Consider the following 72089-nt stretch of genomic DNA (forward strand, 5'->3'; position numbering starts at 1 on the left):
AAATCACCTGTTTCCCCAAAACTATTGAAATTTAATTTAATTTAATTTTAAAATACAAAACAAAATATTGATCTTAAGGAAACTCAAGATGCAAAAGATGCAACAGAAATCAAAATCGATGCAAAGCACTCAGAAAATTAATTCAGGATATGAATGAGAAATTTACCAAAGCATAAATATCTATCTTAAAAAAAAACAGAAAGTCTAAAACTAAAAAATTCGTTGAAGGGAATACAAAATACACTCAAAATCTTCAATAATAGACTATGCCAGGCAGAAGAAATAATTTCTGAACTTGAAGACAGGTATTTTGAAATAATCCAGTCAGACATGAATAAAGAAACAAAATGAATAAAGCCTTTGAACATTTGGGATTACGTAAGGTGACCGAACTTACAAATTATCAGTATTCCCAGGTATGAAGAGAGATCCAAAAGCTTAATAAAACTATCTAATGAAATAATAGATGAAAACTTTTCAAGTCTAGCAAAAGATTTAGACATCTATTTAGAGGAGGCTCAACAATCCCCAGGCAAATACAATGTAAAAAGTTTGCCACAGCATATTGAAATCAAACTGTCTAAAGTCAAAGTGAAAGAAAAAATTCTAAAATCAGTAAGAGAAAGATGTCTAATCACTTATGGAAGAACCCCCATCAGTCTAACAGTGGATTTCTCAGCAGAAACCTTCCTGGCCAAAAGAAAATGGGATGACATATTCAAAGTGCTGATGAAATTTTTAAAAACTGGTAACCAAGAATTCTACATCCAGCTAGATTAAGCTTTGTAAATGAAGGAGAAATAAAGTCTTTCCCAGACAAACAAATGCTGAGGAACTTCATCACCACTAGAAGAGTCCTACATGAAATTCTCAAAGGAGTCCTAAACTTGGAAGTAAAAAGCTGATATTAACCATCACGAAAACACATGAAAGTATAAAACTCACTAGTAAAGCAATTACACAAAGAAGGTAGAGAAAGGAATCAAATGACACTACTACAATATTTCACTAAACCACAATCAATGAGAGAAAAAGGAAAAAACAAAGACTTGATAGAACAACTAGGAAATAATTAGCAATATGACAGAAACAAAACCCCACATATCAACATTAACTTTAAATGTAAATGCACTAAATGCTCCACTTAAATGATATAGATTGGCTGAATTAATTTTTTTAAATGTGATTCGACTATATGCTGGTTACAAGAAACTCACGTTACCGATAAAGACACATATAGACTGAAAGCAAAGGGTGGAAAAAGATATTCCAGCAAATGGAAACCAAAAGTGATCGGGAGTAGCTATACTTATGTAATATAAAACAGACTTTAAATGAAAAACAACATAAAAAGACAAATAAGGTTATTATATAGTGATAAAAGGATTGATTCAGCAAGAGGATATAACAATTCTGAATATATATGCACCCAACACTGGAGCACCTAGATTCATAAAACAAATATTATTATACCTAAAGAGATAGACAGCAATACAATAATAATGAAGGCCTTCAACACCCCACTCACAGTATTAGATAGATTATCTACAAAATGATCTAAAATCAACAAAGAAACATTGGACATAATTGGATGTTAGAACAAATCAACTTAACAGACATCTAGAGAACATTCTACCCAATAACTGCAGAATATACATTCTTTTCATCAGCCCTTGGAATCTTCTCCAAGATAGACCATATAGTAGGCTACAAAATAAATCTCAACAAATTTTTAAAAACAGAAATCATATCAAGTATCTTCTATGATCATCAAAATTTATTCCATATCACAGTGGAATAAGTTTTTTAAAATAGAAATTATATAAAGTATCTTCTAGGATCACAGTGGAATAAAACTAGAAATCAATACCAAGAGGAACTTTGGAAACTATACAAATACATGGAAATTAAACAACATACTCCTGAAAAAAAATCACTGGACCAATGAAGAAATTAAATTAGAAATTTAAAAATTTTTAGGAACAAGTGAAACCTGTTAGGTTTCTACCTAACAGAGATTGTGCCATTGCACTCCAGCCTGGGCAACAAGAGCAAAATTCCGTCTCAAAGACAAAAGAATAAAAGAAAAAAAAAGAAAAGCTCAGGACCAGATAGATTCATAGCTGAATTCTACTAATCCTCCTCAAAAAAAAAATCTTCCAAAAAAATCAATGAGGAGAGAATTCTTCATAACTCATTCTATGAGACCAGTATAACTCTGATACCAAAACCAGATGAGGACACGACAAAGAAAAGAAGACTACATACCAATATTCCTGATAAACATAGACACAAAATTTCTCAACAAAACACTAGCAAACAAAAACCAACAGTACATCAAAAAAATACACAATGATTAAATGTGTTTTATACTAGGAATGCAAGGATGGTTCCACAATGCAAAGCAATATATGTGATATAGCATATAAACAGAATTAAGGACAAAAAATGTATTATCATCTCAATAGACACAGAAAAAGCATTCAAAAAAATTCAGCATCCCTTCATAATTAAAAGCCCTCAACAAACTAGGCATCAAAGGAACATACTTCAAAATAACAAGAGCCATGTATGACAAACTCACAGCCAACAGACTGAATGGGGAAAAGTTGAAAGCATTTCCTCTGAGACCTGGACCAAGACAAGGATGCCTACTTTCACCAATCCTATTCAACATAGTACTGGAAGTCCTGACCAGAGCAATTGGGTAAGATAAAGAAATAAAAGACATCCAAATTTGAAAGGAGGGAGTCAAATTACTCCTTTTGGCTGATCACATGATCTTATATCTGGAAAAACCTAAAGACTTCACCACAAAACTCTCAGATTTGATCAATGAATTTAGTAAAGTTGCAGGATGCAAAATAAATGTACAAAAACCAGTAGTGTTTCTATACACCAATAATGATCTAGTTGAGAATAAAATAAAGAAGGCAATCTCATATACAATAGTTTCAAACAAATTTAAATATGTAGGAATATATTTAACCAAGGAGGTGAAAGATCTACAAAACACTGATGAAAGAAATTGTAGATGACAAAAACAAATGGAAAAACATTTCATGCTCATGGATCAAAAAAAGTAATATCATTACAATGACCATACTTCAGTTAATAGGATTACTATTAAAAATAAAAATAAATAGGCTGGGCATGGTGGCTCATGCCTTTAATCCCAATACTTTTGGAGGCTGAGGTGGGTGGATCACCTGAAGTCATGAGTTTGAGACCAGCCTGACCAATATGGTGAAACCCTGTCTCTACTAAAAATACCAAAATTATTCAGGCATGGTGGTGTGTGCCTGTAATCCCAGCTACTTGGGAGGCTGAGACAGGGGAATTGCTTGAATCCAGGAGGCAGAGGTTGCAGTGAGCTGAGATTGCGCCACTGCACTCCAATCTGGGTGACAGAGTGAGACTCCATCTCTAAATAAATAAATAAATAAAATGACCATACTGCCCAAAGCAATTTACAGATTCAATGCAATCTTTATCAAAAATATCAATATCATTTTTCACAGAATTAGAAAAACATAATCCTAAAATTCACACGGAAACCAAAAAGAACCCAAATAGCCAAAACAATTCTAAGCAAAAAGAACAAAGCTGGAGGCATGGTGTTACCTGACTTCCATTTATATTACAACACTAATATAATGATAGTAACCAAAACAATTTGGCACTGGCATAAAAATAGGCATGTAGATCAGTGGAACAGAATAGAGAACTTGGAAATAAAGCCACATATTTGTGGCCGATTCATTTTTTACAAAGTTGACATGAACGTACATTTGGGAAAGGACACTCTTATAAATAAATGGTACTGGGAAAATTAAATGTCCCTATGCAAAAGAATGAAATTGGCCCCCTGTCTCTCACCATGTACAAAAATAACTCGAGATGGATTAAAAACTTAAACATAAGACCTGACATTATAAAAATAACAGAAGAAAACCTAGGGAAAACTCTTCTGGACTTTAGGCAAAGAATTTATGACTAAGACGTCAAAAACAGTGACAACGAAAACAAAACAAAGGAGACTTAAAAGCTTCTGCACAGCAAAATAAATAAATAAACAAACAAAGGTGAGCAATACTTTAGAATGGGAGAAAATATTTGCAAACTATACTTCTAGCAAGGGACTAACATCCAGAATATACAAGGAACTCAAGCAATTCAACAGCAACAACAACAAAAACAAACCCAAATAATCTCATGAAAACATGGGCAAAGGGCATGAACAGACATTTTACAACAATCAGAATGGCTATTACTAAAATCAAAAAGCAACAGATGTTGGCAAGGATGCAGAGAAAATGGAACTCTTATACACTGTTGGTGGGAATGTAAGTTAGTACAGCCACCGCAAAAAATGAATTTCTCAAAGAATTAAAAATAGAACTATCATTCGATCCAGCAATCTCAACTGTATACCTAACAAAAGAAAAATAAATCAATATATCAAAAGGACACCTGCACTTGTGTGTTTATCTGCACTATTCACAATAGCAAAGATATGGAATCAACCAAAGTGTCCATCAATGGATGGCTGGATAAAGAAAATATGATATATATACACAATGGAATACTATTCAGCCATAAAAATAATGAAATCATGTATTTTGCAGCAACATGGATGGAACTGGAAGCCATTAGCTTAAGTGGAACAAGTCAGAAAGACAAATACTGCATATTTTCACTCATAAGCTGGAGCTAAAATATGTGTACACATGAACATAGAGAGTGGAATAATAGACAATAGAGACTCAGAAGAGTAAAGGGGTGGGAGTGGGGTGGGTGATGATAAACTGCTTAATGGTATAATGTACATCATTCAGGTGATGGATACCCTAAAAACCCTTACTTGGACACTGTGCAATTCAGGCATGTAATGAAATTGCATTTGTGTCCCATGAATTTATACAAATAATTTCAACATCTAAACTAACCAAGGGCTTATTAAAAATCAACAAGTGGAAGGAAGGAAGCCAATAGAAACTGGTTAGAAATAGGTTACACATTGCAGTAAAAAACCATATACCCAAGAAACTCATAAATAGATGTTTGATCCTGTTAGTTAGAGAAATACCAATTTAAAAACATGGAGCTGTCACTTTGAACTCATCTGAATGGTGAGCACATGGAAGGTGGATGACACTAGAGGGATCCTTGAGCCCTGCTGGGGGGAAGGCAACATGACCCAGCATTCTGGAGAACAATCTGGAGCCTGTATGTGGCATAAACATGTGGATATCCCATACCCAATGTTCCATCCCTGACTTACGCTCTATTGTGCTATTTTTTACGTCCTGTTTAGAAAAGATTTGCCTTCTCCAAGGTCATTTTTTTCTACATTTTCTTCCAGAAACTATATTGTTTTCACCTTTTATATTTAGGTCTATGATACATTTTCAATTAATTTCACGTGCAGTGTGAAAGAGTTAAAAACCTATTTTTTTTCTGGGTGGGTATCCAACTGATCGTTACCCTTTGATAGAAACAATGTCTTCTCCACACTAAATTGCAGAGGCCCTTTAGTGGCAGTCAAGTGACTGTCCATGTGTGGGTATGTTCCTAAACCCTCTATTTTGTTCTTATTTTCTGTTTGGCTTAATGCCAACTTCACATGTACTCTAAAACATTCTTATACGGCTCCTTCAAGAGCATTAATAGAAATGTTTATTTTGAGGGTTTTTTGTTTGTTTGTTTTTCTGTTTGTATGCTTGTGTTGTTTTGTGGTAGTAAAGAGTTGAAGCAACTTAGGTTCCCATCACTAGGAGGAATGGAAAAATGAAATCCAATACTGCCCCTACATTATATGAAATCCTACCTAGCAGCCAAAAAATTGAAGATTTAGGTTTACATATAGCAATGAGGGATAGTCGCAGAAGCACAATGCTGTCTGAAAACATATAACTGGAGTTATAATTTTGAAAAAAAATAAAGCTTAAACCATGAGAGACAAAAATAAACACATGTTAAAAATTTTATTTAACTCATACTCAATACATAATTTATTTGAGAAGATGTTATGCCAGTTTAAAAATGGAAGTCAAAAAGCACAAATGTATATGAAGTAAAGGAATGTTGAAATGAATTGTATGTGGAAGCATATCAGTTTGGGGTTTGCTTTTCCCTCTCAGCAGGGGAAGGAAGACAGGGCAGAGTTTGCTTGTCTATCAATAACCTGCATTTGTGAAAGTTAGACTCCTCTCACAAAATGATTACCAGATAACATGAAGAAGAGAGTGCAATAGATAATGTGGAAGTTTCAGTTTAATTGCAGATTTTTTTCTACAACAGAGTGAAATGTGTAAAAAACAAATGTGTAAAAAACAAAAGCACACAAAATCGATTCTATATATTTTCAAGAATCTACATGCATGCAAATAAACATGGAAAATACAAAATATAATTATTAAGAAGATGCCTATGAGGGAAGGGTAGAGTGGAGCTCAGGATGAAGGTAGTAAAGATTAAAATATATATATATATTAAACTAACAGTGGTAGTTCATGGCTATAATCTCAGCACTTTGAGAGGCCAAAGAGGGAAGATCACTTGAGCCCAGGAGTTCAAGACCAGCCTGGGTAACATAGCAAGACTCCATCTCTATACATAAAAATACACATTAAAAAACACATGAAACCAAATGAGTGGTAAAGTGTTTCCTTTGATGACTGTGGGCTGTGAAATAAGGAGTCTGTCAATTCAGTTTGGTTACACGAAGATCTTTTGTGGAAAAAAACAGCATGTTTGCATTTTTGTTTGTTTACAGTTGACCTTGCCATCTTTCAGGACGTAGGTTTTCCTTTATAACACGAATGCAAGGATTGATTTCCAGCCTGGGAGAGGAACTGACTTATCCGAAAGTACCCAGTGTGCAGTGGTGGGGGAGGATGGTATTCCACATCCGGCCTTCTGATGCCAAATGTCATGCTTTTTCCCTGCAAATTTAAGCGGGGGAAATGATTGGGTCAGGCAGCCCACACAGGAAACAGACAGGAACAATCTGTACGGGATGCTGCTTTTCTGGCTAGATTAGCCTCAAGTTTTCTCCAGTTCCTGGAGAGAAGAAATATGAAGCTGCTATCAGAACAGCACTGCTTGTTTTATGGTTCAATGAAGATAATTATGTTTAAGTGTATCCTTATTAAACTTGATACAGTTCTCATTTAATAGTATGAGCTCAGTCTTTCTCAACCATTTCTCTTGTCTTTTTTAAGACTTAAGTTAAAGAACTGGGCAGAACTCCAATGATGGATTCAGACCACAAGGACTAAGCCATCCACTGGTGCCTGGACTGGGCCAACTTTGCTACATGTGAAATATAGGCCTTTATTTCCCTGAACTCAATAAAGATCCACAAACCCAAAAGGTTGGAGCCACTGAATGTCACAGAGGGGAAGCCCCACTGCCAGGGGTTTACTGAGGCCTAAAAAAGGGTGAGGTGCTTCCCCAAGGTCAGTAAGTGTGATCAAGGCAGAGAGGGACCAAGAATCCAGAATCTTCTATTGCCCTGTGATGGCTGCCCTTACCTTTGCAAAGGACTGAAGTTTTAGTATTTATGTAACAAAGAGACACTAAGACCAAATTACTAAAATGTTCCTGAGTCAGGAGCAGTGGGTGATGGAACCGCTTGACCAATTGCGTCATTAATTTGTAATCAGCCTGCCAGTGACTGGGTATGTTTCTCAAGAACTGGGAAATTATTGTATTCTATTATATGGGTTCAGTAGATTCCAACCATCCTGCCCATGGCTCTGTCCCTTTGCTTGGTCAACTGTTTATTTGCAGATGCTATGAAGTTCAACTTCAGCCCCAGCCTGTCCTGATATTCACGTATTCAGATTAGCATATATTCAAATAGCAGAAGAGTAATGTCCTGTGCTAATGGAGGCCTCTCAAATTCACTAGCCTGAAAAGAGTTTTATAGAAAAACTTGAGGCAAAACCACTGAGCTCCACCATCCCAGTTCTACCTCCCCATGTAGGCAGGCAGGCTTGCTAACAAAGGAGGGGGAACTGGCAGTGTTTCCACCAATGAGAAGCAACTGAAGGTCACCAAAATGTCCTTCATTTTCCTCTCTAATAACTGTGCCTCATCTACTGCTATTGAAATCCCTGAGAAGAGGAACAGCTTTTCATTGGCCAAGTGGGGCCCATTTCATTGAGTCACCAGGCAATCAGATGGATCCCTGTAAGTCACAGCTGCACCACTTATCTGCAGAATGATATAGTGAATAACTTAACCTCTTTGCGTCTTCTCTTCTGCAGTGAAGGCAGCAGCACTTATTTCAGAGTAAAGAGATTAAAAAGGTACGTGCTTGGCTCATAGCACATGTTCAATTAACCAGTTTCTCTAGCAGCCCTCTGCCACAGAGTAAGATAATTTTTTATGTCACCTAGTCCAACATCCTTGTCTTACAGGTGAGAAAACGGAGGCCCAGAGAGAAGCTATTGACCTTCTCAAAAAAGTCACAAAGCAAGAGAATGGAAGACCCAGGTCCCCTGATCTGAGGCCTGGAACTTTTCCCATTGCTCTGTGCTGTCTCTCCAAACAGCCCCTCATGAATGGGCAAATGGGGTCCAGCTCATTGGCTGTGCCTAAGGAGACCCTTCGCTGACCTGGGCCCTGCAGCTGCTCACCTTTGCACCAATACCAGCCAAATCCGATAGTGCAGAACAAAGGGGTCCTGAGGAGACAGGTGGGTCATGCACTGATACAGCCTCAAGTCCTGCCTCCAGAGCTCTATCACCATGACCCTGATTATGGCTTCCGTGGGATAATCCTCCAGCAGGTGCCTCCTGGCCCAGGCCCAGTTTAGGTCTTTGTTTCTTATCTCCATGAGCACCAGAGTCTCCAGGGGAACCTGGCTCCACCCCCACTGCCAGGCCTTCAGGCTGGAGGCATATTTCATGATGTAAGAACAGACCACGGTCAGAGTCTGTCCTTCTAGCAGGCACATTTGCTCCTCCATGTCACCTACAGTTTGGAATCCGGGAATGAAGAGTCAAGCACTTCGCTGAGCAAACATGATTTCTTCCCTCACCTCTGCATCCCCAGTCTCAGACCACAACACAGACACAGGACCACAGACGAAGAGTATTCCTAGCTCCTCCGTCAAGCATGTAGGAGTGATTAAGTATTTCTGTGATTATTTTTAAAAGGTTCTGCAATCATATATGTGTCTGTTTGCATATATACATTATATATTATATATATGATATATTTTATATATATGATATGATATTTTATATATATAATATTATATGTATGTGTAATATGTCAGCAAGATTCCTACCTGTATGGAGCAAATGAGGCAAATATGTATCATGGTTGAAGTTTGAATCTAGATGATGAATTGACAGTAACTACTCTTGCTACATTTCGTAGACTGGAAAATGTTCATCATAAAAAGGTACAAAAGAACTTCACCAGATTTACCATCCATTTTCTATTCCACTTGTGGTGGCCCAGGCATGCCTTTTGCTTTCTGGTATACAGTTCTTTTGTCTTTGTCTTTGTTTTTTGAGACGGAGTCTTGCTCTGTCACACAGGCTGGAGTGCAGTGGTGCAGTCACTGCAGTCTTGACCTCCTGGGTTCAAGTGATCCTCCCATCTCAGCCCCCACCAAGTAGCTGGGACTACAGGCATGTGCCACCATGCCCAGCTAACTTTTTGTTCTTTATAGAAACATAGATCTCACTATGTTTCCCAGATTGGTCTCGAACTCCTGGGCTCAAGCCATCCTCTGACCTCAGTCTCCCAAAGTGTTGGGATTATAGGTGTGAGCCGTAGCACTTGGCCTCACACAGCTCTTTGTATTAGCTCCGGGTGTCCCCAAGACACATGCTCTTCCCACTCTTCTCTCTTCTCCCAAATGGAAGGGATATTCCCATTTGGTCCCAGAGGGGAGTCAACCTGAACAGTTGTAGCTGGCGCTAGTCTCTTTCTTCTTCACCCTCAATGTCACGGATCACCCTACACCTGGTTCCATCATCATCATCTCCCACCATAAAATTTTTAAGCACGGCTGGGGCGGTGGCTCATGCCTGTAATCCCAGCACTTTGGAAGGCCGAGGCGAGACTATCCTGGCCAACATGGTGAAACCCTGTCTCTACTAAAAATACAAAAATTAGCTAGGTATGGTGGCACATGCCTGTAATCCCAGCTACTCAGGAGGCTGAGGCAGGAGAATCGCTTGAACCAGGGAGTCAGAGGTTGTGGTGAGCCGTGATCATGCCAGTGCACTCCAGCCTGGTGACAGAGTGAGATTCCATCTAAAAAAAAAAAAAAAGAAAAAAAAAATTTAAGCACTTATTAGGCCCTAAATACTGAGCCAAGGGCTTTCCATCCATCCACTGTTTAATTATTAAGACAACTCTCTGAAGTAGGTGCCACCTACAAATACATACCTGTGAGTCAGTTCCATTTACAAATGAGGAAACTGAGCCTAATAGAGGTTACAAACCTTACTCAAGGTCACATACGTAGAGTGTGGCTGAGATGGGATTTGTTGCCCCAGCCCTCTCTGATTCCAGAACTCTTATCCTCTTCTCCACACTCCCTTCGTTGTCTTGCTAGTGACTTCCACAGAAGTTTTGTTTTCATGTTACTACCTGTCTTTTTGCTGTTATTTACCTTATGCTCTACTAATGCCTCCTCTGCACAGTGAGTGCATGCTTTTTTAAGGGGAGACTTTGCCTTGCTTTTCTTTACATCTCCCAGGATATCAGCACAGTGCTGGGGAATTGCTTGGCTGGATCCACCTAATTCTCTCAACTTCAAGATGCAGTAGAGGAACCTCCAGCATCTATTTCATCTCCCAGTCCCTCCTGAGTCAGGGTGGACTAGCACAGTCTGCATGCATTGCCTTCCTTTCCCTTTCCCATCTGTACCACATTACCTGACCCCATTCCAGTCCATCCCAAAGATATGAGAGGAAACTCCCACTAGTGGGCACTTCTGCTGGGCTGTCTACATCCCTCTCCCTGGTGCCCTCTTGCCCAGCCTGCTTACCCACTCTCCTTACCTGCACCAGCAGCGGCAGGAGCAGCAGCAGCAGCCACCAGGGCCACCCCCCGAGCCCTGCCCCCTCCACTCTATCTGCCACCTAGATGTGTTGTCTGCCGGCTGGCCCAGGGCCTCTTCTACTTGCTACAGGATGTTGCCCCACATACATGGTCACCATCTCCCCACGAGGCTGGGCAGTTACTTCACAGTTGAGAAACCTTGGAGGAAATGTGACTGGGGGAACAGTTCAGGAAAATGCAGAAGAGAGGCAGGCTAGCCACCCTTGTGACAGCTTCCTTCCTGCCATCATGATGTCACAGTCCTGATAGGAACACTCAGTTGCTTCCCTTTTTGCACCATGGTGAGTCTAGACCCACCCACCCGAGGTCCCCACTGCGTCACTCACCCCCTCAGGCCACCAACCTCCTCATCACTGACCACTGACCCCTACAACCCATAAGCCTGCACCCCAGTCTCCCTGTGAAATGGTACTGTGCAAACAAATACTGTTCACCCCACAAGGCTGGGTTCAAGCCTTTCTGCTGAACCTGCCCTCTTTAATATCAGCCTGCCCCATGGTTCCCAAGCACAGGCACGTGGCTTCACTCAGGAAGTGTAGCACACGTACACACCCCGGCTCCACCCCCAGACATTCTGACTTGGCAGATCTGCAAAGGAGCCCAGGCATCTGTATTTTAACAACAGCTTAGGTGGTTCTGAGGCAAAGAGTCCAAGCTGACCAGGTCTGCAAGAGCTGCGTATAGGTAAGATGGGCCCTGCAGCATGTCTCGGGGGCTCAGGGCCTTTGCCTGAGTACCAGGTATGGGCTTCCCTGAGCTACCCTGTCCAGGCACAGGCATGGAGACCACAGTTATAACAGTGATAGCAGTAACCACCATGGATTGAAGTCCTACTGTGTGCCAGGTACTTTACTCAGGCATCTCCTTGGATCCTGTCAACATTGGGAGCTGGTATAATGGAGGCGTGTCATCTTGTGACTCTCCAGCGCCAAACACCTTTTTCTTTTGGGGGTACAGGCTCCAATGTGTGAGTTTCACACAGATGCAGAGCCCTGCTTCCCCTTCTATTGAGGACGGAAGCAGCTATTCCTCCCACCCTTCTCCCGGCAGCTATGCTGCAGGCACGTGACTTGACCCAAGCCTGGCCACATGAATGATTCTGCCCAGGACCCCAGATCTGCAGATGAGACACAAATGCAGAGCCAGTTGGAGATGACTTACTCAGAGGCAATTTTAGGATTCAGAGTCTAGGAATAGCATAGTGGCCTCCAGTGTCTGGGGCAGTGGCATCGATGGCAACATGGCCAGACTGTCTCGTGTGGCCTCTGCTGTCCATTCTCTCTTGGCTTCTGCCCATTTTCCAAACCCAATCCCCCAGCCTCTCATCAACTCTGAGTTACTGATATCCCTCTAGAATTCCCTTGCTGTTTTAGATAGCCAGAGTTGGATTCTGTTGTTAGCGTCCAGAATCATCACTGGCATGGTTAGGCACCATCATGTCCATTAAGGCAAGGAGGAATATTGAGGCCCAGAAGGTTAACTGAGTCACCCAGGATCAGACACCCTGCAAGGATGCAGAGCAGGGATTCAAACCCAGATATTGTTTTCCTCCAAGGTCTGTGTCATTAACCACACAACACTATTGTATCAGTCAAGGTAACAGCAAGACACCGGTGGCTCATTGAAACTGGGTAATTGAAGAGTATTTAATAAACATGTGCATAGAATTTAGGGAATGCAGTAAGGGGTGCTTCAGTATGCTGAGGCTGGCAACAGTGGTGGGCCGTTCCCACCACTGGGCCTACAGAGGAGAAGATGGAGCAGGGGGCTACAGAGGAGAAGATGGAGATGGGAACTGTTTGGTGAGGGGCTTGAAGGAGGCTTCAGAGAGGAATGCAGCCACTCCTGCCACCACCTCCCAGGGAGGGAGCCCTGAGGACAGAAACCCTGATCTGACTCTCTCCCCACCCTTGGCTCTCCTTTCATGTTTCCCATTGGTTCAACCAGCCAGAAACTGGCAGCCAAGGAGCCTGCTGGTTTAGCCACATTGGTCAGGTGCCCAGGCAGGATGGGGAGGATGGAGCGTGGCGTGGCCTGTAAGTGCAAATGGGAGAGTATCCAGTGTGGCCATTTGTCTTCCAATTTAATGCATATAGTATTTCAGGCACGTTTGATATGTTGGACTTAACACTTGATCTATAATAAGTTAAGCACACAGGCATGCACTGGACCATGCACTGGGTTACATCTGGATGAATCTCTAGGAATGTGTCATGGGCTTTTGTAAGGACTGTAATGACTTCTTGGAAACAAGCTTGAGATTCACTAAGAGGGAGCTGTATACTAGGATACAGAAGGTCTGCAGGGGCCCTGGACTCTAAGCATTTGCTTTATGCTCCAGGAGAATCTGATGCAGGTGGTCTAAAGACCTCTGAGAAACACCGCCCTCGTGTGTTCCGCCTCTCCTGGAGTGCATTTAATGACAATACTCCCTTGCCCTGGCACATTGTCAACCTCATAAACAGGAGCAACAATGGGATTGCTAAAGTGCAGGTTCCAGACCAGCAAGCTCAGCATACAAACACTGCATCCTGCACAGTCACTGCCTCTGAGCTGCTTGATTCTTTTAGGTAAGAAAATAAATGCAGAGATTAACAGCTTCCGGATCTAGTGCCTTTGCAAAGATTGTCACCAGAGCATCAGGATGAAATAAATGCCCCCCACACATCTTCTAATGGGCCCAAAATTGGGGTTCAGAAATCATCTCTCTAGGGTCATTACCGTTACCTGGGCAGGTTCTGACAGAGCAGCGTTCAGAGGAATGGGGAAGTCCCTATGTGATGGAGCAGGCTGGGAGCTGGACCTCCGCGTGCAGAGAATTGTTTCCACAGGAGTGGAGCTCATTGTGAAAATACATTTACCTGACATGAGACACACTGTATGTGTAGAAAAGTGTGATTGCTCTTGGGAATGGAGGATAATATCTGCCCTGGACATCACTAAATTGGGCTGGAAGGACCCACCATCCTTTCCCCATCCATGAGGCCCGTTTCCCTTAAAGGGAATCTCGAACGGTGGGAAATAACAAAATCCTGATTGAAATCTGTGGGAGATTGCAAGAAAATCTCCCACAGAGATTTTCTCCGTGATGGCCTGAACACCTACCTACTTCACAGAGGAGGGCACTGGAGAGAGCATGGAAACTGAAGCAGGTGCTCCAGGAGCAAACTGAGAGAGGAGGAGGAGGGCAGAGTGGGGAACTAGACGAGCACATGGGGACAGCCTCCAGAAGCCTCCGCGGTGGGGAGAGCTTTTACCCCACCATCCCTGCCCCTTGTGTGATACAGGAAAGAGGCGTTTAGACACAGGCAGAACTCCTGCTCATTCTATGCCATGTGGCTTTGGGGTCCTTCAGGTAAGGAGCTCTTCAGTTTTCACTCCTGCCAGTGGACGGTGACTTACTCACGTGGCCTCGTTCCAGTCACATACATTTCTGCCTTCATGGGGCTATTTTCAGGCTCCAGCGATAAATGCACACAAGATGTCTGACACTGTCCATTGATGCTCTCCTATGGATCCCATCTCAGCCTGCCAGTATTTCCTCAGGACAAGATACTCAGTTTAACTCTTTTCTCTGAGAAGGATGCACTTTCTCACCATGATGTCTTATTTCTCCATGCTCCACAATCTTCAACACCCTTTCCTGGGAGTGTTGGAAAGAACCACATATAAGCATGACACCCAAGTGTCTGATGCTAGAAAAAGGAAGTCCCAGCATAGGGCGAGCAGGATGCTTCTGTAGTGGGAGCTCTGTCCAGGTCAGGCCAAAATTGTATGGTCCAGGGCAAAACGGAGCAGAAGTATCAGGTGCGCCTTCTGCACGTCACAGCCCCCACAAGAGAATTACAGTGAAAAACATTGACCTGTCTGTACTTCATGCAAACCCCAAGTGGCTGGTGGAATGAAGGACCAGGCATGTTTGGGGCTATAACTTCTTTTCTGAGGCGGAAATGCCCACCCAAGGTTATTAGAGAAATGAGGGCAGTGAGCAGGAAGGTGAGACGCTGACTTTAGAAGTACCCTGTGATTACAGATTTAATTCATGTTATTAACTCCCCGCCTTTTACCTCCTCCCTCCTCCCTTGGCACAACTGCCAGATGGATATGGCTGGAAGTCAGAGGATGTTCTCGTGGGTTCGTGGGTCTAGGGTCCAAATGACCTCAGCGTGACAGCAAACAGGACAGAGAAGACCAGGCTCTTACTCAGGAATCCACCAGCCACGATAATGACAATATTGAACACAGGAACCCTGCGGGAGAGAGGAGACTGAACGCTACTGCTGGCAAAGGCTCCCCCACATGCACGTGTTCCCTCTAGAAAATGCCTTCATGTCCCACTCCCCTCTGCTTAGGTCCATGCTGCACCTTTCCCACACTGCCTGACCCTGTGCTTTTCGGTCTGTCTCACTGCCAAAAACTACTGATTAGAAATAATTCAGTGGAGAGTATAGGTCCCTGTCCAGGAGAGGCACTGTTGGGAGACTGTCAGGCTGATCAGCCCATCCTCCTCCTTGTGATGTGGTAGGGAGAGGGAACCCCAGCTAGGAAACCCGCTCTCTAGTCTCAGCACCATCCCCTGCCTACTGGGATAGTCATCTCACCTCTTTAGCTCAGTTTCCTCACCTATAAACCGAGAAGAATCCAACCCTAGTGAAAATCTCATCATGAATTTTATAGATTTTGGTGAAATGATTTTAAGGGTTCTGGGTAAACATCAATAGGTAGCATAATAAAAAGATGCAAAGGAGTGAGGGCACTTGACCAGTTCCATCAGCAGACATGCAAGCAGATGAGAGCACAAGGATGTGGCATGGTAAGAAACAGGGACAGACAGATGGCAATGGAACAAAAAGGCCAGATGCAGAGCCAGTGCCATGTGGGAACGTAACGTCTAAGGAAATCAGAGGTCCAGTGGATAAGCCGGATATGGTAGCATGCACCCATGGTCCCAGCTACTTGGAGAGACAGGAGGATCATTTAGTAAATAGTCTTGCAGTATCTGGACAGCAACATGATAATGGAGTAGCCTTTTCTACAGTTTACAGCATGTGGCAGAATAAATCTTCTCCCTGGATTAAACATTTAAATAAAATTAAAAAACAATCCAAGAAAAGTCACCAGGAAATAGAATAAGACACATTAAGGAATAAAGCAAAGCAACTGATTTAAAATCAACACATCCACGTATACAAAACTTAAAACCACATGCACAAACTAGCAAAGAGGAAAACAGCATAAAGGAGCTAGAAAGCAGAAAACTGCCTATTTGCCCAAAATCCACCCCCAGTCAAGGGCCCTGACTTGTAGCACAGGGGACTACATTCTCAAGGCTGCCTGGTCAAGTTCAGCAACTGGTAGGGGACAGGGGGCAGAGACGGGGGCAGGGATGGGGCAGAGAGACAGGCGGCAAGGCACAGGGAGCCAGCATCTCTCTCACCCCTCACATGATTGTGGCCCACTCAGCATCCTCAGCATCTGCCCTGACTCAGGTGCTGCAACCTGAATGTCCTGGCTTCTGGGCCCTGCTCACTGCACCTCCTCTCCAAGTCCCTCCTGCGAGTGCTCTGCCTTATCCACTCTGAGTGCTGTACCATTTTCCTAGGCTGAACTCGCGGGGCATGTCCACTCCCAACAGGCCACCACCTGCATTTCTTTCGAGGCTGCACACAAGCTACTAACCCCCTGAAGGCCCAGGAATTCATGTGTTTGGCCTTGGTTAGAGCTGCCCTTGCTCAGTTACTGCCCCATACAGGGACAACTCCAAATGTGACTCAGAAGTCCCCAGAGCTCCTTTACAAGACTGAGCCAGAGTTATCCTGTGAGATACTCCTTGGTTATGACAACCGTGCTTGCCTTCCTTCCCTTCCTGGTCCCACTTCCTCAATGGCTTTGCCAGAAATCACTTCCTAAAACATTTTTTTTTTGTCATTTTTTTTAGAGAGAGAGAGCAGGATCTTGCTCTGTTGCCCAGGCTGGAGTACAATGGCTTGATCACAGCTCACTGAAACCTCGATCTTCCAGGCTCAAGTGATCCTCCTGCCTCAGCCTCCCAAGTAGCTGGGACCACCATGCATGCCACCATGCCCTGCCAATTTTTTTATTTTTGTGTAAAGACAGGGTCTTGCTAAGTTGCCCAGGCTAATCTCAAATTCCTGGGCTCAAGTGATGCTCCCACCTCAGCCTCCCAAAGTCCTGGGATTATAAATGTGAGCCACGATGCCTAGTCCTAAAACATTTTAACAAGACTTTATGGCTTGCTTCTGGGGAACCTACCTAGAGATAAGGTGATAGTGGCTACATCTGCAGTGCCTCTCTATCCCCAAATTAGTGTCTCAGCTCTTCCATCACCTGGGCAAACAATTCCCTGCATTAAATTCCTTCTTTTCCTGGCTAGATGTGGTGGTTCACACTTGTAATCCCAGCACTTTGGGAGGCCGAGGTGGGAGGATCACTTGATCCCAAGAATTCGAGATCAGCCTGGGTAACACAGGGAGACCCCCATCTCTACAAAAACAATAAAAAGTATTAGCTGTCCTGATGGTATGCATCTGTGGTCCCAGCTACTTGGGAGGCAAAGGTGGGAGGAGGTTGAGGCTACAGTGAGCCATGATTGCGCCACTCCACTCCAGCCTGGTTGACAGAGTGAGACCCTGTCTCAAACAAAAAAAAAGAATGAAGGGAAGGGAAGGGGAGGGGAGGGGAGGGGAGGGAAGGGAAGGTAAAGGAAAGGAAGGGAAAGAAAAAAAGCTTCTTCTTTTCAAACAGCTAGAGTGGATTCCAGACTGGACTTTTGCTGAAAGGATAGTTCATATTAGACGATAAAGTTAACAGGTAAAAGAGAGATGCAGTCTCTAGTAGCGAGGCAGGAGAATAAGGGTCTGGAGAGAGAAACATAAGGCCAATTCATGCTGAATCAAGGAGCAACACCAAGGTCTGGGATCAAGGAATCTAGAACAGATTCGTGCTGATTTCCCAAAACTGGATCAAAAGGAAAACTCCTGGTGCTGGGGTCAGGGAACCTAAGGCCAATTAACACAAATTTTCTAAAGCTAAACCAAAAGGAAAAACCCCATCTCCCCATTCCCCAGCAGCAAAGGATCAAAGGCTACTCTCCCCACAGCCTTCCCCCTTCCACCACGTCTCAGATGGAAAGGGAGCGTGCCTTGGATTGGTCATGTGCCAATCACAAACGACCATCTCTTTATCCGCAGAGGGCGCCAATTCACCTCAGCCTTTAGGTAGCCACAAACCAAATGCTTTATACAGATAACAGGTAACTGAGAGGAACCTCACGTGGAGTACTTAAAACCCAGAAAACTTTGTAACCTGGCCCTTGAACCGCTTGCTCGGGGCCACTTCTACCCTGGGGAGCACTTTCTCGCTTAAATAAATTCCTGCTTTCACTGCTTCATTCCTTTGTTACTCTGTGCATCTTGTCCAATTCTTTGTTTAAAAGGCTCAGAACCTGGACAGCTTACACTTAAGGCCCTCCTTCCCGTAAAAGTAGGAATATGGGCAAAGGTCATGTACTCTTCACTTACGTATTGCAAAATGAAAGTAGAGAAGAAAGAATTGACTCCTAGTGGATCGTTCGTTTGATTTATTCCACAAAGGTTTAATGAACACTCTGTTCCCCAAACAATGTAATGGGAAAAAAGGCACTGCTACTACCCATATGGAGGTGGAGTCTACACTCATAGAGAAATTAGGGCAGGCACCAGTTCACATTCATTTTAGCAGGAATGTGATTTAACTCACACTATTTAATGATTTAAAAGACTAAATCCATGTCTGTAAGCCTGCAGTGACACTGCTTTATTTATGCATAATGAATCACAATGCAAATTGTTTCCAATCTTTTGGAAGACCATTGGTAGATGCTATTTGTATACAAAATGATATCAGTGTTTAAATTATCTCATGGAAATTTCATTTGAGTTAATTATTTAAAAGAAGAAAAATACATCTGCAAGAAAATGTTTATCTCAGAGTTATCAACACTATATCAATGTCTAAGAACAGGCCAATGATTATGTAAGTTATGGCTTTCACAATTGATAGAAAAATATGCACTTATTGAAATTATATTTGTGGAATTTAGGTAGCAGCATCAAAGAATAATTTCAGCATGGAAAAGAAAAAAAACAGGTATAATTAGACCTACTGCCATATTAAAATATGTATAAACATAAATAAAGACTAGAAGAGAATATGAGAAAAAAGCCATGTTAGACTAGTGGTAATGTGAAAGAATATTTCCTCCCTGATATTTCAATATTTAATGATAAACACATTCTAATATAAATCAACATGTAATAACTGTAAAGAAGAGTGAAATTGCTAAGTTAGTGGTTCTTAAGTTTGCCTACACATTAGAAGTCTCCTAAAGATCTTATTAAAAATACTGAGATGGACCTCATCTGCAAAAATTCTAATTCTATTGATCTATAATTGGACACCTGCAACAATGTTATTTAAAAAACAATAAGGCAAAAACCAATACTGCATTTAGCCCCAGCTCCAGCTCCTGCTGAGAGCTGTTAGGTGGACAATGTCTTCCAGCTGTGGGTTTCTAGCATGCCTACTGAACTGTCAAGGAAGCTAAAGCCAGAGAGGGTTGCTGACTCACCCAGAGTCACAGTTAGTCAGGCCAACACTAGATCCAGGGCCCCTCACTCAGAGTGCTTTCCCACTACCCATCAGACCCCTGGGGTTGGATGAGCTCCATTGGAATTTGGGGAAGATGCCATTTCCCTCTCCTTAATACTCAGGTTGCAAGGAAACAAGGAAGGTGAACTGGGGAGAAGGACAGCCTGGCTGAGAGCCTCCCCTATTCTCCATTACCACTTCCTTCTTCCCCTGGACATTTCTACCCAGACTAACCTGACTCAAGTCAGCTCCTGCCCCACCCTCCCCTTTCCCTCACTTTCACATCCTCTCAGCACACGGACTGGGGAAAAAGGGCTCAGTGTCCAAACCAGGGGCCCAGGGCCTGAAAACCATACCTGATGATATCTGTCACATTTGTAAGGTTGATTTCAGAGCCAGGAGTGGAGACAACGACAGTTGACTCGGGTGGAGCTTGGGTCACGGTTCTGGGGCTGGTATAGCGTGGGCCCAAGGCCTTAGCAGTGGTAGGAGGAATCCTATACACATTCTGGGTAGAATTCTCACTGGAACCAGGGGTACCTGAAGAACCTGCAAGAAGACACATTGGATGGATGGGTGGACAGATGAATGATGAAGGGGTGGATGGGTGGGTGAATGGATGTATGGATGAAAAGGTGGATGAGTTGATGGACGGGTAGGTGGTATGGTAAATGAAGCTGAGGAGGAAAATAAGCATGGCCCAAATGCAAAGTTTTCTTTTGCTAAAACCAAAGAAATACTGTGGAGTCAACCTGAGTCAGAGATTGAAAAAAGGAAAGAAGAGAAAAAGGGCAGGAAGTGAGGGAGAGCAGAAAGAGAGAAGAAGAAAGGAATTTTTTGCCATTTGTATTGTTGGAAATGCACTTGCCTTCTGTTCTTCACCAGTTCATGTGCACCCACCTTCTCCAAGAATAATTCCAGGCTTACTTGATTCACTCTGCCTTTCATTCACCTGGCTTATGGCATATTGCTTTAAAAGTTATCTTTTATTAATATATTATGTATGCACCTTGTCTTCCTCAGGCTTAGAATTCCCCAGGTGCTGGGAACTTGAACCTGCCTCCCTTTCCTCTGTCTTCCATAATTCATTCCTTAATGCAACATCTACTGAGAGCCTACTTTGAGTCAGAAACTACATTATTCGCTAAGGGTGCAGAACCCAGGAAGGCACAGGTGCTTCCCGCAAGCAGTTCTGAAATTAATAGGGGACAGGTAAGTAAACCGGCCTCTCCTATCCAGTGAGATAAGAGTTGTGTATGAGCTCTGGAGACTTGCTCCCCGAAAATGGGAGCCATGGACCATCAGCATTGGCATCATCTGGGAGATCAATAGAGAGGCAGACTCTTGGGTCCCACCCTGTACCTATTCAGTTGGAGTCTGCATTGGAAATAAGATCCCCAGGTGGTCTGTGCCCACAGAAAGATCTGAGAGGGGCTACTTCAGAGGCACACAGGCATGCCACCAAATGCATCCTTGGGAAAGGGAGTCACGACATGACTTCTAAGTGGAGAACAAAGAATGGGACTAAATTATCCCAAATCTACCACTCACCTTAATTATACCCCAATTCCTACCACAGCACCCCAAATTAGGCTCTGCTATCCTAGGAGAATCTCATACATGGAAGGTTCTCTTACTATTGGACCTCAGATGAGAGACAAGGAGCTTCTGGGAGGAAGACAGCCTGCTAGGAATCCTGAACCCCAGCTCTGCTGATGCTACCACCACCACCCCTTTCCTCACCTGGCCTTCCTGTCCCCACCAATCCTAGGCCACTCACCCTTGGTCACCACCAAGCGGATGGGATTAAACAGCATGTGAGATTCCTTGGGATGCTGGTAGATCACACACTGATACAGTCCAGAGTCTTCCACTTGAAGGTTGGTCATTTGGACCTGCAGTAAACCACGATCAGGGTAGTCTTCTAGTGTGATCCTCCCAACTTGGACTCGATGGAAATCCTCTGAAGGCCTCTCTGTTTTTGCCAGGATCTTGGGCATCTTTCCCTCCATTTTCTGCCAAGCTTTCCTGCTGTAGGCATACTTCTGTAGTGTGTAGTCACATTTTACCTCCAGGGTCTGCCCCTCTTTGTATTCATACTTTTCCTCAGTTAATTCAGTTGCAGCTCCAAGTTCTATAAGCAGGGAAAGAGAATTGGGTTCTGTGAGGAATTATTTTTCTCTCTCTGGGTGGGGAAAAAGGAGAGAAGCCCCCTGTTTTTCTTGTCCAAACACCCATATTTCAGACAAGGTTCTTGAGGCCTCCAGAGAAAATACAACTTGCCCTGCAAGCCAGCACTAGACCTCAGCTCTTTCCACTGTGAGTAGGTTTTTTACTATAAGAGTGAGACTTCATATGGTGCATGAGGATCAAATTTCATAAATGATCACAGGAAGACTGACTTTGAGAGGAAGAAACTGCCCAACTGGAGACAGAACATGGGACATTGTGCTAAGACCACAAGTGGCTGCAGCATGGTGGGAGGGAACAATTACAAGGGTGTACGACATAAAAAGTGAATGCAAAGACACAGTGCTAGAAGAGAGTGGCTCCAAGGACAGCTTGAGGAACTTCACCTAAGTCAGGGCAAGGACATCAGTTCAAAACACCTTTGGACAAACAGTGAGGAAGCCGTCTGGAGGGCATGATGGGCATGGATATCTGACTGCCTGGCACTCCTTTCTCCCTTTGGGTAGCAGAGCACCCCTTTCCAAGGGAACGATCCTGTGTGGCTCTACTGTTGGGGCTGCCCACATTCTCAAGGATGGGCACAGGACACAGGCTTTGCCAATCCAAGTACCCCATCTCGGGGTCAGGTGCGGTAGCTCACGCTTGTAATCCCACACTTTGGGAGGATGAGGAGGTCAGATCACCTGAGGTCAGGAGTTTGAGACCAGCCTGGCCAACATGGTGAAACCCCGCCTCTACTAAAAATACAAAAAATTAGCCAGGCATGCTGGTGCACACCTGTAGTCCCAGATACATGGGAGGCTGAGGTGGGAGAATCACTTGAACCCAGGAGGAGGAGGTTACAGTGAGCTGAGATCACAACACTGCACTCCAGCCTGGGCCTTGCCAGGCTGATTGGTTTAGGAAGGAGCACATGGCTGAGCTGGACCAATCAGAATCCTCCCTGAGACTGCTGTAGCCATTAAGAGAAATGCTTCTTGCTAGGATTCACAGGTCAGTGAGATGTGAAACTTTATTATGTGAAACTTTCTTCCATGTGGGAATAGGCTGCCTGAGAATGGCTAAACAGGCAGAAAGTGAGTGAGAGGAAGGGAGAGAGGGGAGAGTGGAGGGAAGACAGAGAAAGAGAGAAAAAAAAAAACCCCACGTTATCTGAGTCATGGACTCAGCTGTGCTCCAGAGGAGCACCCCTTGTACTTTCCAGTTACCGGAGCCAAGAAATGTCCCCTCCTATATTTGATGTCACGGAGTCACAGCAGTGGTTCTCCACTGGGGACCAATTTTTGCTCCCTGCCACAACTCTCCCTGAAACCCTGGACAATATCTAGACATTTTTGGTTGTTATAACCAGGGAGAGAGGTGGGTGCTACTAACATCTAGTGGATACCAGGCTAAGCACCCTACAGTGCACAGGACAGCCCCCACAACAAAGAATCATCCCACCCCAAATGTCAATAGTGCCAGGTTTGAGAACCCCTGGGTTACAGTGACAATGGTTTCCACCACATTCTTGGAGGCTGAACCGGGTTAACCGTCTAGAATTGGGAATGCTCATCTGGCCTTGTCCAAGGGAGCCTTGCTGATGGGAGGCCAAGCAGAGCAGAATTAGAAGACCAAGGTCCGTGTTTCAGCTGGACACCCGGGGCTCTCTAAGTTGCGAGAAACTGTAGCTTACACACTCAGGCCTAGGGTACCTTCCCCCATGGAGCACCAAATAACAGGCTGGACAGTGCTGCTGGGTTTACTGTGAGGGTCAAGGTAACACTAGTACTGCTGTTATTAATACCACACACTTAGGTCCTTGCAGGCCTGGTGAAAAATGACAAGCACTGCCCCTTTCACGGAGCCCCCTGGCACGCCCACCCCAGGATAGGCCAACAGATCTGCCTGACCTTAGGAAGACTCGACTCAGGGACTCACAAGGATTTTAAAGGTGAAACCAGGCTTGAAAGCCAGTTCTTCTGGGAGCAGACTCCAGTTTCTAAGGAAACCTTGCAAACGGGCCTCCTGGGCAACTCCCACAAACTCCGGTCAGGAGTGCCCCTCCAAGAGGCAGCTGAGCAGAGGCTGAGAGTTGTCTGAAACCAAGCCTGGTTCCCTCATTTGTTCATTCACACATCAGACTGTGGCTGAGAAACTTCTCTATCACAGGCACTGTGCTGGGCTCTTTGGAAGACACACAGACTCCATCCTCAAGTTGTCACCACTGAAGCCCTAACCTCTGAAGTTAATGTTACAGATAAATCTCCTTTATTTGCCAGCTCCCCAGGGAAGGTGGGAGCTACAGGTGACTGAGTTTGCAAACTTGCCTGTCTCTCGCAGAAGGAAGGAGACAGTAAGAAACGAAGGCTGCTGAGCTGTCTGTGCAGCACTGCAGGAAGGGAATTCCTTTGAATATGTTAATTAAAAGGATAGCAAATACTACCTATTAAGTATTATGTGCTAAGGGTTTTCAAAGACTATCTTATTTAATCTTTGTAATGTAAAAAGTTGACACCATTATTCTCCCCATTTTATAGATAAGGAAACTGAGGCACAGAGAGATTAAGTGATTTGCCCAAAGTCTCACCATAGTTAAGTGCTAGAGCCAGGATTCAAACCCAAAGACTCTGGTTCCATCTAAAGCACTGAGCCACATGGCCCAACACAGTCTGATAGGGATTAGAGCAGTCCTGGCCCAAGCGTGAATAAGCATCCAGTTGCAAAGAGCATTCAGGTTAACCCCTAACCTATCCCCACAGGGCACAATGAAATATATACTACTGGTTTTCTCTCACACAAGTACATAACCTTCAGCCCTCTGCTGTCTCCCAGTTCTCCTTCAGAAAAACATGAAGCAAACACGAGGAAATACACTTGTCCATGAGGACCTAACTCCCTTCTGCCCATCTAGATCATCACCCCAGCTCCAAGAAGCCCCAGAGCAACATCTGAGCATGGACTCTACAAGGCAGTTGTCCATGACTTTGCTCAAAGTAGAGGGCCCAAGAGAATACCTCTCCCTGATTTTTCATGCCTTCCTAAGGCAAGCCTCGTTTTTAACTCATATTGACACTTTCCTCCTGTTATTCATAAGGATTATGATAACATCATAATCCTTCCTCCTAAATATAAGGATTAGGAGGAGGAGTGAATAAAGCCTCACATGCTTCTGGTTTGGGTGCAGGTATGAGCTGTGCAGATCATAAGAGGAGACACATGCAAGAGCTGGGGCATGGGCCGGCTCTGCTGAGCCTCAGCAACTGTGCCCTCCAATCCCAGCGTGCCATGGAGAGCTGGGATGATCGCCCCCACCAAAATGAGCACCAGCCTCTTCTGGTCACATCTGTGTCCTCAGCAGCAGTATATTTGCTGGCCCATAGTAGACCCCTGGGAAATATTTGTTAAATCAATACTGCCTTTTGGGTTTAACGGACTGTCAACATCAAATGGAATATAACATCCAACATCATGATGGAATATAAGAAAAAGATTTCAACATCAAATAAACTCATTGTAGATCATGCCATGATGAGATCTACTCTATCATTATTCCCATGCCAGACTTTGCCTGTCTCTGACAACGTCAACATGCACAGACATCTTGTTTCCCTGACTCTCTCCTTCTTTTACTTTTGTGGGCAGACACTTCACGTTCTCCCGATTCTGGGTAGAGCAGCACAGTCTGGCATAACTATTGGGTGGCTCTATCTTGGATGGTCCTGTGTTCTGAAGCTTCAACAGAAAAGGGCTCCCCGAGATCCTGGACCAAACGCCTTCCCTGCCCACTCCTCTTCCTTGTCTTACCTGAGACAAAGAGCATCCACAGCAGCCCCCAGAGCTGGGTCTTCCTCATCCCTCCTGTGCACCAACTCCAACTGCTGCTGAGGGCTCCCGGGACAGCTACAAGGCACCACAGTCACCTAGAGGCTTCGGAAAGTTGCACAACAGGATGTGAGGACATTCCTGGGAGGCACTGAGCCTGGGCTGTGTTTCATCACCAGTTGCTGTGACTCCTGACATCAACAAAAGAATCCAGAGACCAGGACTCACTTCTCAGTTAAGTTTCTTTGAACTCCAGTTTTCCTCTCTGTGGTAATAATGACAATTACCTTTCAACCTCACAAAATCTAAGAAAGAATGATACTTGAAAAAATCAAAGTAAGGCATTAATATTAGGAAGGGGAACAGAGGGCCCTTTGCTCTCCAGAGGCCGCCTCTCCATTCACATCCAGTTTAGTGTAGTGAAGAGAGTCAGGCCCACATAGGGACAGGCGGCGACAATCGTATCTCATCTTCTCATCTTCAGGGTTTTTGTGAGAACATGTTTCTACATCCTGCCCTGCTTAGCCCCGCCGGTTCTCTTGGCTTCTGGTGACCTGGGGTGCACCTCCTCTTCATCACCAGGAGGGCCATACCCTGCATTTGTCCTCAGCATTGCCACAGACATGGCCTGGGAGCTCACAGGGGTGTAGGGACCCCAGAAACAATTTGAGAGGACACTGCCACCACCCAACAAGAACAGACTTAGATTTAAAAAGGAAACTTGGTTCAAGACACTGAAGAAAGAAGAAAAAATCCAGCAGGTTTTGTACTAGAAGCAAGAAAAGACAGATTTGACAGTGTGAAAATCAAATCAGTAACGGAGAGGATTCACTTCAGAAATATTCCCAAATGTAAAATGAATAAAGACATTTAGAAGAGCTCAGAAATTTAAGCGAGGACAAATCATAGAACTCCAATCTACAAATTAGAGATCCCCTTAAAGCATAAAATGGAATGGTGGATCACAAGAAAGATTAAAAATTTTATCTTAAAAATATGCTTTCCAGGTCTGAGAAGAAATCTAAAATTGGAGGTTGAGAGTTCAACATGGGCAAGGAAAAAATTCATAAAGTGAGACCTAGAATAGGAAGTGTCTAGGTGAAAATTTTTAAATTTAAATAGAAAGACTCCTACTGTTAAACAAAAAAAGTAACTTGGTTTCTTCAAAGGAATCGAAATAATCAGGACTCAGATTTCTTCTCTGAGTAACAAATACCATGAGAGAGTGGGATGAGGTATAGAGAACATTATGACCCTAATATTTTACACCCAAATTGATTGCTACTAAAGTATAGGAACAACTAAAATGTACTATCATATCTGCAAATTAAAACAACAACCAAAAAAATTTTCAAGGTTAACTTTAATTTTTTTAATTAAAACTGTTCAATGTAGCAATTTATAAAATATAGAAAATAAGAAATAAACTTAAATCATGTTATTACACTTTATAGAGATCATTTGTAGTGGAGATTTTACTATGTTTATTTTTTGTTTCACAGATAATGTCGGAAAACAGACTTCAAACATGCTTGAACTGAAATCTGCTGGCCCCTCCTTTTGCTGTAGTCAAGCAGTCCCTAAAAAGGAAAAATAGACAGAAAGGTCTTAACATTTTCTGACTCAGAGAAGAGCCTGTGTGACTTCTGTGGCGATGAGTCAGATTCATACAGTTCATTTCAGTGAATAAATCCCTCTTCTTACAACAAAATTAATATTCCACACTTAAATAATAGCTATACATACTTTCTACATAATGTAGAAATACATACTTTGTACATTTTTGTGTCTTCATATACTTTGTGTGGAGGATTAAGTTCCTGGAAGATTAAGAGGGAGCTTTGAACTAAACAGTCCAAGAAGAATTTCTAATTAGACTTGAATATCACCGGAGGCTGATTGCTCCTTCACATTTTCCTAACTACAGACAGCACCTGCATTTAAATTAGAATGAAGTAGAATGAAGTCTTTCTCCACTTGTCTGATCTATTTGTGTACTTGAGGTCAACAGTGTAAATAGTCATGTGTCACTTAATGACAGATACATTCTGAGAAATGTGTGGTTAGGTGATTTTGTGTTGTGGGAACATCATAGAGTGCACTTACACAAACCTAGATGGCACAGCCTACTGTACACCTAGGCTGTATGGTATAGACTATTAACATTAGGAAGGGGAACAGAGGGCACTTTGCTCTCCAGAGGCCCCCTCTCCATTCACATCCAGTTTAAACAATTACCTTTCAACCTCACAAAATCTAAGGGAGAATGATACTTGAACATAAATTAAAGTAAAGCATGTTCCTAGGCTGCAAGCCTGCACAGTATGTTACAGTCCTCAATACTGTAGGCAATTGTAACACAATGGCAAGTATTTGTGTATCTAAACATAGAAGAGGCATAGTAGCAATACGGTATTATGACATTATAATCTTATGGGACCACCACCGTATATGCGGTCTGTTATGGACCAAAACGTCCTTGTGCAGTGCATGGCAGCATTCTCTAATCCTTACCACTTTATTTTTCTGAGGAGTTTAATGACCCAACCAGTAACTTTTTCAGGCTGAATAGGCATGACGATATTCCCGCCTAACTACTAGGGTCTCTTTAAATTCTCAAGCTACTGCTCCCAACAAGATATTATTTCTTAAGGCTTGTCATAGAAGAGCATTGTGATTTGTGACCTATGGTTCCTGTTAATTTTACTAAGGCTAGGTCACATGTCCCATTTCCATGCTTGCTCATAGGGTGGCCTCTACCACCAGGAAGATTTAGTCTTTGGGTACCATGAACCTCTTTGTATTTGTCAAACTCTATCTTCAGAGCTATTATGAAATTAATACAGTTTCAAAATTGATACAATTAATGAAATAATACCAATATTATTCTGTTTTGTTTTGTCTTTAATAAGTCACTGCCCCAAGTCAGTAGGTCTCAGTCTTCACTATGGGGTAAATTAGCAGTTTCTTCCTTAATAAAGATTGGTTAATCTAACTTAGCTAGAATATATGTGTAACATTTTTTAACAGTGAGATTGCATATACAATATCTTCTTTTCTGGCTCAGAGGAGGGGCCCACATGGAACTGGAACACAGATCTCTGAGGATAGTGTGACCCTGGTGCTGATATCTCTGAGGACGCCCAATGAGACTACTTCTGAGAGTGGGGAAAACTGCAAACTGGAACCAGTCACTGTTGCCCGTGAAAAGCATCACTGAGGCTACTCGCAATGGAAGGGGATGAAACAGGAATCAGTGAGCGTGTCCTGTCTTCCTCCTCCAGCCTCCCAGTCTCCCTCTAGTGCCCCTATTGAGAGTCCAACAGGGAACCAGCCAGCAAAGACAAAGTGAGTTTCAGAATCTCCACTCAAACCAAGGTAAAGAAGTGTTAATCAGAGAGACAATGACTGAATAACCAGCTCACTCACACAGTCAATAAACAAGGGCACCTCAATTGTGGGACAGGAATCTTTGACAAGCCGTGCTAACAGTGACTGTGTTACAGGAAAGGGGTGGGATCTCACACAAGAAAGAATCCAGGGCAGGTCCACACAGTAAAGTGAAAGTAAGTTTACTAAAAAAGTAAAGGAATAAAGAATGGCTACTCCATAGACAGAGCAGCCCCAAGGGCTGCTGCTTGGCCACTTTTACGGTTACTTCTTGATTATATACCGAACAAGGGGTGGATTATTCATGCCTCCTCCTTTTAGACCACATGGAGTAATTTCCTGACTTTGTCATAGCATTTCAAAACTGCCATGGTGCTGGTGGGAGGATGACCAGGGGTCACTCTTGTTACCATCTCAGTTTTGGTGGGTTTGGGCCAGCTTCTTTACTGCAGCCTGTTTTATGAGCAAGGTCTTTATGACCTGTATCTTGTGCTGACCTCCTATCTCATCCTGTGACTTAGAATGCCTTAACCATCTGGGAATGCAGCCCAGTAGGTCCCAGCCTCATTTTACCCATCTCCTATTCAAGACGCAGCTGCTCCGGTTCACACGCCTCTGACATTTCGCCCCTCCCTTTTATAAGAGAACCCTTAATCCTAAGGGTTTCAAAGGGATGAAGATCCGTTTTCTGTAACTTCTTCAGGCTGAATAGGGGTGACGATATTCCTGCCTAACTATTAGGGTCTCTTGTATTCAGTGCAGGGAGGACCTCAGTCAGAAAGCATCAGTATGCTGAGGGCCATTCATTACTCTTGAGTTCTGACAAAAGTTGATATCTGGAAGATTAGTAAATGTTCAGTTTAAGAAAACATTCAGTAAGCTTATCCTGCATTCCTACACAAAGAGTAAAACAGCAATATATTCCACAACAGTAAAGCAAAATAAGTAAAATTATCCCAAGTAAACTAAATTAGAAGGCTTTCCATGAACTGGGCAACTGTTAAAACCAAGCTGATATAGGGTTGTTAGCCAGTTCCAATATGTGCTCAGAATTTAAATATTGATCCAGATTTTTGTATTACCCCTTTTGTATTACTCTTCCAGCAAAGAGTGCAAAGCAGATCATTTCAAAGAGAATAGCAGTTAATATCCCATAGTGCTAAATTCGTTCTTAGCCACAAAGGACCTTACCAAGAGGGACTTTACCGACAGGGACCTCTAACCCCCTAAATCTTAGAAGGGACTCTAACCCTCGTAAGTCGGGTCTCTAACCCAGCTGGTCAAGCGTTCTTGTCTTTTATTAAGAGGGGGCTCCAACCCACTATGCCTTAGGAGAGACTCTAACTCCTTTAAATTAAGCCTCTAACCCAATCCCATTCTTTACCCAGGTATATGCACCCCACTTACCCAAAGTCCGCCAATCAGTGCTGCAGTCTATTTCCTTTGCATCAGGGGTCTCCTCAGTACCATGCCTTCTGTGGTTCACCAGAAAGATGTTACAGAAACATCCTCAGATGTTTTTAAATTTTTTTTCCTAAATGAAGTCCTTTTAATTTTCAGACCAACCAAACATTTTTAATATAAAAACATTTTAATAATATACAAGCAGCAATCACAATAGCATCCACGTGGAAGCAAAGGGACTCGGGCACAGATGGGGAGGCGGACTACGGAGGGATGGTTTTCAGGGTCCCAGTTGCTTTCCTTGCCTGAAATCACTCTGGTCTTAGCAGAGGGAAGATTAAGGCAGCCAGAGGCAGAGGGGCCCTGAGCCTGACCCAGAGACAGACTAAGCACAGCAGGCCCCTCTAACATCATCTTCCCACCATGGCAGCCTCCAGGGAAAGCCAGATTCAGTCAGAAGAGAACAGGAAGGTGGCTGTGATTAACAGGAAAGGCAACCATGGTTCCTCAGCATCCTGTTGATCACACCTCTGGGAAAAGAGTTTTCCAGTGACTGCTGGATTGAAGAGGATCTAAGAATCTTCCTGGGAGAAGGATGGAAATGGGATCTGAGTCTGCGTACTAACCAAGATGCCTTGCCTGCAACACCAGAAAGCTGGAGTGGATCTGCTCAGATGTTTGGGAAGAGAAAAGAATGACAGAGCCTTTGGCCCAGGAGAGCTGGAGTGTTAACAAGTATTGACTGAGAAATCCTCTAGGCAGGCCAGGGAGGTCTGTGGCCCACCACTTACCCAAAGGTAGCCATTGGGTTGGGGGTTTCTGCACTATAGTCACTTCCATGGTCAGCAGAAAGATGTTACAGGACCCCACCACTTACCCAAAGTTAGCCTTTGGGTCAGGGATTTCTGTGCTATAGTCCCTTCTGTGGTTGCCAGAAAGATGCTACAGGAAATGGGTCTGGATCCAGACCCCAAGAGAGGGTTCTTGGGTCTTGTGCATGAAAGAATTCAGGGGAAGTCTATATAGTAAAGTGAAAGCAAGTTTATTAAGAAAGTAAAGGAATAAAAGAATGTCTACTCCATAGACAGAGCAGCCCCAAGGGCTGCTGGTTTAGCTGTTTTTATGGTTATTTCTTGATTATATGCTAAACAAGGGGTGGATTATTCATGCCTCCCCTTTTTAGACCATATAGGGTAACTCCTGACGTTGCTATGACTGTAAACTATCATGGTGCTGGTGGGAGTGTAGCAGTGAGGACAACCAGAGGTCACTCTTGTTGCCATTTTGGTTTTGGTGGGGTTTAGCTGGCTTCATTTCTATAACCTGTTTTATCAGCAAGATCTTTATGACCTGTGTCTTGTGCTGACCTCCTATCTCATCCTGTGACTTAGAATGCCTTAACCATCTGAGAATGCAGCCCAGTAGGTCTCAGCCTTATTTTACCCAGCTCCTATTCAAGATGGAGTTGCTCTGGTTCACACGCCTCTGACAACTGCACCAGCCTTTCACCTATACTGAAGGCATACATAACAATTAAATGTGAACAACATCATTATCCTGATAACAAAACCAAAGACATCACAAGAAAAAAACTACAGACCAAATCCCTTATGAAAATAGACACAAAAATCCTCAGCAAAACACTAACAAACTGAATACAACAATATATAAAAAGGATTATACACCATGACCAAGTAGGATTTGTCCTACTTGGCATTGGTTCAACATATGAAAATATTTCAGTGTAATACTCCATATTACATTGTAAAGGAGGAAAATGTCACAGTCATTTCAACAGATGCAGAAAAAGCATTTGACAAAATTCAACTCTCTTTTATGATAAAATACTCAATAAACTAGGATAAGAAGGGAATTTCCTCTATGCAATAAAGGGCATCTATTTAGAAAAAAAAAACCTACAACTAACATATTTAATGATGAGAGACTGCAAGCTTTCTCTCTAAGGTCAGGAATAAGATAACGTCTTCTCAGGCAACTCTATTCAACATTGTACTGGAGGTTCTAGCCAAGGCAATTAGGCAAGAAAATAAAAGGCAGCCAGGTTAGAAACAAAGAAGTAAAACTATCTCTATTCACAGGTGACATAATCTTGTACATAGGAAATTCTAGGGAAGTTTTTAAGAAAACTATTAGAGCTAATTAACAAGTTCAGCAAAGTTACAGGATATAATATCAATGTGTAAAAATCAGTTGTATTTCTACTTACTGGCAATAAACAATCTGAAAATGAAATGAAATTAAGAAAGCAATTTCCTTTATAATGGCATCCAAAGGAATGACTATTTAAGAACAAATTGAACAAAAGAATGCAAGATTTGCACACTAAAAACTACAAAATATTGTTATCTGGCAGAGTCTTTGTCTTTTTGTACCCACTCACCCAGCTTGGGTCCCATCTCCACTGCTTTATGTTTCTGCTCCAGGAGGCCCTAGGTGACTCTGCTGCAGCCTCTACCATCCTGTGACCTGCAGGAGCTCAGTAAGATGGCTAACTAGATGCAGCTAGGAGGAACATCTGCCACCTAAGGACGGTGACATAGAGAAGACTGGTGTACTGAGGGAAGGCACTGAGAGTGGATGGAGGGAGGACACAGAAGCTGGGAGAAAGCTGGAAACCTTGCATGGGTCATCATACCTTGGGACTCATTCCTGGCCCCCAACAACTCTGGGGAACAGGTGAGTTGAGCAGGCAAGGCATGACCCAGTCTTGCCACAGACCTCTAGAATCCTGACAGCAGGAGACCCCACAGACACTTGAGCTGGCAGAGGGAGCTGCTTAGAGAGGTAGTAAGGGCAGGACTCCAGTCTGTGTAGAACCCAGAGGGTTTGGTGTGGGAATGTCTGTGGTGGAGCACAGCTGGGGATGCCCATACCACAAGGCTCACCATGATCTCCTAGGAGATTTTAGCCTTGGGGAAACTGTCTGATTTCAACAGAGCAGGGTGGTCTTGCCAGTGAGACAGGCCAGTCTGATCCGAGTGTCCTCCTGTCTGCTGGCCTCTCCTGGGGCCCCAGCCTGCCCATGCCTGCTTTCAGTGCAGCCTTGGATACCCAACTGGCGTGCCTCCTGGGGGCCTGCATCATAGTTCCTTCACCAGCAGACCTGATCATCAGAGCACTCAGCAGAGTGGCCCCTGCTGATGAACACCAGCCCACCACACCCTCCCTCTGTGGCAGCCTTCCCCATGCCACTTTACCAGCACACATTTGCTCACAGCCAACCCCCACCACTTTCCCAGTACACGTGTGTGGGGGGGGATCTCACCTCCCCTCCTCCACTGGTGCATGTGAACCTCATAGTGCCACTACTGCAGGCAAGAGCATACCCCTGCCCCAGCCACGCTGCCATTGCCAGTGTGAACACAGGCACAGAGGCCCCACCTCCCACCCCACACTGCCACCACCACTAGCACAAACACACACACATGGTGGCCCACAGTCTCACAGCCGCCAGGACCCTACCCCAGCCAACAAGCATGCACCCTGCTGTGCTGCTGCTGCTGCTGCTGACACATGCAAACACACACAGATCCTACTGCCATCACCCTGACAAAGTGCTTTGATTGGTACCACCCATCAGAGTGTCGTGACCAGCGGCCCAAGAATACCTCTGTCCCTCTAGCATAGCTGGTTCCTAACCTCAAGGGGCCAGAGAATAAAGCTGGGGGCCTCATTCCAGCCCCCCAGAGCTAGAGCCTGCAGCTTAGGAGTGCTGAGTTGAGCCTTGGCCCCCTAACATCTTCCAGAAACAAAGCCAGTCAACTGGACCCACCTTATACCACAATCAAACCCCCAAGGGCATCAATGAAGATAAAAGCAAACAAACCTGTCCAAAGGACAGCAGCTTCAAAGATTGAAGAAACATCAGCCCACACATATGAGAAGGAATCAGCACAGGAACTCTGGCCTCCCAAAAAGTCAGAGGTCTTTTTACCTCCAAATGACCACACTAGTTCCCCAGCAATGGTTCTTAACCAGGCTGAAATGACTGAATCACAAAAACAGAATTTAGAATATGTATAGGAACAAAGATCATTGAAATTCAGGAGAAAACCAAAACCCAATCCAAGGATTCTAAGGAATACAATAAAACAATAAAAGAGCTGAAAGACAAAATGGCCATTTTCAGAAAGAACCACACTGATTTGATAGAGCTGAAAAACTCACTTCAGGAATTTTATAATACAATCAGAAGTATTAACAGCAGAATTGATGAAGCTGAAGAAAGAATCTCAGAGCTCAAAGACTGGTTATCCAAAATAACTCAGACAAAAATAAGGAAAAAAAATAAAGAAGAATGAACAAAACCTCTAAGAAATATGAGATTACGTAAAGAGACCAAATCTATGACTCACTAGAATCCCTGAAAGAGAAGGAGAGAAAATAAGCAACTTGGAAAACATATTTCAAGCTATCATCCATGAAAATTTCCCCAACCTCACTAGAGAGCACCACATTCAGGAAATTCAGAGACCCCTGCAAGATACTAGATACAATGGCCATCCCTAAGAAACATAGTCTTCAGATTCTCTAAGGTTGAAATGAAAGAAAAAAGTGTTAAAGGCAGCTAGAGAGAAGGGGCAGGTCACCTACAAAGAGAACCAGCTAGCAGCAAACTTTCAGCAGAAATCCTACAAGCCAGAAGAGATTGGGGGCCTATATTTAGCATTCTTTTTTGTTTTGTTTTGTTTTGTCTTTTGTTTTTAATCTCAATAGCTTAAGAGGTACAAGTGGTTTTTGGCTACACGATGAATGAACGAATTGTATGGTGGATGAATTGTATAGCAGTGAAACCTGGACTTTTAGTGTATTCATCACCTAAATAGTGTGTATTATACCAACAGGTAATTGTTCATCCTGAACCCCTTTCCCACCCTTCTCCATTCTGAGTCCACAATGTTTTTTATACCATTCTGTATGCCTTTGTGTATCCACAGCTTAGCTCCCACTTACAAATGAGAACATTCTGTATTTGGTTTTCTGTTCCAGAGTTGTTACTTCACTTAGGATAATGGACTCTAATTCCTTCAAAGTTACTGCAAAAGACATTACGTCACTCTTTTTCATGAATGCATAGTATTCCATGGTGTGTGGATGGATGGAGGGATAGATAGATAGATAGATAGATAGATAGATAGATAGATAGATAGATAAACTGTATATTTTTATCCACTTACCAGTTAGTTGGTAATGAGGATGATTCCATATATTTGCAATTGTGAATTATGTTGCATACATTTAGCATTCTTAAAGAAAAGAGATTCCAACCAAGAGTTTCACATCCAGCCCAAATAAGCTTCATAAGTGAGGAGAAATAAGATCCTTGTCAGACAAGCAAATGCTAAGGCAATTCATTACCACCAGACTTGTCTTACAAGAGGTCCTGAAGGGAGTACTAAATATGTTAAAGAAAGACCATTACCAGCTGATATAATCTGAATATTTGTCCCCACCCAAATGTCATGTTGAAATGTAATCTCCAATCTTGGTGGTAGGGCCTGGAGGGGAGTGTTTGGATCAAGGGGGTGGATCCCACATGAATGGCTTGGGCCATGACTTGGTGACAAGTGAGCTCTCACTCTGAGTTCACACAAGATCTGGTGGTTTGAAAGTATGTGGCCCCATCATTCTCTCTTGCTTCTGCCTTCACCATGTGCCATCCCTGTACCACCTTCACCTTCTGCCATGATTGTAAGCTTCCTGAGGCCTCCCCAGAAGCAGATGTCAGCACCATGCTTCCTGTATAGCCTGTAGAACCATTACCCAATTAAACCTCTTTTCTTTATAAATTATCCAGTCTTGGGTATTTCTTTATAGTAATGCAAGAATGACCTAATACATTGGCCACTACAAAAACACACTTAAGTACATAGACCATTGACACTATTGAGCAACCACACAAACAAATCTGCATAATAACCAGCTAACAATGGATAACAAGATCAAATTCACACATATCAATACTAACTTTGAATGTAAAAGGGCTAAAATCCCAATTAAAAGTCACAGAATAGCAAGTTGGATAAAGAAGCAACACTCAGTTGTATGCTATCTTCAAGAGACTCATCTCACATGCAATGAGACCTATCAGCTCAAAGTTAAAAGATGGAGAAAATGTACCAAGCAAACAGAAAAAAGCAGGAGTTGCTATCTAATTTCAGACAAAACAGAATTTAAGCCAACAAAAATAAAAAAAGACAAAGAACATTACACAGTGGTAAAAAGTTCAATTCAGCAAGAAGATCTAACTATCCTAAATATAGGTGCATCCAACACAGGAGCACTCAGATTCATAAAGCAAATTCTTGGAGACCTACAAAAAGACTGAACTTGACACTTGACCAAATGAATCTAATAGATATTGATAGAATTCTCCACCCCAAAACAACAGCGTGTACATTCTTCCTATCTGAACCTGGCACATACTTTGAAGTCAACCACACAATCAACCAAAAAACAATCCTCAACAAATTCAAAGAAACCAAAATCACACCAACCACACTCTTGGACCACAGCACAATAAAAATAGAAATCAATAGTAAGAAAATTGCTCAAAACCATACAATTGTATGGAAATTAAATAACCTTTCCCCGAATGACTTTTGGATAAACAACAAAATTAAGGCAGAAATCAAGAAGTTCTTTGAATCAATGAGAACAATGATACAACATACCAGAATCTCTGAGACATAGCTAAAGCAGTATTAAGAGGGAAGGTAATAGTACTAAACACCCACATCAAAAACTTAGAAGGATCTCAAATTAACAACCTAACATCACACTTAGAGGAAATAGAGAAACACCAGTAAACCAACCCCAAAGCTAGCTGAAGACAGGAAGTAACCAAAATCAGAGCTGAACTGAAGGAAAGTGAGTCACAAGAAAGATACAAAAGACCAATGATTCCAGAAGTTGGTTATTTGAAAGAATAAATTATATATATATATATATACACACACACACACACACACACACACACACAACATTATTAGCTAGATTAATAAAGACAAAAGAGAAGATCCAAAAAACACAACCAGAAATAAAAAAGGAGACATTACCACCAACCCCACAGAAATACAAAAAACCCTCAGGGACTACTACAAACACCACTATGCACACAAGCTAGAAAACGTAGAAGAAATGAATACATTCCTGGAAACATACAACCTCCCAACACTGAACTGGGAAGAAATTGAATTCTTGAACAGAGTAATATATTCCTAAATTGAATCAGTAACAAAAGGCCTACCAACCAGAAAAAGCCCAGGACCAGATGGATTCACAGACAAATTCTAAGAGATGTATTAATATAAAGAAGAGTTGGTACCATTCCTATTGAAACTATTCCAAAAAGTTGAGTAGGGACTCCTCTCTAACTCATACTATGAGGCCAGCATCATCCTGATACCAAAAACTGGCAAAGACACAACAAAAAAAGAAAGCTTCAGGCCAACATCCTTGACAAACATAGATGCAAAAATCCTCGACAACATACTAGTAAACCAAATCCAGCAGCACATCAAAAAGCTAATCCACCATGAACAAGTAGGCTTCAACCCTGGGATGTAATGTTGGTTCAATATATGCAAGTCAATAAATGTGATTCATCACATACATAGAACTAAAAACAAAAACCACATGATCCTCTCAATAGATGCAGAATTTTGATAAAATTCAGCATTGCTTTATGGTAAAAACCCTCAACAAACTCAGCATTGAAGGAATACCTCAAAATAATAAGGACCATCTATGACAAACTCACAGCTAACATCATACTGAATGGGCAAAAGCTTGAAGCATTCCCCTGGAGAACCAGAAAAAGATACGGATGCCCTCTCTCACCACTTCTATTCAACATAGTACTGGAAGTCCTAGCCAAAATAATCAGGCAAAAGAAAGAAATAAAAGACATCCAAACAGGAATAAAGGAAGTCAAACTATTTCTCTTCACAGATTATATGATTCTATGCCTAGAAAAACCTACTGTCTCTGCCCCAAAGCACTTTGATCTGATAAACAACTTTAACAAAGTTTCAGGACACAAAATCAATGTGCAAAAATCAGTATCATTTCTATACACCAACAGTTTCCAAGCTAAGCGCCAAATCAAGGACACAATCCCATTGACAATAGCCACAAAAGGAATGAAATACCTAGGAATACAGCTATCCAGGGAAGTGAAAGATCTCCACAAAAGAATTACAAAACGCTGCTCAAATAAATCAGAGATGACACGAACAAATGGAAAAACATTCCATGTTTGTGAATAGGAAGAGTCAATATTGTCAAAATGGCCACACTACCCAAAGCAACTTACAGATTCAATGTTATCCCCACCAAACTACCAATAACATTTTTCACAGAATTAGAAAAAAACATTTTAAAATCCACATAGAACCAAAAAGCTTGAATAGCCAAGACAATCTTAAGCAAAAAGATTAAAGTTGGAGGCATCACATTACCCAACTTTGAACTATACCACAAGGCTACAGTAACCAAAACAGCATGGTGCTGGTACAAAAACAGACACATAGACAAATGGAAAATACAGAGCCCAGAAATAAAGCCACATACCTACAACCAACTGATCCTTGACAAAGTCGACAAAAACAAGCAATGGGAAAAATCCATTTGGCTAGCCAATTACCCTAGCATCATTTATTGCACCACTTATTTATTCAATAAGTGATGCTGAGGTAATTGGCTAGCCATATGCAGAAGACTGAAACTGAGCTGCCTCCCTTACACCATATACAAAAAAAATCAACTCAAGATGGATTAAAGACTTAAATGTAAAACCTAAAATTACAAAAACCCTGAAGATAACCTTGGAAATAACATTCTCAATATAGGACCCAGCAAAGACCCAGCATTTTCATGGCAAAAATGCCACAAGCAATTGCAACAAAAACAAAAATTGACAAATGGGACCTCATTAAACTAAAGAGCTTCTGCCCTGCAAAAGAAACTATCCACAGAATAAATAGACAACTTACAGAATGTGAGAAAATATGTGCAAGCCATGTACCTGACAAAGATTTAATATCCAGAATCTATAAGGAACTTAAACAAATTTACAAGCAAAAAACAAACAGCCCACAAAAAAGTGGGCAAAGGATATGAACAATCAATTTTCAAAAGAAGACATACACATAACCAACAAGCATATGAAAAAATACTCAACATCACTAATCATTAGAGCAATACAAATCAAAACCACAGTGAGACACCATCTCACACTAGTCAGAATGGCTATTATTAAAAACTCAAAAAATAAAAGATGCTGGAGAGGTTGCAGAGAAAAGAGAATGCTTATAAACTGCTGGTGGGAATGTAAATTAGTTCAGCCACTGTGGAAAATGGTTTGGTGATTTCTCAAAGAACTTAAAATAGAACTACCATTCAACTCGGCAATCCCATTATTCGGTATATGCCCCTAAAAATATAAATCGCTCTATCATAAAGATGCATGCACACATATGTTCACTGAAGCACTATTCACAATAGCAAAAACATGGAATCAATGCAAATGTCCATCAATGATAGACTAGATAAAGAAAATGTCGTGTATATACATCATGGAATACTATGTAGCCATAAAAAGAACAAGATGATGTCCTTTGTAGCAACATGGATGGAGCTGGAGCCCATCATGCTAAACGAACTAATGGAAAAACAGAAAACCAAATACCTCATTTTCTCACTAATAAGTGAGAACTAAACATTGAGTACGTATGGACACAAAGAAGGGAATAACAGATACCTAAATACTGTGCTTATTACCAGGGTGATGAAATAATCTGTATACCAAATTCCTGTGGCATGCAATTTACCTATATAACAAACCTGCACATGTATTTCTGAACCTAAATAAAAGTTACTTTTTAAGGAAATAAAATTAAATCCTTACAGTTTAAAAACATATACATTATATATATAATGCTTCATGAATTTGCATGTCATCCTTGCAAAGGGGCAATGCTATTCTTCTCTGTATCATTCCAATTTTAGTATACGTGCTGCCAAAGTGAGCACAAGACTATTAAGGTGAGGTCATGGGGATCTTCCCTTATGAATGGATTAATGCTAGTATTGGGGAACTGGATTAGTTATTGCAGGAATGGGTTCCTGACAAAAGGATGGTGATATGGTTTGTGTCCCCACTCAAATCTCATGTTGAATTGTAATTCCCAATGTTGGGGGAGGGATCTGGTGGAAGGTGGTTGGATCATGGCAGAGGATTTTCCCTTGGCTGTTCTCATGTTGGTGAGTGAATTCTCATGAAATATGATGGTTTAAAAGTGTGTGTGGCACTTCCCCTCTCACTCACTCTGTCTCCTGCTGCCGTGCGAAGACGTTGCTTGTTTCTCCTTCACCCTTCTGCCACGATTGTAAGTTTCCAGAAGCCTCCCCAGACATGCCTCCTGTTCAGCCTGCAGAACCAGAGCCAATTAAACCTCTTTTTTTCCATAAATTACCCAGTCTCCAATCTTTATAGCAATGTGACAATGAACTAATACAGATGGATTTGGTTATCTCTTCCTCTGGATAGGTTGGTTCCTCCCAACCCTTCCTCCTTCTGCCATGGGATGATTCCAAAAGAAAGCCATGATCTGATATGCCCCCTTTGTCTTGGACTTTTCATCCTCAGAACTATAAGCCAAATAAATTATCTACCTTTATAAATTTTTAAAAAGATTGGTGAAAGAAATTTTTTAAATAACTGAATAAATTGAAAAACACTTCTTGTTCATGGATTATAAGACTTAATATTGCTTAAATGACAATATTCCCCAACTTGATCTACAGATTAAATGCAATTCCTATCAAAATTCACTTTCTGTAGAGACTGACAACATGCACTGGCATAAATATAAAAATATAAATCAATGGAATAGAATTTATGGTCCAGAAATAAGCCTATACATTTATGGTCGACTAATTTTTGATAGGGGTACCAAAATAATTCAATGGGGAAAGGACAGTCTTTCAACAGTTGGTTTAGGACAGCTATATGTGAACATGTGAATAAACTTAGACACCTACTTCACACCATATATAAAATTAACTCAAAATAGATCAAAGATCTAATGTAAAAGCTAAAACTATAAAACTCTAGGACAAAAAAATACAGGAATAAATCTTTGTAACCTTGGATTAAGCAACAGTTTCTTAGATATGACACCTAAAGTAACCAAAGAAAGAAAAAGATAAATTGGACTTAATCAAAATTAAAAACTTTCATGCTGCAAAATTTTACCATCATGAGAGTAAAAGGACAACCCACAGAATAAAAGAAAATATTTACAAGTCATATAGCTGATAAAGGTCTGGTATCCAAAATATGAAAAGAACTCTAACCAACCAACAATAAAAAGACAAATAACCTCATCTGAAAATGGGTTTCCCAAAGAAGATATACAAGTGGCCAATAACCATTGTTCTTGAGTCATTCCTATTCAACGAATGTTTAAGGTAAATGTTTAATAACCAGCTCTTTAAAAGGTTCCCTGATTTGTAGTGACTGCCAATTTCTGTGGTGTAAATACTCTCACATGGTTGATTTCAAGCTAGCAACATGGCACCACTGGATGTGGAGTTGGAAAGAGAGGCTTGCAAACAATTTTTGTGAGCCAGTGCAAGCTGGCTCCAACTCTTCACTTCTTATAATAATTTAAAATTTCATTTTGGTTATATGAACTCTTCCTGATGCCCATGTTTGGTGATTTTTCATTCAGGAGCATTCATGCTCTATTAGCTAACTAATCTTACTTGTTTTGTGTGACTAGTCCTTACTTCCTAGTAGCATTTTGCCACTGAAAGATAGTGAAGTTGGCTTTGCAAGTCCAGATTATGAACTGAGTGGGGAATAGTGAGCAGTGTACTCTGTAAGCCTTTCATGTCACTTCAGGTCTTTCATGTCACATCAGGTCCACCTGAAGTGATGACTCAATGCATGTTAATAAGCAGGAATCTCCACTGAACAAACTCATTTTGCATTCACTACTCATAGCAATAGAAATTCTAGTAATGTAAGTGGAATATAACATAAATTTATAAGTGAACTTTGAAAATTGTTTGTTATTAACTTTGACACAACTGCAAATTGGTATTCAAGTTAATGGCAAAGACCAAACCAAACCAAACCAAACAAAAATTAGCATATACAATCTTCACGTGCACTTTCAGTTGTATCCAATTCAACTTTAACTTTACTCTGTCATTTTCTATTGTGTCTTGATATGAAAATATATTAATTAGATGTCCCCTTTTCATGAGCTTTTTTCTTGTTTGTTAAAAGCATTTAAAAAAATTTTCAAAACAGTATATCATATGTTATCTTGCCATCCTATATTTTGATTATACTTTTGTTGAAAATATGATAACTTTAGGGCTGTTCACAAATCTTCAGCCACTCCTCATTCCTGCCCATTTCTTTGCACTGCCTTGCACCCTTTGCAGGTAGGTATGGCCTTAGGATTTGCTTTGGTCAGTGAAATTCTGAGCAGAAATACACATCGCTTAGAGCAAGGCTTTAAGAAACATCACAGAATGCCCTGTGTTTCCTTTTTCTCTACAGTGGCTTTAGAAGTTTCTATCAGTGGGATCCCAAAGTGTCTTTGATGAGCAGAGCTTTAATGGTCCATTTGCATCAGAATTGAGGTATAAGTGAGAAGTAAATTTTTGTTGGCCTAAGCCATTGAGATAGGGTGAGAAGTGAGGGGGAAGGTTATTCTTGCAGCACAATCTAGCCCCGGCTAACAAGTACAATAATTAAATCTTGTTCAAACATTTGATAAGATAATGCCCACAATAGATTTGTTTCATAGGTATGAATAAATTCAAAGGTATGAAACACACAGGAATGGTATGAGAACTATGCATATTCTTTTTCATTCTTAGCCCAAATATCTTGGCATTTATTTTACATTGTATTTATCCAGAGTATTCTCCCTATTAGTATTACCTTAACAATATACCTGTACACTGAAAAAACAAATTTCTGTTCTAGCCTCAGGAAGAGATTAGGGAGGGTATCTAATAACTTTAGAGAGAACTTCATGTGATAAATGAAAGAGAGAGTATAGACAAGAACAAATTTTTGAAGTTTTATCTAAAATTCTCTTCCTTCTTTATTCCATTGGTTGAAATCACATATGTGTTTTATATATGCCTGTATGTATGATAGATATTAGATCTTTAACTTAGATTTAGTCCCTAATATATACTAGTATTGTTTTTTTAGCTACATCCATTTTAATGAGCTCCAGTTTCTCAAAAATATTTAGATAGGAGTATTTCTTATCCCAAAGTCCAAAAAGTTTGCTAATAATATCCTAAAGTAAGACTGGATTATTATCAACAATTGATTTGAGTATGTTAAGACTTATTATAGAAATATTATGCGTTTAAAACTTGACCAAGTCATGCATAATGATTATACTAGGTCCACATAGTTTTCAGTTTTATATGGATTAGAAGACCCAATTTTATTTTATTTTATTTTATTTTATTTTATTTTTATTTCTATTTTTTTTTAGACCGAGTCTCATTCTGTCACCCAGGCTGGAGTGCAGTGGCACAATCTTGGCTCACTGCAATCTCCGCCTCCAGGGTTCAAGCAATTCTCCTTCCTCAGCCTCCCAAGTAGCTGAGATTACAGTCATGTACCACCACGCCCAGCTAATTTTTGTATCTCTAGTAGAAACGTGGTTTCGCCATGTTGGCCAGGATGTTCTCCAACTCCTGACCTCATGTGATCCACCCGCCTCGGCCTCCCAAAGTGCTGGGATTACAGGTGTGTGCCACGGCGCCCAGCCAACAGACCCAATTATGCAGACATCAGCTACTTATACAATAATCAGTTTAATCGTGGTAATTCGAAACTATGAAATAATTATATCATAAACCCTTAGCCATTTAAGTTTTGTAGGGGGAAATGCCATTCATTCCACAATAAGTGCACTATTATTAAAAAAAAAAAAGAAAGAAAGAAAGAAAGAATAGAAAGAAACACAAAGTTGCTTTTTTTTTTTTTTCTTTTTCTTTTTTGAGACAGAGTCTCGCTCTGTCGCCCAGGCTGGAGTGCAGTGGCAAGGTCTCAGCTTCCGGCAACCTCCGCCTTTTTGGCTCAAGTGATTCTCGTGCCTCAGCCTCCTGTGAGTAGCTGGGATTACAGGCTTTCGCCATCACACCCGGCTAATTTTTTGTGTGTTTTTAGTAGAGATGGGGTTTCATCATGTTGGCCAGGCTGGTCTTCGAACTCCTGACCTCAAGCGTTCCACCCGCCTCAGCATTCCAAAGTGCTGGGATTACAGGTGTGAGCCACCACGCCTGGCCTACACAACGTTACTTTTTAAAGACAAAAGTAAACAAAAAATTAGTTTTAAAATTTCCGAACTCAGATTTTTTTTTTTTTTTTTTTTTTTTGTCCTAAAACAAAACTAACCAGCAAAACGCTCAGTCGCCAACCTTTTATAAATCCAAAGTCACCACCAGAGGGAGCAATTCACCTGGTTTATCTCTGATTTCGCGCCTATAATTTCTTAAGTAAGGCCTAGGGGACAGTAGTTTTTAGACACCTTACGCTCAGATCTCAATATTCAAAAATTTTACCCTTGGAATACCTTCCACACCAAAATAATTTAAGCCTAAAAGAATTTCCTTTTTCTTCTTTTTTAAATAGCAGCTGGAGTTTGCAAGGAGCTCTTCCCACAGAAACCCAAGGTTGCCTTCCTGCCCACCTGAATCTTGGTGGACATACAGGGTTTATGATCTGGGGAAGCCCCAAGGATGTAAGATTCCTGTGTAAATGGGTCCTAGGACTTGTTCTGATTCCGTTAGAATTAGCGGGCTGGTATAACAGAAAACTGCAGTAAAAGTGGTTTAAGCAAAAGAGTAGTTTGTTACCTCTCACTTAAAAGTTCAGTGATAGGCTCCTCAGGGCTGGCATCGCACCATCAGGGACTTCGGCTCCTTCTGTTTGTTCCACCATCTCAGTTCATCACTTCCAAAATGACTGCTGGAGCTCCAGTCATCACATTTGCATTCCAGCAACAAGAAAGTTTTCTCCTCGCCGCTTCCTTAGCTTCAATGGGTCTTCACCTCCTCTCTAGAAGTGACAGGGCTTGTTCCCCCTACCTTAGTGGTTTGATGCTTTTGTTTAATAGAGGATAAGAGTCTATTTTTCCACTCTCTTTCTCCATGTTTTCACCACTGAGGGACCATCTCTCATTGCTCACTCCACCTTCAGTCTTTCTCATCAGCACCTGGTGGAGGTCCCCAGAAAAGAGATTAAAAGTGACTGTGATCACTCCTTTTATGTCCTGGGATCCCAGAAGTACTATACGGTCATGCTAGCCTGCACCTGACCTTTAACAATTTGTTAAAGCCTTAGCTGAATTGTTCTTACCCACTCGTTTGGTATTCCACATCTCTTCCTCTTTTCTGTGAGACAGGTGCACTGGTGCTCACATCCCAACTCTCTTTGGAGTGGCCTTGGATTCTAGATGATTTGGGTGCCTTGCAACTGCAGCTCTCTAATAGGGTCAGGAAAAGCTATGGCTTTGCAGTTTACCTGGCTTTGTCTTCTTGTGTGAATGGGAGCTGCAATCATTTGAGCTTCCTACATCTGGGACATAAACTGAACTTCAGAGGTAGTATGTGATGATGTAGTGGCTGAGAATTTTCCAGAGATTTGAAAAGTCATTAAGCCACAAATATAGATCATCATAAACCAAGCAATATAAGCATAAAACAAAAATCCTCATCGTGGCATATTGTGGAGAAATTGTAGAATACAAACCAAAAAGGAAGCAGCCAATCATTTATGAAGAAATTTAAATAGCAGACTTGTCAACTGAAACAACACAAGCCAGAAGGTGGTGATATCATATCACCAAAATGCTTAGGAAAAATCACTGTTAAAGTAAAATTGTGTACCTGACAAAACTCTGAATAGTGAGAGTTGTATTAGGGTTAGGTTCATCTATAAAGAACAGAAAAACTCCAAATAACAGGGCTTAAAACTGCTTCAAGTAAAAATCCAGAGGAATGAATGGGGTCCATGCTCCATGAAGTTCTCAGGGCCTCAGGTTTCCTCCAGCTCAAGATGTGGTTCTTCCTACCCCCCCCCCAAGTTTTTACAGTTTTATTTAAATACAAAACGTGCACATGAACTGTCTACTCATTGTGTTTGCTGCACAGCTTGGCATTGGGGTTGGTGACTCTGATGGCCAGCTGGGCAGCTCTTTGCACGATGGCTTTGCGGTTCTTGGAGGAAACACTGTGAGCAATCTCAGCACAGAAAGATTTGTTGCACATCAGCAGCACTTCCAGCTCCTTGACATTGTGCACCAGGAACTTCCGGAAGCCACTGGGCAGCATGTGCTTTGTTTTTTTGTTGCTCCCGTAACCAATGTTGGGCATCAAGATCTGGCCCTTGAACCTTCTATGAATCCTATTGTCAGTACCTCCGAGTTTCCACCAGTTATGCTTAATTTTGACATATCAGTCAGACTGGTGCCATATGAACCTCTTGCTTCTCTTTTTGATGATCTTGGTCTTCACAAGGGGCCTGAGGGCGGCCATGATGCTGAGGAAGAGATGGCTGCCACCTCCATAGGCAGCACTGAGGAAGAGAGAGGGGCAAGATGTGGTTCTTCTACTAATGATCCAAGGCAATGTTCACAATTTAAATATGCCTTTTCTTTTAGGAAAAACAGTAGTCATAGAAGATGAAAGTAATTCTTTTTTGGTAAAATAAAAATTTGGCCTATGTCAGCAATGTGACATGTTTTATGAAATGCTGTTCATCTGAGGAATCCACTTCTCAGAAACCAAGCCTCAAAGTCTAGAAGAATGACCAAGCCTTAAATTTACATCCAGTGGTGGTGGGAGTAGGACCAGGGCCTCTTCTCTCTTTTTTCCTTTAGACGGTAGGACACCTGAAAGAATATCAAAGCAGTTGTCTACTGGTCTTCCCAGGCTTGGAGACACTGCTTCACTCATCATCAGTTACTTCCATCCTTCTAGAGCGTGCACTAAGAATTCCCCTCAATATGCTCCTAATTGTTTTGCTCCGTATTTCACAGCTGTCCAAGCAAGTCATGCTCAGAGACCATTTGATTTCAGAAGCTTCTACTGCTCCCAGGACTGAGGACTGACTACCCAGGACTTTCCAGAGCCCCCACCACCAAATCCATTCTGAGTTAAGGGTTAGGAATACGCTGAGACATTGTTGTGATTGGCCTTCTCAGAGAGATCTCTGAACTGTCACCAGGCACCCTGAGGACACAGGAGAGAGTGACCAGAGTATTGATCACTGGCCATAGAAAGACAAATTTCCTCTTATTGTCCTTGTTCACGGATCCCTGGGCTGAAAGAAAAGGACAGAGACAGAGCAGGAAAGAGGAAGATCAGGAAGCAGGAACAGAGTCAGAGGAAAACTGCAGGCTTGATGGGAAGGGGCAGGCTTTGGGGCCTCTGGAGTTATTGATTTTTCAGCTTGGTCAACTTTTACTTGTTAGGATGCAGTGACAGTTTTCAAGCTCCTTACATGCCAGACTGGGAGCTGGAAATCCTATTTTTTTACATGCATTTAACTTTAATCAAGTTACCATAACACCTCACTGACTCCAAAATAAGTTTCTATCTCAGCATGGCATTCTTTCTCCATGGACTGACCCACCCACCACTCAACCTTATCACTTCTTATGCTCTTCTAAGAAAATAGCATGGGACCTACAAAACAGTAAAAAACTGTCAAGATTTTGGAAAATGCTCTATCCATTCCAGCCTTGCAGCCTCAAACATGCAAAGGTCAGTCACACATGTTTGTTCTGTTGTGTGATTCAATCCTACAAGTAGAAATGGAAATGGAAGAAAATATGACAGGAGAAAAACCAAAGGACATAAGCAGTATTATATGTTCCTAAATGAAGCTGAGTTTTGTGTGTGTGTGTGCACGAATGTGCCTTCGTGTATAGCTCACAGGTATGCATGTGCATTTGTGTACCTATGTGTGCGTGTGTGGGGGGGTGAGCATGTGTGTGTATATGTGTGTCTGAATATTCTTACCCTCAATGCTCCAAACATAATATTGATTAAAGTCCACAGTGAGTGGGCTGAGTTTGTGGGGTCCTCTGTGAAACAGAAGGAACAAAACCATTCTCAACGAGAGAGGGATGTATGTGAGCTCCCCAAGAACATGTTGGAGGTCCTGGAGCAGCAGGTTGGTAATCTCCAGGGTTCTTGACAACAACAGACCAGGGAAGCCAATAAAGGACCTGTCAGTGGTCTCCAGGGCCTGCAGGCAGTGCCTCTGACAGGCTGTGCTCTCTGGTCACTGGGAAGACGGACCCTTAAGAAGGTCACAGCCATCCTAAAGGCTCAGCTCCGCCTCGGTGAGTGTCCCACAAAGTCAAGCCACCTTCGCAGGATAGAATATGAGCTATCCAGGCCAACTTCCAAGACCCTTGGACTCTCCTTTTCTCAGGTACCTCCAGTCCCAGGAGGGGTGGGGGGAAGCAGCAGAACCCAGTATTCTGGCCCGGGAGTCACATGGCTTCTAGAGGGCTCACCAGAGCAGAGCAGTTTAGCCAAAGTCAGCTTCCCATTCCCTTCAGGATCAGTTTGCCTATTGAGAAATGTTTCTGGGAAACATATTTGCCAAGTGGAATGGTTTCATACAAAATACTGTGGGTATAGCTCTTCTAAAGATTTTTTCAAATCCTTGGGTATCTTTTTCTGTTGGATATGATTTTAAGGAGTGCCCACAGATAAATTTTGAACTAGTTTTTACTTATTTTTCTACTTACAGTAAGTACTTATCCAACTTTTAGTAAAACATAGCAAGTTATCAGACTTAATTAACCCTTGTTGAGTGGCCCAGCCTTTTTTTGGGTTAAAAAAATTATTTTCCGGGCCAGGTACAGTGACTCATACCTGTATCCCAGCACTTTGGGAGGCCGAGGCTGGAGGATCACTTGAGCTCAGGAATTTGAGGCCAGCCTGGGCAACATAAGGAGACTCCATTCTACAAAAAAAAAAAAAAATTCAAAATTAGTCAAGCATGGTGACACATGCCTGTAGTCCCAGCTACTCAGGAGGCTGAGGTGGGAGGATCAGCTGAACCCAGAATGTCAAGGCTGCAGTAAGCTGTGATTGTGCCACTGCACTCCAGCCTGGGCAACAAAGCAAGACCCTGTCTCAAAAAAATATATTATTTTCTGTATGACATGGCTGTATTAAAAATAAATGAATAAAATGAGGAAATAAATATATAGATTCATTTACACTTCTACCATAGTATTCATGACACCTAAATCACAGTGCTATTGCTGTGGAGTCCCTCACTTGCATTTATAATCCAACTCAGCCTCTTATGAGCTCCCTGAGTTGAGTGATTTACAAAGCTTCTCTAAGTCTCCGTTTCTCAGCTGTAAATGTTTAGTGGCTCCCTCATCGGGTGTTTTGAAGATTAAATGAACTAACCCTTTCAAAGCACTTACAGCAGAGCCTGGTACACACTAAATAAATACTCAATTAATTCCAGTTTAGGAAATACTTATTACCTACTGCTATACATCAAGCACTGTTCTAGGACTGGGGATATGAGAATACAAGGTAAACAAAGTCCCTGTCCTCATAGAGCTTCCATTCTCATGGAGGGATGGAGACAAAAAAGTGAGCCATACATCACATGGGGACAACTGCTACAGAGGGAAAGGGTGGTGGAGAAAGAGAAGGTGCACAGGGTTTGTGCTACAGCAACTTAGATAAGCTGGTACTGCATTTCTGAGGACCCACTTCCCTCTATGGCTCTGTATTGGGTTTGCAAGAGAAACTTGCATGAGATTTGGAAAGCAGAGGTGAAGCAGCAGGTGTGATGTTCTGAAGGTTGGTGTAGGTGCAAGGGTCTCTCAGGCGCATTGTTGCTCAACTTACCTTGCTGACATGGGCAGCACCTGCCTGTAGCTCCTCCTACTCAGCCTCCCTGAGTCCTGCGCAGCACATGTGCAGCTTTACAGCCAAGAATCAGAAAAGACAGAAATGAAGGCAGAGAGGCAGAGCCGCAAGGTGCTCACAAATACCTATTTTCTTCTTTTCCTAGACGTTCAGGTAGACCCCATCTTAGCCCATGCAGTGAAGGCAGAAGTGATGGGCCCTGTTCCAGACCTGGCCTATAAACACTCCCATGTGCCATACTTCCTCTTTTCTCATCCACTCCTGGAGGCAAAGAACTCTGAAGACCTGGAGGACAGCAGAGCCACAGGACAGAAAGCCTGGGCCCCTGAATGGTCCTGCGGAGTCACCACTCATTAGATGAGTAAGAAATCAACTTCTACTATCTGAGATTTGGAACTATACTGTTAAAGAAGCTAAGATTATCCTAGTTAAGATTGGCAGAAATCAAATAAATAGAGAAATATATGTGTGAAAGAGAGAAGAGGGAGTGAAGAAGAAACAAAATAAAATACTGCTCTCGGAAAAAAAAAAAAAAAAGAACAAGACATACAAATCTGTAGCAAGACTAATCAAGAGAAAAGTTTAAAAGTGCAAAGAGAAAACAAAGAGAACAGGTCAGGCACATTGGCTCACACCTGTAATCCCAGCACTTTGGGAGGACAAGGCGGGTGGATCACTTGAGGTCAGGAATTTGAGATCAGCCTGGCCAACATGGTGAAACCCTGTATCTACTAAAAACACAAAAAATCAGGCAGGTGTGGTGACACACGCCTGCAATCCCAGCTACTCAGAGGCTGAAGTGGGAGAATCGCTTGAACCCAGGAGACGGAGGAGGTTGCAGTGAGCCAAGAACGCACCACTGCACTCCAGTCCGGGTGACAGAGCAAGACTCTGTCTCAAAAGAAAAAAGAAAAGAGAACAAATGAGAAATACCCGGACATCCAAAAGAGATTTTCACAATAACAATATTGTGAATAATCGTACACTAATATATTGAATAACTTAAAATGGATACATTTCTGGGAAGCTATAAAATATTAAAATTGGTGTTGAGATTAAAAGCTTGATTAAAGCAACAACAATTCAAAAATCAATATCTAATCATATAACCATCTCAGGCACTAGAGAGGTGAGGGGAGGGCAACTTCAGGCACAGAATTTTCAAGGTATAGATATTTCTTAATTCATACAATATATTCCAGGAAATAGAAAAGAGGGGGAAAGCTGCTCATATAATTTCTGTGGCTAGAACAATATTGATACCAAAACCACATGAGGACCAAATGAGAATAATGGGTGATCAGCCCATTTTATTTATGATCATAGATTCTGTAATCTAAGATCAACATTCAGATTCTCAGGTAAAGATGGCAGATGGAACACACACCTTTATTTCTGTTCCCTCCTAAAATCCACAAAAATGAGCATAAAGAAATGCAGGAAACATAGGAATGATGGAAACTGGAAGTTAAAATAGCAAGAAAATTTGGGGAGCTGAAAAAAATATATAAGTAAGTGGGCAATGACTTAGAAGTGAGAAAACAGAACCTTTCATCAGAGTTGAGGAAGGCAGAAGTTAAATCTTATTTACACAACAGTATCGCCAAGATGGCTGAGAAAGTGGGGGTGGTTTAGGGGAGTCCAATTAAGAAGAAATACTATAAAGTTGTTTAAGAATAAACAAGGAACCCAGATCCCCTTGCCACTTTCTGCAGATGAGCGACCTTGACCGACCTTGGCAGACAACCGGGAATGAACACCTTAGAGAGGTTGCAAAGAAGGGTGGGCTTCTGGGTGTGGTAGGGAAGGGGTGGGCAATAGGTATAGGTGAGGATGGTGACAACGTCCTGAAAACCAAGGGATTATGAGAAGAACATGTACCAGAAGCTGAGAAACACCCCAGCCCTCTTCTCCTATTTGGATTCCAGAAAGTTGGCAGCCAGATCTTCTTCCTCCAGACAAGAGATGGGGTGAGTCTTTCCTGGGGATCCTGAGCAACCCAAGACAGAAGGCTGAATAATATTGACAAGGCACTTCCTTAAGCAAATGGCCAAGGAGTCATCCTCCTGTGAAGCTCCCAGGACACCAGCCCCACTGTGGGCTCACAGCATATCCAATTATCTTTAGAATTTTGTTACCAGGCCTGAGAAAAAGTTCTCAAGTGAAAGAGAGAAAGAAGAAACTAAACAGAATAGTGAAGGCAACCGGGAAGAAACAGAGACCACCCAATGAACCATAAATAAAAAGAGAAAACTTTTTTTCCAAGGGCTGTTTCCAAAACAACCCTTGGAAACTTAAAATACATATGATAGCAGGAACTAAAACTTCAATGGAATGATTGAAATATAAAATTGAGGAAATCTCCCCAGAAAATAAAGTAAAAGAGAAGGAGAGATGCAGAGGGAGGGGGAGAGGGAGGCAGAGAGAGAATGAGAACAACAGAGAAATGGGAGAGAAAAAGAAAAAAAGAAAAAGACAACTGTCCAGGAGGTGAATGCTTGAATAAAAGGAGTTTTAGAAAGAGAGAACATAGAAAACAGAGAGGGGAAAATCATGCATGAACTAATTCAATAAATTTTCCTGTGAATTTCTAGATTGAAAATGCCACTCACTGTGAGGAGCAAATGGATGGAAATAGACAAACTCCAAGGCTCATCCCTGAGACATTCCAGGACACAGGGAACAAAAAGAAAATGCTGATAAAGTGAAGACAACAGATCACATACTGCCATAGTTATCATAATTGCTCCTGACTTTCCAACAACAATGGGATCAAGAAGGTAACAGAGCAATGCCTTTGAAATCCTGAGGACAAATTGTTTCCAACTCAGAATTTTATATCAGTCAAACTGTCATGGTAAAACACTCATTTTTAAATATAAAAATTGTCCAAATGTATTTTCCATTCCCCCTTTCTCCTGTAGTTACTCAAGGATGGGTTCCACTAGTACAAAGGAGTAAACAAAGACCCAAGAACCAGGAAAATGGTGTAGGAGAGACAAAGAGAAGCCCCAGAATCATGGGGAAGAGACAGCTGTGCACCAACTGGTGGAGGCAGTGCATCCATACAGGGCAACAAAAGGCCACAGGCATGACGTTTTAGAAAGATGCTCAACAAAACACTTGCTGAGAAAAAAAAACAAAACAAAACTTAGAACTGCTGGTTCCAAAACATGTGCTTTTGCTTGTTTGTTTTTCTTGTTCTGACTTTTAATTCATTACATCACTGCTCTCCGAGAAAAGGCTATCAATTATTCCCCTCCAACAATGCATAAGAATGACCTTTTCCCTGCTTCTCCAGGACAGAATATAATTATCATTTATTTTAATCTTTTTTGAACTGTTAAAAAAGATAAACTGAGGCACAGTAAAATTTTAAAGAGTTTTGGTGGGTTTTTCGTTTTTTCAAGCATCAACAGTTTATGAACTGAGCAGCTCCAAACCAGAAATAGCTTGGGAGCTCCACTGAAGAACACAAAGAGGAGACTTTTATAAGACAGACACAGAAGTAAAGCAAAGTATTTAATTGGTTACAGTTACACAATTGCCTTTTTTGGTCTATCAGGTTGAAAGGCCCCTTGTTATCTAAGTTTGTATAAGTAGTAACTTCTGATTGGTTGAGCTTAAGTTGTGCTTTTTTTCCTTAAAATATAGGCATTCACAAGAAATAGCTCAAGTTAAGTTTGTTTATGTTTGCAAATCAAGCAAGGTTTAGGTCACTTACAAATCGTAACTGCTTTTGTCCTCTCTGGGATTCTTCAGGTCTGGTCTCCATTTTAATTTACCTTAACAATCCCCCCGCTTTTGGTCACCCTCTCAGCAAGCTAAGAAGGTGATAGCATTCCTGTCGGTTACCACTAGTGAAATAGTTCCAGTGACTGTTATCCTCAACAGTTGTATTGAGATATAAGGTTACATGGTATGATTACCCGCATCATGGGCTTCAGTGGTAGGATTGTTGAGTTCTTCAAGTTAATTAATGATGATGGCAGTCATTTGATGTGTGAGTGCCTTCCAGAAAGCAGTGAAATCCTTGACAGGATAAGATATACTAGGACGGTAAACAAAATGCCTATAAAGAGAATAATAGCCAAGGATTTTTAAATTCCCTGGAACAGAGATTCCCAGGAGCCAATATTTCACCAATAAAATAAATCAGTGGAGGAGGCGACACCTGTCTGATAAAAGACATATTTGTTCCTTAAGATCCTTTAAATTGGGCTCAACAATTTCAAATTTATTAATAGAAACAATATTTTTTTTTACAAATAAGAGCCTCCTTGTTAAGTTGCTAAGATATCAAGGACTTCTATTTTGGAGTACTATTGAGGTTAAATTGTTTATTTCAGATTGTATTGCTTGAAGGGAATTCAAGGTAGCATTCCATGAAAACAAAAGAAAGAAAAAGGTTAATATGAGGAACAAATTACGATCTTAGTCTTTAAGTCCAGAAAGCAGCCAGTCAAGATTTCTAAATTTGAGTGTGAAGCATTTTTGGTGGTGGAATGAGGATGGCAATTGCAACCTGATGGATTTTCCTGGCTTGCAGTTTGAATGTCTCTGGTAATGTCATCAGGCGTTCCAGTGAATTCTCCAAGTGACCTATATAGCAGCAGGCATGAAAATTTTCCACACATGGGCTGCTGTAGTAATTTTTCTGAATTTGAAGTCATCCAATTTCAGCTGGCAGGACTTTGGAAACAGGCAGTTTTAGTTTCTAATGACTCTAGAAAATTTTAGGATTCAGTCCAATTCACAAGGACATAACAAAGACCAGAACTGATGATGGGTGCTATAGTTTTCTACTGAAATACAATCTTTTTTATGGTCATTCCAAATTTTTCCAAAAATAATCATGGTTAACTCTTCTTTTTGTGCAAAATCAGTAGTCTTATTAAACTTGATCTGATTATTTACATAAGTGTAACAAGAAAAGTGATTCTATGTATGCATATTTTTAAAATACATCATTTTAGTCAAAGTTTTGGTAATATCCAAGGGGCTTTATTGACTTTGTATAAGTCAGTTTTAGTTATTTGTTCATTTTATTGTTTGTTTTTATTATTTGGTAACAAGGAGTCTCAGATTAGACCTTTAAAAACCTCTCTAGGCTAAGAGGCTAAGTCAAGGACTTACCCAATTGTGTCTTGTTATAAGAAAAGATTCTTATTGAACCTATGCAAACACGTATATTGCCATGAAAATAAGAATATTCAATAAATGCTTCCAAACTATGGGGTGATCAGGTAGGGAGAAAAAAATGTTTTCATTTACAAAAGTATATTTTACCAAATTGTTTTAAGTTATAGAAAAAAGTTTTCCTAAATCTAGAAAGCAAGACATTAAAGAACCAGTAAAGTTTCAAATGAAAAGTTATAACAATTATAATTATTCTCATCAGTTAATTTAGTCTCACATAATTAATTTTTGTTTTGCTTGATCTTGGGTTAGCAGATTTATAATACATTGCTTTTCCATTAGAGGTCTGGAAATTCTTACCTAGCCTTATAGTATGATCTTAAAGTTATCAGAAACCTGTACTCATCAGCCTTTGTCATGAATCTCACAATTCTGTGTCATGCAACTGACAAGGGAATTTCGTTGCTTTGGTAACATACAACATTTTAACATAATAATTAAAATTATGGATGATAACATTATACTAGTACATATCAGATTTCTAAGAATTTTACAGAATTTCTGGAACACTCATCAATAACAAACATAACTTAAAGAAGGTTTAGCATCACCCATTGTTGCAGGAAGTCAGGGACTCTGAATGGAGGGACCAGCTGGAGCCATGGCAGAGGAACATAAATTGTGAAGATTTCATGGACATTTATCAGTTCCCAAATAATACTCTTATAATTTCTTACACCTGTCTTACTTTAATCTCTTAATCCTGTTATCTTTGTAAGCTAGGATGTACATTACCTCAGGACCACTCTAATTGTGTTAACTGTACAAATTGATTGTAAAACATGTGTGTTTGAACAATATGAAATCAGTGCACCTTGAAAAAGAACAGAATAACAGCGATTTTCAGGGAACAAGGGAAAACAACCATAAGGTCTGACTGCTTGCAGGGTCCGGCAAAATAGAGCCATATTTTCCTGCTTGCAGAGAGCCTATAAACGGACATGCAAGTAGGAGAGATATTGCTAAATTCTTTTCCTAGCAAGGAATATTAATATTAAGACCCTGGGAAAGGAATTCATTCCTGAGGGGAGGTCTATAAACAGTCGCTCTGGGAATGTCTGTTCTATGTGGTTGAGATAAGGACTGAGATATGCCCTGGTCTCCTGCAGTACCCTCAGGCTTACTAGGGTGGGAAAAATCCCACCCTAGTAAATTTGAGGTCAGACCGGTTCTCTGCTCTCAAACCCTGTTTTCTGTTGTTTAAGATGTTTATCAAGACAACATGTGCACTGCTGAACATAGACCCTTATCAGTAATTCTGCTTTTGCCCTTTGCCTTGTGATCTTTGCTTTGCCCTTTGCCTTGTGATCTTTGTTGGACCCTTATCAGGAGTTTCTGATTTTGCCCTTGTCCTGTTTCCCCAGAAGCATGTGATCTTTGTTCTCCTTTTTGCCTTTTGAAGCATGTGATCTTTGTGACCTATTCTCTGATTTTACAGCCCCTCCCCTTTTGAAATCCTTAATAAAAACTTGTGGTTTTGCAGGTCAGGTGGGCATCATGGTCCTACCAATATGTTACATCACTCCCAGCCGCCCAGCTGTAAAATTCCTCTCTTTGTGCTCTTCCTCTTTATTTCTCAGCTGGTCAACACTTATGTAAAATAGAAAAAGCCTACGATGAAATATTGGGGGTGGGTTCTCCCAATAACCCATTATTTGGCATTGCTTCTCATGCAATTTAACATATCAAATAAGCCTCATTAGTTTAACATGTCTCTTTTTATAAGAAGGGAAGATAAATTCTTTTGAGATATTCCAGGGACCCTTTTGGACACTCCCAAAGTTGGTTTGAGGTCAAAAAGACCTATATACCCTCTAGGGGTAAGGTTGTGTCTATGCCAGTGTGTGGCATATGGTGATGTTCAGCTAGCATGAGCCTGAATTAATTACCACACATAGGAACCACAGTAAAGTGTTCCCAGGCCATCTACCCCCAACCAAAGTCCCCACTTATCACTGCAACCTCTTACACACTTCTATAACATGCTCCAAAAAGTACACACAACAGTAATCCCCCAAATGCCAAATACCACATTATTTAACGTTGAACAGTCTTGTTAGTTCATGAGTTCGTGTGCAGCACACGTGGTATTGCACACAAATTACATTTCCCTTCTACAGTGTAACAACCATGGAGTGTGATGTAAATAACCATGGAATACTGAGTTAAAGCTAAAATTTTATCTAAATTAGACCTGAGTTTGTTGTGCCCCCAGGTGCCTGACAGAACTACACAGTGAGAAATCCAGAACTCTTTCCAATGGGGAACGGCAGAGGCGCCACAGCCAGGGACCCTCCACTCTCTCTTGCACTCACTGCACCTTGACCGTCTTCTTTGGTGTTTGCAAACGTTTGTCATAGTGGATTTTTTTTAATCAGATCGTGAATTTTGGGCAAACTTTCTACAGTTCGTGGGAATAAATGTTTGAATGGTTTGAGTTCAGACTGTGAGACAAATCTGCATGTTCCATTTTGAAGAGGTTATACATGAGCTATCAGATAGACAGAGAGATGGGATCGAATTTCAATTATATGGAAATAAGGTAGAAAAGAAGGGACCTCAGGCAAAAGAGTAAAAGCACGTTTGTGACTTAAGAGTTTACAGTAGCTGGCCACAGGAGTATCTGACCCTGGAATTCCCAAACTTCTCTGCACCTTAGAATTACCTGAGGAATATTTTTTAAAATGCCAAAGCCCAGGCCACACCCGGATCAATTAAATTAGGCACACTGAGGTGGCATCAGGCATCTGCATTTCTGAAGCTCCCTAGATGATCCCAGCGTGCAGAGGAGTCTGAGAATGACTAATCTAATTTTCACAATATGCTTGTGAAGCGGTTGCCACTATCCCCTTTGATTCCCTTAAGGTTCTCCCCAGTGAATTTGTGGCATCAGGAGCCCAGGTCGCCCAGCCCAGCGCTCCTTCTACTGCACTTGCCGCTGTCCTGGAGGACAGGAAGCAGAACCAGGGTGCTGCGTGCGTAGCACTTCAGAGGGGCTCTAAGGGTGCACCGCCAAGTTGAGCCGTCTAATTACGCTCCGGGGTGATGGACAGGCTGCCCCTGCCCCCTGCTGGCCAAAGGCTGCTATTGCCGCCAGCGTGCACACGCGTGCACGCATCTTCAGCCACCTGTTGTTTCTGATTCTTCCCTGCCTCCTCTCTGCAGTGTCGCCAGAACACCTTCCCACACTCTATTCTCTTGCCCTCCTGACTTAACTCTTTGCTGTGTGACAGGGGAGTCCTCCCTTACCAGCAGACGATGAAGGTGGAGTCCACGTTTCTCAGCCTCCACGAATAGCCAGTCTCAGACCCCGCAAGGCTGCAGGCAGTGCTGTGTAAGTGGGCCTTCAGTCCTGTGGGGAACCCAGGTTGAATCCCCAGGAATAGAAACTCCAGAGGAAGGTCCTCAATCAGTCGGTGGTCCCCAATCCTGAGAAGGGTTGCCTCTTCCAGGTGGAGCCTGGTGCTCATTGCTATGCGGGAACAAGGCTCTGGGAGGAGTCCAGGAAATGTGAAACCGGAAGTTGCTGTCAGGGAATGGAGTAGTCTGTGGCCCGGTTAGAGGAAACAGCCCTGGGAAGTCCCAATTGCTTCCAGAATCTATTCTGTTTACTCTTCAGGGGAATACCTGTACCTTCTTTCCTTGGACCCAAGATTTAGGACATAAGAAGAATCTGGAAGAAGCTGAGCCCACAAGGGTCCCAGGAGGGCATTCTGCCTGCCCACTGACCATCTCAGCATGCTACACGCTCGAGGGAACTCAGATTCCCTGTCTGTAAAATGCGGATTCTCTCCCACGAAATCTCTGAGGTGAATAGCTCTGGATAAGTCAGTGACCTTCTTTTAGATTTTGTTTGTTTGTTTGTTTGTTTGTTTGTTTGTTTTCCCCTTAGGTCTTCCTGCCTGGGGCCCTCTGCCCTGGGTCTCCTGCAGAGGTTCCCACCAGCTCAGGAAAACACTTAAGAGTGGGTGTCTCAGAGCTCAATGGGCCTGAATTCCTTTCCCAATACCTCCTACCACTCCCTGGACACACACACTTGCACATACATGCACACATATGTGTGCATCAAGCTAATCAGAGTGGGGCCTTGATTGAGTCAGAGCTCTTTGCCCTCCACACGCTCTCTACAGTGTAGCACTAATTCTGTGTCCTCCAGGGTCCGCAGCAGGTGCAACCCACATTGCAGGTGAAACTGTGGGTGGAGGAGCCTGGTGGGGGCTCTTGCCGTCATCTAGGTGGAAGGAGATGAAGATCAGGCAGAAGAGGCAGAAAAAGATCTGGAGGGTTTGGTGACAAAGGAAAAGATCTAAAGGTTCTGTGACAATGGATTTGAAAGCTGTTTGTCACTTTCAAGTTCTACACAAATTTGGGACAGACATACAATTCTAGAACCATTGTCTCAAATTTCATATCTGTCAAAATTTTACAATATTCTACAAGAGGCAAATGCAATTACCTTGCATCTTTAAGTTTAGAATTTTTCTTTATATTTTTTCCATTTTGATCATTTTTAGGTTTGAGCCCCAGCTGAGGTCCAAGGGGAGCAGGTGGACAGGGGGCAAGGAGCTGGAAGAATACTCAAGAGACAGCAGATAGATGAGACATGGCTTTATTCAGCAGCTCACTCACACTGTCAGTGCTGCATTTATGCACCTCACAAACAATAGTGGCTCCAAGCCAGGCGATGAGCCTCTCCATGTTATGGCTACATAGCTGTGTTTACATTATACACAGGACTGTGTGCCTGTGCTACAATCCCACTGAGTCATACAGGATGTAGCCTATGCCTACGTGGCTGCAGCTCAGCCATGTTCCTTACAATCATCATAAGGGTTTAAAGCACTGTTTGGGGAAACCCAGGCAATCTTTTTTTTTTTTTTTTTTTTTTTTAGACAAAATCTCACTCTGTCTACCAGGCTAGAGTGCAGTGGTACAATCTCAGCTCACTGCAACCTCCGCCTCCTGGGTTCAAGTGATTCTCCTGCCTCAGCCTCCCAAGTAGCTGAAATTACAGGCATGCACCACTATACCCAGCTAATTTCTGTATTTTTAGTAGAGATGGGGTTTCACCATGTTGGTCAGGCTGGTCTGGAACTCCTGATCTCAGGTGATCCACCTGCCTCTGCCTCCCAAAGTCCTGAGATTACAGATGTGAGCCACTGTGCCCAGTGCCAGGTAATCATTTAATGAGCTGAACTTGCCCCTTACTTTGACTCTGCAAGTGTGCTACACTTGTAGCTCCTTGGCAATGAGGTTGTGAAAACCAGTCCAACACACATAGGATGAGGATCTATCATTCTTGCATGTTTAGCTTAAAACCAGGTGAGGCTCTCCACTCCTCTCTCATGCTCCTTTCCCTCTCCAGGCTGCCATCTGCTGAGGTATGCAGTCCCCTCTAGGCCCAGGTCATGGAGCTTGTGCTTCACCTGCTGGTGTCTCCCCTCACCCAGCCTCCAGACCCCGCCAGGCCAGCCATGACTCTCACTACCTGATCATCTTCACTCTTAGACACAAGAAAAAACTTTCAGGTTTTGCACTTCCGGAGTTTTATGACTTTGGGATCTCTATCCCTTGCTTAAGAAACCCATGAATTTATTTTTTATAATTTTTACCATGCCAGTGTGGGCGGGAGAGTAAAATTCCCCACCTCCCAAGGACATGTTTCAGGAAATAAGGAAACGATACCAGTTATTATCAGATCCTGATATTTCACTGGGGCCCTGGCCTGATTTGCGGGACAGGAGACAGGTGCACACCAGCCCAGGCCTTAAGTCCACTCTTCTTACTTCATTCAGCTCCTCTCTTTCTTCTCCTTCAGCTCAGAGAATCTTTATTTACTCTAGGGTGTTGAGGGTAAGACTAGAAGAGCTGTTTCTCTCGATTCACATACATATGAGAAAATTTCTACTCAATGTGTTGAGCTACAATTTACTTAAATACATATATCCATGTATCAGTCATCATTATCAAGATATAGATTGTTTGCACTACACCAGGAAGTTCTTTCACATGCCTTTACAATTAATACACTTCTCCCAAATGTCTTTCAACACATGAACAGATAAACAGATAGCAGAACATCACACGATGGTATATTATTCAGCAATAAAAAGGAATGGTCTATGACACACCAACAACATGAATGAATCTCCAAAGCCTTAGGCCGAGCAAAAGATGACACATATAAAATAATCTGCACTGTATGATTCCATGTATATTAAAATTTATTATAGGCAAAGATCATCTCCAGTGTTTTTATCTAAAAGTTTTCTAGTTTGAACTTTCACATTTATGACTATGATTCATTTAGAATTAAGTTTTCTGTGTGAATATTTAGTTGTCCTAGCACCACTTGTTGAAAATACTTTGCTTTTGTCCATTGAACTGCTTTGGTGGCTTTGTTAAAAATCAGTTGCCCGTATATGTGTGGGTCTATCTCTGGACTATCAAATCCGTTCTATTTATTTAACTGTCTGTTCTTACTGCAGTAGCACAGTTTTGATTAATGTAATTTTATAGTAAGTCCTAAAATCAGAGGTGAGTTATCCAGCTTTGTACTTCTTTTTCCCATTGTTTTGGCTACTCTGTGCCCTATGCATATGATACGTTTCAGAATCCTCTCATCAATTTCAACAAAAATGCCTACTAGGTTTGTGTCTGTGACACAACCTAGTATTGAGTTTATACATCAGTTTGACAAGAGTTAACATCTTAACAATATTGAGTCTCCCAGTTCAGGAACATGCTATTTCTCTCCATTTATTTAGATTTTCTTTAATTTATCTCATCAACATTTTGTAGTTTTGAATGTATAGGTCTTGCACATATTTTGTCAAATTCAGCCCTAAATATGTAATGGTTTAGGATGTTGTTTTAAGTGTCATTTTTAAAATTTCATTTGTCTATGGTACACTACAATTATATATAGATGGTCCACTTGAGTTTTCTATATTGACCTTGTACCCTGAAGCACTGCTAAATTTCAGTGTTGGTTGCTATAGCTTTTTGTATAGATCGCTTAGGATTTAATGTATATACAATCATGTTGTCTGTGAATAAAGACAGTTTTCCTTCTTCCTTTACAATATGTATGCCCTTTGTTTCCCTTTATTGCCTTATCAAGCAATTAAACCTCCAGAACAATATTAAAGAAAAGTGCTGAGAGAGATAGCCCTTCCTTTTCTCCTAACTTAGATGGAAATGATGGGGTCTTTCACCATAAAGGGTAACTCTGACTATAGGTATTTTGCAGATACCCTTTATCAGGAAAAGGAAGTTCCTTTATTTTCTTAGTGTGCTTATAGTTCTAATTTTTCAAATGTGTCCCTCCATTTTTCGATATGACCTTATGGGGTTTTTTTCTTTTTAATATCATGAATTACACTGATTGATTTTTCAAATGTTAATCCAACCTGGAGTTCCTGGGATAAGCCCCATCTGACCATGTGTATTATCTTTTTTATATACTGTTAAATTCAGTACATTAATACTGTGTTCAGGATGTTCATAAGGGATATTGGTCTATCATTTTTTCTTTCTTCTAATTCCTTTTCCTGCTTTTTGTATCAGGCTAATTTGAGCCTCATAAAATGAATTGAGATATGTTCCTAGTTTTCTTAAAGAGTTTAAGTTCAATATTAGTTTTTTCTTAAATATTTATGGCATTTTGTCTTGCTAAAGACTATATTTCTCGGCCAGGTGTGGTGGCTCATGCCTGTAATCCCGGCACTTTGGAAGGCCAAAGCAGGTGGATCACGAGGTCAGGAGATCGAGACCATCCTGGCTAACATGGTGAAACCCCATCTGTACTAAAAATACAAAAAAAAATTAGCCGGATGTGGTGGCGGGCACCTGTAGTCCCAGCTACTTGGGAGGTTGAGGCAGGAGAATGGCGTGAACTTGGGATGCGGAGTTTGCAGTGAGCCGAGATCGTGCCACTGCACTCCAGCCTAGGTGACAGAGCGAGACTCCATCTCAAAAAAAAAAAAAAAAAAGACTATATTTCTCTTGAAGTTGGAGGCCAAGATGACTTCACTGGTAAATTCTATCAAATATTTCTATGTCTGAAATGTTATAATGGATTATCGTTTATTTGAAATATTTAACTTAAAATTGACTATCACAATGCTCTATTTCTGCATAGAGTTTACTTTTATTATAAGTTTATTAGAATTTCTTTACCTGTTTATTAATTTTTTGTCTCCTTTCTGCCTTCCCCATCCTGCCAAACACCTTCTCTGAATATGAGCTCCATGAGTGAAGGAAACGTGCACGAGCTCTCCATCGATTCCCTGTGACTGGAATAGCAGACTCTCAATGAGCATTTGTTGAAAGAATTGTAGGAATGAATGAAGAAACTCTCCTTTTGTTCTCTTGGTTTTCAGCTAATATGCTTGAGTTTTCAGAAGCTGGAAGAAACAAGGCGTGGATTCTCCTCTAGAACCATAGGGACTGTGCAGCCCTGCCAACACCTTGATCACAGACTTCTGGCCTCCAGGCTGTGATAGGATAAATTTCTGATAAGGTACCCAGTTTGTGATCATTTGTCACAATAGACTTGGGAAACAAATACACCAACTAATTAATATTTTGATTATTATGTAATTATAGAAATATATTAATTCATAGGTTTTCTCATATATTTTATTGTTGTAATTTCCACTAGTTTCTCATTCTTAAAAATATATAGATATATTCCTTTTACAAATATTTTTCTAGCAGCATATTTATTCATTTGGTTTACATTTTTTTGCCTTTCTGGATGAACATTCTTACTCTTCAGTATTTGTTTATGTTATATATTTTACATGTGCACATACTAAAATGTAAATATGTTTTTGTAAAATATTTGACATTTTATACATGTTTTAAATTTATGCTAATTACATTGATATAAATTTATTAATTTATATTACAACTGAATACATATCATAAATGAAAATTATTAGAAATAATAGGAAAGATTAATTTAGATAGATATAAGTTTCATGTACAAAAATTAGTTGCATGTATATGAACCAACAGCAAGCAATTACAAAATGTGATTTGATAAAGACACCACTTTTGGTCACCTTTTAAACCAGAATGCAATAATTATTTAAACTTTGGACTTCTCCCAGTACTTACTACCACCATTTATCGGCCCTTTAAAAAAATGTAACTACCAGTGGATTGAAGTAAATATTCAAATTATTTCTTTCCAAGAAAGACATTAGTTTCTGTCATGTGTAACACCATCTGGTTGTCTTCACAGAGGAAGGATAATTTAGTGAGACTTAAGAGCCTTGGATGATGCTGTTCCTTGTTCTCTGTAAAAACTGATTTGTTGTCTTCTGATGTTTGGTGTTGCAGCAGAAAGCTCTGAAGCCAATGAGACTTAAAGGAAATAACTTCCTTTTCTCTCTCGTCCTGCACATGGTCGGATTTGTCCTAGAGAAATGTGGCGGGCATTGCTATCGCAGAACATCTGTTTCCCCTTTATCTCTGGACAAACAGAAGACTTGTGCTTTTCAGCTCCTTGATGATCTGCTTGGCTAATAAAATATCAGTGGAAGTGACAGTCTCACTTCCAGAAGAACCATTTAAGGACCAGTGCTCAAATTTCCAGCAGTCTCTTCTCCTTCCGTGACAACCAAGCAAGCAGCATTGATGTGAAAGTCCATAAAAGCAATGCACCACAAATCCTGAGCCAACCCACAGAGGACAGGACCTCTAGCCTAGAGGGTCATCCGGTTGTGTGGTGGGCTTCCCAGGAATCAGGGAAAAACTTTATGTGAACCCACTGAATATGGATTGTTTATTATTCAGATGGCCTGTGCTGGAAAATACAGTTTACATCTCAAATTAGTAAGAGCTTCACATATGTCATCCTTCATTTCAGAAAATCTTCCGTCCATTAAGCCTATATTTGTTGCTTGTGTTTTCATTCTTCTGGCCACCCCTTCAGAGACACCATTACATATAGGTTGCCTCTCCATTCTTTATCATCTTACCTGTCTAGGGTCAGCAAACTTTTTCTGTAAAAGACAAGACAGTAAATACCTCAGGCTTGTGGGCCATGTGATCTCTGTTGCAACTACTCATCTCTGCCACTGTGGCATGCCGCCTTTCACAGAGTACACAGAATGAAGAAGCATGTCTACATTCCAATAAAACTGTATTTACAAAATCAGATGTCAGGTTGGATTTGGCTCCAGGGCTATAGTTTACCAAACCCTGCTCTACAAGGAGGGAATCAACAAAGAGAGCGTTAGGTATGGGATCAGGAGAGAGCACTTTCAACACGGGATGAAAGCAATGGGAGTTCTCAAGGAGATGGTGAAGGGATATCTCAGAAAGGAATATTTCAGCTGTGCTGAAAGTGTGGAGGAAAATTAGTCCAGATTGGGGCAGGAAGACATTAGACCACATGGGACTGTGCTGGAGGAATAAAACCAAGATCTGATGTATATGAATACGTTGACACGAAATTTATACTGTTGATGTAGAGTTTGAAAAGGAATAAATGATGGCACATAAAATATGAAGCAAATTTTATAAATAAGGCAATTAATAACTTCACAGAAATAAAAAAGTAGTACCAAAAAGAAAATGTAATCACAATAAACCACATGACTAGGCTATGAAAAATATTTACATAGTCATGAAATATAAAATCTAAGTGTTAATTGTACTGGTAACTGTATCTGACTGTATTGGGAGGCTAAAGGTAGGGAAAAAGGCATAGGTGTGAGAGTGGCATGAAAGAGGTACAAGCTTCACCTCCCATATTATGTATCTAATGGAGAATAGCTAAAGCTGTAAAACAGACAATTATCAACATAAGGATAAAAATGAAAAATACTTCAAATTGCCTCCAAGAAAAGGGAATTGGGATGTAGTGTTGGAGCATACAACTGCTGCATTTTTGTTAATATGCACTTACAGCATACAATTTTTGAAGATGTGTAACTGCATTATTTTGATGAGATGTTAAAACTTGAAAGAATACTGCAATGATGGCCACTGTACACTTTTTAAATTCCTAGATTAGAATTTCTTAGTCAGAGTGGATTTCTTTTCTAAAATGAATGTTGATTCATCTTGCCGCACTGTCCTTCAGAAAGGTGGTGTCAATTACTTTTACCCAGCAGAATACGCAGTCACCTTTTCCCTAAAATCTCCCAACTCTGGTTATCATCATTTATTTCACCTTTTGTCAATCTGATGAGAAGAGTGGTTTTGCACTTATTTTAATAATATCCGTTTTGAATACAATTTAACATTTTCATTAATATTTCTTCTATAGAAAAGTGCCTGTTCCTAGTCTCATCTCCTTTTTCTATTGAAATGTTCATTTTCTCTTATTGCTTAAAGGACTTGCTTGTCTTCATATAAAGTTTAATAACGCTTTATATGCCAAATAAGGAGAAAACATTCACAGTTGTGGTTTGCTTTTAAATTTCACTTATTGTATTATTCTATAACATCCAAGTTTTAATTTGCATGTAGTATGATCAATTATTTTTCCCTGTATAGTTTGTGGCATTGGGATCATAAATAGAAAGTTCTATTCCACCAAAACAATATAAAAATTTTACTTTTCTTTCAGAACTTCTGTGTACTGCTATTTTATGTATACATCTGTATAATCAAAATCAAGCAAACTTGATTTTGTGGGTGTTGATTATTAATGATAACAGACATTAATTGGGGAGATATCTTATAAAAGGTACTTCTATAAATGTTTTGAAGGGCTTACTCGTTTATTCCCAGAACAATTATTTTAGGGGTTGACTAACACCCATTCAAGAAAGAAGAAAACTGAGGCTTTTAGAGGTTTAGCAGTTTGCTCAAAAATGTCAGAGCCCCAAAGAGGCAGAGCGGGAACCCAAACAGGAAGTGTCTCTCAAGAGTCCAAGGTCTTTACAGCACCAGTTTATGAGTTAGATGCTTTGAAATGTACAACTCAGGGTGTGCACCTGTAGAGCTGATATTCCACTAAAGAACAGACCTTCCTCTTCTGCTGTGGGGACAATTTCAGGAACCAGAAGAAATATAAGTCTGACATGTCCCACTTGCTGCCTAGATTTTATTTTTCAAGTGTCGAGACCCCTTTAAGGATAAATCACATTAAAGATACCGTAGCTCTCTTAATAGATCTATTCAGTGTTGAAATATTTTTACAATAAAAATAAGCTAGAATTCTTTTAGCAATAGTAATTCATGTTTATTAAGCACTGAGCTTTTACATACAATATCTCACGTAATGCTCACAAGGATATCATGGGACAGATACTGTCTCTCCGTATTGCAGATGGTGGGATTGAGATTCACTCGGGCCTGCGAACTAGGTGCACTCCTAATGGCTCTGGGTAGATGGGCTGGATGAATTGGCCTAAGATGAATGTACCTTGCCGCACTGGCACTGGTCTGCCCTGGAGTCCCCATGACAAGTGCTTGGAGGCAGCCCCCACCTTGGATCCCACAAAGAGCAATGACAAGGGCTGCCGGAAAGTACAGGATGCATTTGAAGGCAGTTGGAGAAGCCCAGACTCAGGTCAGAGGCCCTAGAGGGTCTTGGGGAAATGTCCCCAGGGGCTGGACAGAGCCTGGCAATGCCCCTTCTGCTCCACCATGGGACCCTTTCTGCAGACCTGTCTGCAGCCCCAGGACCTTGGCTGTGCCAGAACCCAACAGACTATTGATCACTCCTTTACTAGCTCCCCCAGCAGTCTTCAGCAGCTCTTCTGCCCGCATTGCCTGGTGGCAAGTTTGTTTAATTACCCTCTCTGCAGGCTCATCTCCTGTGTATTGTGTTCTCACTCATTCCCTTACACTTTCATTTCCAAGTGTGTTGCCTCAGAGTCTTTCGGAGAAGCCCCTTGCCTTAGGCACAGGAAAGCCATCTTTCATGACCAGTCCTGGGGCCACCACCCACATGCCCCACCAATGCTGGCCCCAGGATCAAAGTCACTGGGTCCTCTGCTTTGCCCATTTTTTTCATTCCACTTTCCTTTTTGGCCAGGCCAGTGGCTCACGCCTATGATCTCAGCAGTTTGGGAGGCCAAGGCGGGCGGATCACTTGAGGTCAGGAGTTCAAGACCAGTCTGCGAACATGGTGAAACCCCTTCTCTACTAAAAATACAAAAATTAGCCAGGTGTGGTGGCGGGTGCCTGTAATCCCAGCTACTCGGGAGGCTGAAGCAGGAGAATCATTTGAACCCAGGAGGTGGAGGTTGTAGTGAACCGAGATCGTGTCACTGAACTCCCACCTGGGCAACAGAGCTAGATTCCATCTCAAAAAATAAAAAAACACTTTTTAATACAGTATTTTAAATATTATATTCATTACACAATCAACTTACATATATATATGAAGACTTTTTATTAAAAACAAGCATTGTAGATGTTGATCAAAGGGTGCAAAGTTTCAGTTAGACAAGATGAATAAGTTCTGGAGATCTATATTGTACAGAGTGGTGACTACAGTTAATAATAATATATTGTATACTTGAAAAGTACTAAGAGAGGGCTGGGCGCGGTGGCTCACACCTGTAATCCCAGCACTTTGGGATGCCAAGGCAGGAGGATCATGAGGTCAGGAGATCAAGACCCACCTGGCTAACACAGTGAAACCCCGTTTCTACTAAAAATACAAAAACAAAACTGCTAAAAATACAAAAACAAAACTGTTAAAAATACAAAAACAAAATTAGCCAGGCATGGTGCCAGGCTCCTGTAGTCCCAGCTACTCAGGAGGCTGAGGCAGGAGAATGGCATGAACCCAGGAGGCAGAGCTTGCAGTGAGCCGAGATCGCGCCACTGCACTCCATCCTGAGCGACAGAGCAAGACTCCGTCTCAAAAAAAAAAAAAAAAAAAAGTACTAAGAGAGTCGATCTTAAATGTTTACACCAGAAAAAAATGATATGTATGTGAGGCGATGTATACGTTAATCAGCATGATTTAATAATTCCACAGTGTATACATATATCTAAGCATCTTGTAATACACTAAAAATATACAATTTTTATTGGTCAGTTATACCTTACTAAAGCTGGGTAAATAAACAGACATTACAACAGACTACAGATGAAGTTCCTTTCGCCACTTCTTCCCCAACATTCATCATAGTCATTGCCCCAAAAGACTGCTATTATTAGTTTGATGTATAGCTTTTCACAAACAGAAAATTTCTGTGTTTGTACAGATAAGAGGTTTATGTGCACAGACAAATCATTTTGAGTTCAGTTTACTGTATATAAGTGAGATTATACCATACATGTCATACTGCAGCAATCATTAAATTTAACAAGATGTTTGGAGATCTAGCTAGGTTTGCACACAAGCCATATTCTTTTTTAACTTTTACATGGTGCTGTATAGGAGATGTGGACCAGAAGTTATGTTATTAATTCCCCTGTGGAGATCATTATTATAAACAATCAGTGATGAATATCTTTGTAAATCTCCTTTTGTGCATGTGTGTGTGTATTTCTCAAGGATGGGTGAATCCTCAAAATGGAATTGATGAGTCAAAGAATGCACACATTAAACATCATAGATCCTTATTATTTACATTCAGAAATGCTGAACGGTTTCCATTCCCACTTTGAACATAATACCCACTTCTCCACACCTTCGCCAAGAGAGTATGACAAGCTTTAAAATATTTGTCAAATTAATGAATAAAAATAATGTTGCAATTTGTTTTAATCTGTAAATACCTAATGAATAAGGACATAAGATGTTCTTGCAAATATCTCTGAGAATGTTTATTTCAATTATTGAAAGTTGCTCATCCATTTCATGAATTATTGACATTAATTCTAAATTCAGGTGGTCTGTGTGCTTGTACTGATGCTTTACCTTCATGCTATTAATTTTTCTCAAATGTATGAGATACATGATTGTCAAATAGTATTAATGCATGGATGAATTGAGGGAATATTCTCATGTTGGTATTTTGAGCTGTCGAGGCTTTTACTCCTGACTTTCTAGTTTTTCTTATTTTGTTTTTAACCCTCAGAAATCAAATGTATCAGTGGCCACTTTTCTTGTTTAACTTGGATTTATCTTTTTTTTATTATTTATTTTTTTCCATTTACAAAGATAGGGGGCTGGAAGAGAGAATGCCAGGGGGTCCAGTGGGCCACACTACTGACCCTTTCTCCCCTCCACGTTCCCCATTAGAATCTAAGCACAGAAGGAAGTACATGCGACCTGCCTTCTCCAGACAGTAGGGCCTTCTCTTGGCTTGCAGAGGTGCATTTGAAATGGAGGTGTCAGAGATGGGATGCCACACCAGGCCAGGCCTTGAGGAACCTGCAATGCATTCCCTGCAAAGTGATCTCCAGTAGGCTTTGGAGAGAATAAGGGCTGGGGCCCTGTCAAGACTCTGCACAGGCAGAATTCACCAGGAGCTGTCCGCAGGAGCCCCTGAGAAGGTGGAGGCTGAAGGGAGGAGACAGTTAAGGGCAGATGTGCAGATATGTGTGTGAGCTGGGCAGCCTGAACTTGGGAGAACAGAGCGAGGACAGAGGGGAGCCAGAGCTGGCAGTGGTGGTTACTGAGTGATTTAGGGAAATTAAAGGAAGAGGGGAGATCATGGAGGAAGAAGATTCTAAGGTTGGGCAAAGAGACTGAACTGGGTTTGATCTCCCCTGTTTGGGGCATTGGGTCAGATGCGCAGGAAGTGTTCCAGAGGGGCCGGGGACAGCAATGTGGGAGGGTCCTGCCACAGCAGAGATTTAGGTGCTGGTGGGTGTCTTCTGCAGTCACTGGATGGCACCTTCCTTACTCATTATCTCAGCTGTCCCAGAATGGCAAGAGCTGAGCATCGCTCCTCGGCTTGTGCTGAGCTGAAGCCTTCAGAGACCTCCATAGCTGCTGCCCCCATGTTGTTCGTGAAGGGTGTGCACCACCTGGCCCTGTTCCTCCCCGGGACTGCCCTCCTCCAGCTCTGTCACCCCCTGACTTGGGGCTGGCTTCTAAGGAGCAGAGTGGTCTGCTGAAGGAGGGAGTGCAGTAAGTGTCTGTGTGAGTGTGGATGCACTTGGGTGAGGGCCTGAGAGTTTAAAGGCAAGGATCTTGATTGGCCTGTAACAAGCAAATGAGCAAGAGATGATGACCAAAGGATATTCAAATTGATGTTAAGCATCATTTTCAAACCCCACCCCTGATTTTTGTCTCATCTTCTGACCCGACCACCTTTCCCAGCACAGCTGTCCCCATTATGCTCCATTTCGCTCCCACCCTCTGGCCCCAGGCCAAACCCAGCCATACTCCCCCCGCTCCAGCCTGCAGCTCAGGAGCACATGCAGGCCTGACAGCACCAGGCAGCACAGAGACTAGGGCCGTGGGGGCAGCTGAATGGGGTGAGGGGGTT

The 72089-nt window shown here is 41.6% G+C and overlaps 1 protein-coding gene, 1 non-coding gene and 1 pseudogene across 4 annotated transcripts; all 3 read right to left on the reverse strand.

The window, feature by feature from the left end:
• Positions 1–6748: 6748 nt before the first annotated feature.
• TREM1 (triggering receptor expressed on myeloid cells 1) lies at positions 6749–25861 on the reverse strand. 3 transcript variants are annotated; one of them, XM_025382799.1, is made up of 4 exons: positions 25723–25861; positions 21527–21880; positions 20103–20295; positions 6749–6947 (listed from the first exon to the last, which is right to left on the reverse strand). In XM_025382799.1, the coding sequence occupies exons 1-4, from the start codon at positions 25769–25771 to the stop codon at positions 6935–6937; spliced, it is 609 nt and encodes a 202-aa protein (XP_025238584.1). In that variant the 5' UTR covers positions 25772–25861; the 3' UTR covers positions 6749–6934. The 3 variants fall into 3 exon arrangements, with proteins under 3 accessions (XP_025238584.1, XP_025238585.1, XP_025238583.1); XM_025382798.1 differs by lacking the exon at positions 6749–6947 and adding an exon at positions 14323–15347; XM_025382800.1 differs by lacking the exons at positions 6749–6947; positions 20103–20295 and adding an exon at positions 12723–15347.
• A 14622-nt stretch (positions 25862–40483) lies between these two features.
• Positions 40484–40590, reverse strand: LOC112623880. The gene has a single exon (XR_003119239.1). It is a non-coding gene; the product is annotated as a U6 spliceosomal RNA (small nuclear RNA).
• A 6147-nt stretch (positions 40591–46737) lies between these two features.
• Positions 46738–47145, reverse strand: LOC112623759 (annotated as a pseudogene).
• Positions 47146–72089: the final 24944 nt, after the last annotated feature.

This window comes from Theropithecus gelada, chromosome 4, assembly GCF_003255815.1.
Source record: "Theropithecus gelada isolate Dixy chromosome 4, Tgel_1.0, whole genome shotgun sequence".
NCBI lineage: Eukaryota > Metazoa > Chordata > Mammalia > Primates > Cercopithecidae > Theropithecus > Theropithecus gelada.

Coding starts and splice junctions, on each gene's coding strand:
- TREM1 (XM_025382798.1), bottom strand. CDS start 25,771: ATGAGGAAGACCCAGCTCTGGGGGCTGCTGTGGATGCTCTTTGTCTCA. Junction 21,881..25,722: donor GTGGATGCTCTTTGTCTCAG/GTAAGACAAGGA, acceptor CCCTGCTTATAG/AACTTGGAGCTGCAACTGAA. Junction 20,296..21,526: donor CCGCTTGGTGGTGACCAAGG/GTGAGTGGCCTA, acceptor GTCTTCTTGCAG/GTTCTTCAGGTACCCCTGGT.